Below are 59,772 nucleotides of genomic sequence, written 5' to 3' on the forward strand. Positions count from 1 at the left end.
GTAGGGTTTTTCTTTTGTTTTGGAATGGTGGTACAAGGATTGCCTACTACACTAAAATTTCAATTTTTTTGCTTTTAACTGATGTGTCAAGTGATTATTGGTGGGCATAAACCCCTTCTTTTCTACCACTACCATATAGAAAGGGCTCTCGTATAATTATTATCAAAGCCTTAACTTCATAGTAATCCAAATTGACTCTACCAGGTGGAACCTTATGATAAAGAAGATTGAAGAAACTAGTTGCCAAATTGGATAGAGTCCTTGCGAGCAGCCACAGGCAATCGACTCCCACGACCCAATCTCCTTGCCACCCGCCAATTTTACTGCCATCTACTCGCACCAACAGTCGTCTTACCACCGTAAGCCACCGTCATCCAATGATCCACAGAGTCTTATAGACTCATTATGCCGCGACGCCGTCCACGGATCAAGCCATTCACGACCCACGGCCACCGTCCCGGCAACCACGGCGCCGCCCAGTCACGACAGACACGTCGGCAAAACTTTGTTACGTTCATGTAAAATTGTCTTCCTCAAAGGAACAAGCAAACATAATCAATCGATGTTCTTTCCAAAATGATGCTCAAATTCATGTATTATCGAAAGATAAAAGGAAATATAGCAGATCAGTAAGTAGCTGTGTTACCCATTACTTCATTTACATCAAACCATAAATAAGGATCAATCTGTACATCCATGAAACCCACTTCTCAGATTCATCGATCTAACTAAATCTAAACAACGAATGAAATCAGAACAAAATAATATTAATCCAAACATGCAATCAATACAAACTCCAAAATAAAAATCATGTCATGCACTCATCTCCCTTGGCTTCAACTCCGACTCCGACAGGTCGTCCCCCAAAAAACACCCATTTCCGCCGCTATACAGCACCTTCAACAACTCCACCGCCTTGCCCTTGCCCTTCACACTCCCGCTCTCCGCCACATCCGCCACCCCATCCACCATCCTCATACCCATCTCCCAGACCTCCCTCCCCACCGTCTCCCCGCCGAACCGCACCAAATTCAGTATCGCCGCCACCGCGTTCTCCCTCACCCTCATGCTCTCCCCCGCCGCCCCATCCACCAACTCCACCAAAACCCCAATCCCGGAAATCTTCCTAAACGCCTCCTCGCTCTCCTCGCATCCCGCCACCTGCGCTATTACGGCGGTCGCGTCCTCCACTATCCCGGCGAGCGAGACTCTGTGGATTAAACCGAACAGGGGCCCCACCCCGCCCAGCTCTACCACCGTCTTGCGGTTGGGCTGGTAGAGCGCGATCCCAAACAGGGCCTTGAGCGCGTCCTTGATGGATCTCGTAGCGGAGTTGGGGTTCTTTATTACGTCGAGTAGCGCGTAGACGATGTCGCGCTTGGATCCGATGATGGGCCGGTAGGAATCCTCGACGAGGAGGCTATGGAGCGTGGCGGCGGAGGACTGGACGGCGGAGGGGGACGAGGTCGTGGCGTGGCGAGAGAGCGCGTGGGAAAGCGCGTCGAGTAGCCCGCGCGTTGACATGAGCGCACTTCGCGAGGTGATCGAGAGGTTGAGCAGCGTCGCGGCGGCGTCTTCTTGCGCGGTGTGTGCGGAGGAGTAGAGGGTCTCTGCGAGGTACGGGATCGCGTCGGCTTCGGCGATTAGCGGGCGGATGTCGGGATCGTGCTTGGTCATGAGTCGCAGCTCGCTCAGGGCCTCGGCTCGGGTCTGCTCCGAGACCGAGCTGAGCCTCGCCACTAGGGTCCGCACCGTCCGGCGCTTCACCTCCATCTCCGATTCAGAATCAAAGAGCTAATTAAGTGGGAAATTCTCCAGCTTTTGTTTGGTTATGCTTGGGATTTTCTTCGGCGTCTAATATTTTTATATATATGAGAGTGTGAAAACGAATGAGCAGCGGAAATGCGATTCTGGGATGTTTTTTGTTCATGTCAAAAGATATCCACCTAACTCGTTCTGAAAGACGAAAATGCCCTTCTCTTCGCCTCCCTTATCTTGTTCTTTTTCTGACTCAATGAATTTTGTACGTGTCTGTTTTCGGTCAAGGCTTTGTAGCATGTTTTTTTGGAGTTATTTATTATTATTTTATTGATCTCTACAAGACGACAAATTATAATTATTGTTTTTCATGTGGATTTTCTCAATTTTGAACTATTTTTGTTTTTTTGTTTACATTATTGAGATTTTCATACGAGTAATAATTCACTACCACCTAAATATACAACTTTTCACCATTTTGCCTATGTGGCAAGGTGGTCCCCACTACTTTTTGAGTTTTTTTTTTTTTTTTAAAAAAAATAAATTAAGGTGGGGGACCACCTTGCCACATAGACAAGGTGGTAAAAAGTTGTATATTTAGGTGGTAGTGAATCATTACTCTTTTCATATTAACATTTGTCGGTTTTAAAATATGAAAAGTATAATAAATATTGTCAGTTTTGATGAAAGTTGATATAGCAGAATTTCAATGTCATATTAAAATAGAGCACGGTTAGGATTCGTTCGGGTTTTCGATTTCAAAAAATATAATTTAAAAATATAATTTTTAAAAAGAGTAATGCTACACATCATCCTCTTGTCCACCTTTTATCCTCCTAAAATTGATGTGGCTCTTAAAATCACCATTGGATCAGAATTCAATAATGATCTATCATAAATTCAATGGTGATTTTAAGAGTCACATCAAATTTGGGAGGACAAAAGGAGGACAAGGGGATGATGTGTAACATTACTCTTTTAAAAATGTAGTTAATTGTTTGGCACAATCTCAGTTTGACATTTAAAGTCATAATTTTGCATTCAAAATTACACGTTTTTTTTTTTAAAAAAAAAAAAGCAATCAATTGCATGCAATTTGAAAAAATATATTTTTTGCGTTTTCAAATTATATAATTTTTAAAAATGCAATTTTAAACGATTTATTTTATACGATTTAATTTAAAATTGTATTTTTTATCATTAAATCATAATGTCAAACGCGTCTATTGCTATGAAATTACAAACCACTTTTTTTTTTTTTTTTGGGCAAAATTATAGGAAACAATGATCAAGTGGATGATTAAAGTAATTGATTGGTTAAAAAAATGTGATTTCTTTAAAAAGAGTGCCATTTTGATGACAACAGAAAATGATAATATATAAAAATTAAAAAAAAAAAAAAAAAGAAAAAAGAAAAAGAAAAAAAAGAAGTGAATATTCAAAGTTTATAAGCCCATTTGGTCAGTGTTGGTAAAGCACGAGGTTTGAATATCATAACTCTCTTTTTTAATTATCTAATTAAGTTTAGCAATACGACGATTCTATCATTTGAAAACGTCATTTTGTACGGTCACTTGCCCGCTTCATTACCCATACGCGTATATAAATTGGGTGGGCAAGTTCAATTCATTTTTTTTATGGATTAATAAATATATAAAAAAGAGTCTACTAACAACCGAGTTTAAAATAATTTTTTAAATTTTTAAGTGTTTTATAATGATCCATCAAATTATCACCGTAATCCAAAAACCTCATTTTTTTTTTCCGAAAACACCCTTATCCTCTAAAAAAAAAGTTAATAAAAAAATTATTTTTTAAACAAAAAAAAAAAACAAGGATGGATTAATCTATATTTTCGGATGAATATAAAATCGATCTCTATAATTGGCCTAAATCACAAATCGCTTCCTGCAATATACAAATAATTCAGAGGTCATCAGGGTATGCAAAAACAACAATTTAGTCATTGCAGTCAAAATACTTGATAAATTATGTTAATGTTTATGTCAGCATCAATAAAATAATGACATGTGTCACTTTTAATAAAAAATAAGAAAAAATATGCAAAATTAGTTTTATGGTTTATCTGATTTACAATTAATTTATGTGGTATCAAAATGAACTTAGAGGTCCCCATAGTATGCCAAAAATACAAATCACTCCCTCCAGTTAAATTCCTTTAAAAAATGTGACAAATTCTGTTAGGTGCTACGTTAGTGCCAATAAGATGGCGACATTTGTCACTCTTAATAAATAAATACAAATATATTAAAATAAAAATATTATTATCATTTTTTTAAATAAACAATTTTAATTTTTAAAGTTTTTAATTTCTTTAACTTTTTAGATTTTTTTTTTCGTTTAAAAAAAAAGTTTTTTTAATTATATTTTTTAGAGGATAAGGGTATTATTGAAAAAAGTGGCATTTTTGAAACACGGTAGTAGTTTGATGGGTCACTTTAGCACACTTGAAAATTCATAGAGATATTCTAAAATCGGCTGTTAGTTCAAAAAGTTTTTTTATTTTTTTTTTATTTTAAAATATTTAACCCTTTTTTTTTTTTATTGAACCTTTGTTCTTTGTTCTTTTTTTTTTCTTTCTTTTTAAATTTCTTTTAATAATTTTTATTGTAAGTTTAGCTATACAAATTATAAAGGGGATCTAATAAAAAAAATTAACAAAAGAAATATTTAATATCCAAGTCTAATATCGGAAGATAATTAGCATACATAGAGGGTTGATTATAAAGGAGTCCCACGTGGCCACGCTTGTTTCTTTATAAAGGGGTTTGATTCATACACAACACCATCACAACAACCCCTCACATGAGGGTGGGCTCCAGTGTGTGGGGCCCACCCTCATGTGAGGGGTTGTTGTATTGGTTTTGTAAATTTAACATTTTCCCTTTATAAATGATTGAATTTTATAAGTGATTTTAAGGAGTTTCTTGACAAATTATTTTAAAATAGTGGCATAGATGTATATAGCTTTTTTTTTTTTTAAGTCGTTACAAAACGATTCTCGTCAATTTGGATACAACAACTCGTTTGATTAAGTTGTGAGCGGGATAGTTTACACTCCATTTAACGATTCCTGTCAATTTGGATACAACAACTCGTTTGATTAAGTTGTGAGCGGGATAGTTTACGCTCCATTGAACAATTCCCGTTAATTTGGATACAACAAGTCGTTTGATTAAGTTGTGAGCAGGATAGTCTCCGCTGCATTGAACGATTCCCCTTTAAGAATAATGTTCTCAACCTTCTATTCTAGGGGCTTTGACATCAAGCAAAACAACATATTCATCCTCATTTGGGTCCACAAGTGGGACAAACACTTGTTTTTGCAACACAAAACAGTGCAACTAAATCAGCCCTAATGGAAAAGGTATCTCTAATTGTAGCATCCAAAATTAATTTTGATGGTTCTACAAGTGGAGGGTTCAACCTTAAAGGGGTCCGAGTGAGGTAGAAAGGGTTTTCAAGCAAGGAAGGGGTCCCTTGTTCATTACTACACTTGAAGAATTGACATGTATGGGAGATACATTGAATTGTGAGGAGATAAGAAACCCTTAAAACCATTAGTCCATGTATTACGTATATATGATATGGGAATAGGTAGCCTTGGATTCACTTAGTAAAAAGGCCCATTCAAATTCAATAGAAAAGTCGTAAAAGTTTAAGAATGGCATGCCTCTCGAATAGCTATTGCACAATTATAATTAATTACGTGACGAACAATTAGGCAAAACCCACAAACTTTACATAGAAAGAGTCACCAACTCTAAAAATAGGGATGAAGCTACATGGTAGCTTGGGCCCTCCAAGCCTTAGCCACCATGTTTTTCCTAAAATAAATTTAGAAGTTAAAATTGTACCCTTAATTTTTTTTAGTTTCACCCCAATTTTTTATTTTTTTTTCAATTTTGCCCCCAAATTCTAAATGCTAGCTCCGCTCCTATCTAAAAAAGTACGACACATATATAACCCTACTCTCTCTCTCTCTCTCTCTCTCTCTCTCTCTCTCATCTTTATTGATTTTAGACCTAAACCATTGGAAGCTCATCCATTGGCCCTTGATGTCAACAACTCGGCGTCATTCCGGTAGTCATTCTCTTGTTTTGTAGATACCCACCGTCAAATTTGGTTACGCAAAAATATGCATCAGCAATAAGTATTATGTGATTTTAAGGCATTATTATTTAAAACATATGCACTTATATAAAATCTTGCCCAACATGAAGTTAGAAAAATTGAAATGGACAAAATTCAACATTTCCAATCCTAGTCGAACTTTGACCCATTGAAATTGGAACATGCATGTATGTCCATGTCCCAATCTCAACATGTCTAACCATTACTAAAATTGAAACTAAGTCAACCTACTCAATTAATAAACCTCAACCAAATTCTGGTGCCACAAAAACCATGGTGGAACGTGACCTACACATGGCTAATAAGGGCTGAGCTTTAGGCGTGGTGAGCCTGTAATCTTAGAGTAATTATTTTTTAAACAAAAATAAAGGAAGAAAAAAAAGAGGGGTGGATATATATATATTTTCGGATAAGTGCAAAATCAGTCTCTGTAATTGGCCTATATTACAAATCGCTCCCTGCGGTATACAGATAATTTAGAGTCATCTGGATAGGCTAAAATAACAATTTAGTCCATACAGTCAAAACACTTAACAGATTCTGTTAATGTCTATGTTAGTATCAATAAAATGATGACATGTGTCACTCTTAGTAAAAAAAGGGGGAAAAATGCAAAATTATTTCTTGTGGTTTATCTGATTTACAATTAATTCTATGTTGTATCAAAATGAACTCAGAGGTCCCTATAGTATGCCAAAAATACAAACCACTCCCTCTAGTTAAATTCCTTTAAAAAATGTGACAAATTCTGTTAGATGTTACGTCAGTGCCAATAAGATGGCAACACTTGTCACTCTTAATAAATAATATAAATATATTAAAATAAAAATATTATTGTCATTTTTTTAATTAAACAAATTTTAATTTTTAAAATTTTTAATTTCTTTAACTTTTTAGATTTTTTTTTTTGTTTAAAAAAATAGTTTTTTTATTAATTTTTTTAAAAGGATAAGTGTATTATCGAAAAAAGTGGCATTTTTAGAACACAATGGTAGTTTGATGGGTCACTTTAGCACACTTGAAAATTCAGGGGGCTATTCTAAAATTGGATGTTAATTCAAATGGCTTTTTTTTTTTTTTTATATTTAACCCATTTTTTTGTTGAAACTTTGTTCTTTTTTTAAAAAAAAATAAAATAAAATAAAAATCATTTAATAATTGTTATTGTAAGTTTAGCAATACAAATTATAAAGGGGATCTAATAAAAAAAATTAACAAAAGAAATGTTTCATATCCCAGTCTAATATTAGAAGATAATTAGCAAACATAGAAGGTAATTATAAAGGAGTCCCACACGACCACACTTTTTTCTTTATAAACGATTAAATTTTATTAGTGATTTTAAGGAGTTTTTTAACTAATTATTTTAAAGTAATGGCATAGATGTATATAGTGTTTTTTTTAAGTCGTTACAAAACGATTCCCGTCAATTTGGATACAACAACTCGTTTGATTAAGTTGTGAGAGGGATAATTTATGCTCCATTGAACGATTCCCGTCAATTTGGATACAACAACTTGTTTTATTAAGTTGTGAGCGGGATAGTCTACGCTTCGTTGAACGATTCCCCTTCCAGAATAATGTTGTCAACCTTCTATTCTAAGGGCTTTGACATCAAGCAAAACAACAACATATTCATCCTCATTTGGGTCTACAAGTGGGGCAAACACTTGTTTTTGCAACACAAAACAGTGCAACCCAATCAGCCCTAATGGAAAAGGTGTCTCTAATTGTAACATCCAAAATTAATTTTGATGGTTCTACAAGTGGAGGGTTCAACCTTAAAGGGGTCCAAGTGAGGTAGAATGGGTTTTCAAGCAAGGAAGGGGTCCCTTGTTCATTACTACACTTGAAGAATTGACATGTATGGGAGATACATTGAATTGTGAGGAGATAAGAAACCCTTAAAACCATTGGTCCATGCATGACGTATATATGATATGGGAATAGGTAGCCTTGGATTCACTTAGTAAAAAGGCCCATTCAATAGAAAAGTCGTAAAAGTTTAAGAATAACATGCCTCTCGGATAGCTATTGCACAACTATAATTAATTACGTGACGAACAATTAGGCAAAACCCACAAACTTTACATAAAAAGGCTCGTATATAACCTTATTCTCTCTCTCTATATATATATATATTGAGTTTAGACTTACACCATTGGAAGCTCATCCATTGGCCCTTGTCACCGGCAACTCGGCATCATTCTCTTGTTTTGCAGATACCCACAGTCCAATTTGGTTACACAAAAATATGCATCGTCAATACGTATTATTATGTGATTTTAAGACATGATTATTTACGAGCATCTTCAACAGAATAAGCAAATGGCTCATAATAGTCAAATTTGCCTATTATGAGCCATTTTTTGTCTCTAACAGAATTGATAGAAAAACATTTTTCTTTCTAATGTGAATGGTAAATAGGCAAAAGAGTATATTCATTATTCACATTGAAAACAGTTTTTTATTGTTGTCTTTCTTTTCCTTTTCTTCTTTCACATTCTTTTCTACACAAAATAAATAAATAAAATAGAGAATTTGTTTGAGAGAGTATAAAAAAATAGAAACTAAAATAGAGCGTTGTACTTTTTTAATAATTATTTTGACTATTATTATTATGGTAGATGCTCATATAAAATCTTGCCCAATATAGAGCTAGAAAAATTGAAATGGACAAAATTCAACATTCCCAATCTTAGTTGGACTTTGACCAGTTGAAATTTCAACACGTATAGATATATGTTCCAATCTCAACATGTCTAACCATTATCACTGATTTTTTTTTTAAATAAATAAATAAACATGTGTAACCATTTGTCAACCTACTCAATTAATGAGCCTCAACCAAACTCTGGTGCCACAAAAAGCAGCCTTCCCCTCAAGTATTTTATTTTATTTTATTTTATTTTATTATTATTATTTCAAAGAGTGTACAAGGCTCTTTCATTGTTGGCGATTGGCATTAATTAGCGGGGACACCTGGGCTTTGAATGATTGTTGATATTGTTAATACTAGACAATGTCAATAATGGAGGCATATCTTGTATAGCAAAAATATTTATGGGGGGCGTTTTATCATCGCCCATCATCCTCTTTTCAATTTAAAGAAAAAAAAAAATTAAAAAGAAGGTGATGGGACGGTAAAACATCCCCCATGTATTAGTTCTGCTCGGATAATAAGATACCAATTTGGATAAATATTTTCAAAAGTATCATTTAGTGAATTTTATAGCATTCTGATTTTTTTTTTTTTTAAAAAAAATAAATTTTAAATCGGATTATATTATATCGATTTATTTCTGAAACTATCTTTGGTGATGGTTTATTGTTGATTGAGATGTAATCTCACATATGCCACCCTTATTGACTTAAGATATGGGCACAAAATTTCTGACATATTTGACATTCCAAAAATTCAAAGTCAAAGTCAACTTATACAGACGATGGCACATAATGATTTTATTTTATTTTTCTTGGATATTGTTATATAAAAGGCCACTAACCTAATTAATCCGTTAAGGCCCTTATACTATATCCCATTACATATATGCATGCATTTGGATTCTCTCCAATTGGTTTTTAATCAGAGAGGAGTCGATCCTTTATACACGGGAACATTTTTGTAATTTCACTTTCCTCTTAACTAGAGAGGATCTTGGCCCTGGCTTAATTGCAGAAAAAAAAAAATAAAAAATTATAACACATTTATGATCAAAATTTAATATCAAATTTTTTATAGAAAAAAAAAAGTAAAATTAAATTTGATCCATCGGAAAATTTATTTATTTATTTTTTTTTTTTTTTACGTACCTAAACAAAATCTTTTTATTTTTCTTTTCTCTTGTGAGGAGGGGAGGGGGAGGCCCGGTGGGGGAAGTCGCCGGGAGAGGATAATAGAATTTGAACTTCAATGATTTGTATTGATGTGTAGTAACGTATATATAGAGAAAATAGTTACATGATCTTTTGATCAGTTAAGAAAACCTATCTAAAGTTTGAATTTCAAACATAAACCTTATCTAGCTTATCTAGAGTTTGAACAGAATTCAAACTCTCTATTTTAAATATACATAATCCTATCTATTAGTTAGGAGTCTACACTAGAGAGGAGTCTTCACTTGAACTTGAACGAGATTCTGCGGATGCTGAGGTGGCAGCAGTGATATGTTTTACAGCCCCCCTCAAGCTAATGGGGACGGAACAAACCATAAGCTTGTCACGTAGGAAAGAAAACCGAACAGAACTGAGACCTTTAGTGAAGATGTCAGCAAGCTGATCATGAGTGCTAATATACTTGATGGATATATCACCATTGAGCACTTTTTCCCGAATGAAATGGTAGTCGACTTCAATATGCTTAGTCCGAGCATGATAAACAGGATTAGAAGCAAGAGCAAGAGCCCCAATATTATCACACCATAGACGAGGAGTTGAAAACAAAGGAATACCAAGATCCTTAAAGAGCATACGCAACCAAAATAGATCGGTAGTGGCAAGGGCCATAGCACGATATTCAGCCTCTGTGCTTGATCGTGCAACCACTGTTTGTTTCTTGGCAGTCCAAGATATTAGAGAGGAGCCCAAAACAATACCAATACCAGTCGTAGAACGACGATCATCCGGATTACCTGCCCAGTCAGAGTCACAAAAAGCTTGAAGAGTCAAGGGACCTTTGGTGTACCATAAGCCGTGATCAATAGTCCCTTTAAGATAGCGAAGGACTCTTTTAGCTGCTGTCCAATGAAGTGTAGACGGAGTATGCATGTGTTGGCATAACTGATTTACAGAAAAAGCAATATCCGGACGTGTTAAGGTACAATATTGCAAAGCACCCACTGTTTGGCGATAGAGAGTAGTGTCAGTTGGAGATAAGGGATCACCATCTGCATTGGACATCTTGGAACCAGCAAGGCAGGGGGAAGAAAAAGGCTTAGCACCCAGCATTTTAGACCTAGACAGCAAGTCGGAGATGTATTTAGCTTGCCTCAAATGTAAACCTTGAGAGGACCGAACAGCTTGGATGCCTAAGAAGAAACTTAAGTTGCCGAGATCCTTGAGTTTAAAAACCTGCTGAAGCTTAGTAATAACAGAGGCAATATGGGAGGAAGAAGTTCCAGTGAACAAGATATCATCCACATATATTAAGAAGTAAAGGTGTATACTTCCCTCATGAAACACAAATAATGAACTATCAACAGAAGAAGAAACAAACCCAAACTCCAGCAATGTCTGAGATAATCTTGTAAACCAAGCACGAGGTGCTTGTTTAAGGCCATACAAGGACTTGTGCAATCTGCAAACATGAGAGGGAAACTGAGAATCAACAAACCCTCTAGGTTGCTCCATATAAACCTCTTCCAGCAAATGTCCATGGAGAAAAGCATTAGATACGTCCAATTGGCGAATACTCCAATTAAACTGAACTGCAAGGGCCAAAATAACCCGGATAGTAGATGTTTTAACCACTGGACTAAATGTTTCTGTAAAATCCACCCCACATTCTTGATCAAAACCCTTCGCAACCAACCTTGCCTTATATCGATCAATAGAACCATCTTGTTTCTGCTTGATCTTGTAAACCCATTTATTCCGTATGATGTTATGCTGAGAAGGACGAGGACATAAAGACCACGTTTCATTAGCAAGGAGAGCATCAAACTCATCACCCATGGTAGCACGCCATTCAGGAGACTTTTCAGCTTGGGAGTAGCATGTAGGCTCAATCGGAATAGAGACACTTGTAAGAGCACAGACAGGATGCTTGGTAGAGAAGAAGGAAGTGTAATCAGGAAAGGCCCGAGACCTCAATGTACCGGTTTTTGACCGTGTGACCATTGAATGAGAAGGAATAATAGCTGAGGAAGCCTCGGACATGGAAGAAATAAGGGGATCACTAAGTGGATCACTGGAGTCGAGAGATGGTGAAGTATCAATTTGAGGAGAGGACAAAGGAGTATTTGGTAGAGGTGAGGGTGGATCCTGCACTGCAGGAGGAACAACACTTGGAACAGGAGTAATCTGCATTGAAGAAGGTGAGTGAAAGCTAGGAAAAGTATTAGAGACCGAAGCAATAGGAGCAGAATCAGGGAAACCACCCTCTGTGGCTGGAAACCGAGATTCATCAAAAACAACATGCCTTGATACATACACCTTACGAGACACAGGATCTAGACAGCGATACCCACGTTGATTAGAGCTATATCCAAGAAATATGCAATGTTTACTCCTGAACATAAATTTATGAGTGGAGTAAGGACGTAAAAGAGGAAAACAAGAACACCCAAAGGAACGAAACAAGGAATAATCAGGACCTTTCTTAAAGAGTTTAAAAAATGGAGAAACATCTCCAAGAACAGAAGAAGGAAGCCGATTGATGATAAAAACAGATGTGACAAACGCATCAACCCAAAAAATGGAAGAAAGATGTGATTGAGCAAGCAAAGAAAGACCCATTTCCATGATATGGCGATGTTTACGCTCGGCCACACCATTTTGTTGTGGTGTATGTGGACAAGAAACACGATGGAGTATGCCATGAGTAACCAGAAAATTTTGAAATTGTTTAGACATGTATTCACCACCACCATCACATTGAAATTGTTTGATGGAAGAAGAGAACTGATTTTCCACAATAGACTTAAATTGGACAAAAAACTTGAAACACATCTGATTTATTATGAATGGGATACAACCAGGTAAATCTGGAAAAATCATCAATAAAAAGAACATAATAAGAACAGCCACCTAAGGACTTCGTAGAACATGACCAAACATCCGAATGGATGAGATCTAAAGGACATAAAGAGACTCGGGGAGAAGGATTAAATGGAAGCTGCTTGCTTTTGCCAAGTTGACAAGGTTCACAGACTCCATCCAAATGCTTAACCCCACTGACCGGAAGAGAAAATTGCTGCAACAAATGAGAAACAACTGGCTGAGAGGCATGACCAAGCCGAGAATGCCACACAACTGCAGAAGTCTTGACACCCAAGAAAGCAGTCAAGGCATGCTGCTTATTGACCGAAAAAGACTGCAAATGAAGAGGATAGAGACCACCTTCACTCCGGCCTTCCAGAAGAGTGAGACCCGTTTGGTTGTCCTTAACAAAGTAATGAGAACCATTGAGAAGAAAGAAACAATCATTATCTCGACAAAATTGATTAATGGAGAGAAGATTAGCATAAGCTTTAGGACAATGTAAAACTTGAGAAAGATGAAAGGAAGATTTAGGAGTATGAAAACTCATAGAACCAGTGTTTTGAATGCTCAAACCTGTGCCATTCCCCACAGCTACATCATCAGAACCCGAGTATGGCTGCTGCAAGGAGAGATTCTCAAGGTTGGCAGTGATGTGTTGATTTGCAGCACTGTCAGCATACCAGGGACTATTATCAACAGTTTGGTTGGAGGTAGCAACCATTGCAGATAGTTGAGCAGAAGGATGACGACCTTGGAAGGCATGATCCATCCGATGAAAGCAATCCAACGCTTGGTGACTCAACTTCCCACATATTTGACATGGGGGTCTGGCAGGGGAAGAAGATGGAGGCTGGAACTTTGATGAAGAGGTAGTCTTAGGACCATTCCAGCGTTTTCCAGAGGATTAGGCTTACGATTGTAATTGTTAGCAGTAGGCTTGGAGGAAAACATGGCAAACTGGTGAGTGTCCGCAGTATTGGAAGCGGTTTGGCTATCCAATAGAAGCTCATAAGAGAGCAATTCATCTTGAAACTCACTAAAAGTGAGAGATTTGTAGCGGGAAGCCACGGATAGGGATGTAACCACAGGATTGAAAGACGGGTGAAGACCACCAACCACGTAACCAATAAGAGCATCTTCAGTAACCGGTTGACCCACAGCTGTAAGTTGAGCAGAAAACTGCTTGGCAGCTTCAATATATTCAGAACAACCTTTAGAGCCTTGATGAAGACTCTGAAGCTGGCGCTGAAGATGAGAAATCCGGGTCTTGGAATGAGAAGCAAACCGGCTGGAGAGGGAATCCCAGACTTGTCGAGCACTGGTGACACCAAAGGTGGTTGACATCACTTTCTCCGTAAGAGTGGCATTAAGCCAAGAAAGAACAAACTGATCTTTCTTAGTCCAAAGCAGAAAAGCTGTGGACAGGGTAGCAGTAGCTTTCCCTTGATCATCCAGAACGTACTTGGGAGGGCACGGTTCAGAACCATCCACGAAACCCATCAAGTCGTTTGTCTTCAAAATTGGAATCACTTGGTTAGACCACGTGATGTAGTTGGGTCCTTCCAATTTGAAGGTCATAAGCTGGCCAATATTAGGCGGAACAAATTGGACAGCAGAGTTGGAAGCCATTGACAGAGAGAAAAGAAGAAAGAAAAAGTAGCGGAAATGTAGAAAGGATCGAAAAATTCTGCGTGAGCAATTTAGAGCTCTGATACCATAATAGAATTTGAACTTCAATGATTTGTATTGATGTGTAGTAACGTATATATAGAGAAAATAGTTACATGATCTTTTGATCAGTTAAGAAAACCTATCTAAAGTTTGAATTTCAAACATAAACCTTATCTAGCTTATCTAGAGTTTGAACAGAATTCAAACTCTCTATTTTAAATATACATAATCCTATCTATTAGTTAGGAGTCTACACTAGAGAGGAGTCTTCACTTGAACTTGAACGAGATTCTGCGGATGCTGAGGTGGCAGCAGTGATATGTTTTACAGAGGAGAGTTGTTGGAGTTCATTAAATAACGTTTGTTGCCAAGTGCTCAAGGAGACTCCTGCAGTCTCCAAGGGCTCTAGTTCTAGACTTCTAGTTGTAGAGTTGTGGCGTTGATCTAATTATACAAGATAGAGTCGTGAAAACTTCTAGATATATTTCTTACCTTTAAAAGTGTTGTTTATATCTAATCATTTTTCTTAATTTAAGAAAAATTTAGAAAATCAAATCATTTTTTCTTTCTCTATATAAATATATTCCACAAACCGCTTCCCTTAACCTTTCCCTATATCATTAAATTATTATTATTTTTTTTACTTTTTATTTTTTATTTTTTTTTTCTTTTCACTGTATCAACTCACTCTCTCTCATTTATTCTCATCACTACCAACAGCAACTTGCCGCTCATATTATTGTTGTAGAGATCAAGGACCTGGAGGTTCTTGAGGAGCGAGAGCTTGGAAGGGAAGATTTTGTTGAAAATATTGTTGGAGAGGTTGAGGAATCGGAGGACAAAGAAGGACGAGAGTTCGTCGGGGATGGACTTGAAGACCTGGTTGGTGGTGACAAAGAGGTTGGAAAGGAAGCGTAGATGGCCAAGGTCCGGCAAGAGCGCGCCGGAGACATTGAACCTGACGAGGTCCAGGGCCTTCATGTGGCGAAACCACTTATAAATGAGAAATGCTATATTTAAGGAAGGAAACTACTTATAGAGCATCTGTTACTAGTGCTCTTAAGTTGTTACAATTTTTACAAGTTCCTTATATATATAATGCTAAAAACTTACATTTTTATCTCATCAAGATATCACCCGAGCCTGTTAAGAGCATCTCCAACAGATTAAGTAAACCCTGCATTACAGTTAGTTTTAACTAATATCACATAATTTTCATCTCCAGCAGATTAGGTTAAGAAGATGTAGAATACAATTTTTGCTACAGTGAATAGCAAGATACTGTTATTCACTATAGCACACTATAGAAATAATATATTATTTCTCTTGTTAGAGAAAGAGCTCTCGGGTTGTGTAGTCTCTGTATCTTTACTTTAATCTTTATCCTTAAAGCATTGAAAAATAATATTTAAATATAGTAAAGAGTGAAATAAATAATTTATTGGAGTTGGTATTCAAAAATGTTAAAAGATAAAATCCCATGATCTACAATAAAAGACATCAAAACCGTTTGTATCACTTAGCATACGTTATGTCCCTTTAGATTACTATACATATATGTAATTGAAGGAATGTATCGGCCATTATCTCCCCTGGTTGAAACCTGGGCTTGCGTGGTGAGGTGTAGACCCTTGGCATCAGCGGTTCGGAGGTCCAAAAGGTCAAGTCCCAGCTGAGCTTCTCTAACAATGTCCACAAAATGTCCTGAACCTGACGCTAGAGCCACCTGGATTGTTGGGAGCATTGGGGACTTCAAATCTTCTCGGACGTCCACGAAAAAGCTCTCCAATTTTGCCTCATATGAATCAGCATCGATCTTCTTTACTCACTGTGTCTCTCTCGCCTTGATACCAAAGAAGCGCTTGAATTGTCCCACCGTCTTGCAGCGCAGCCTGATCGAGCCCTCCTCACCAACCGTTTGTAGAGGAAAGTCCCTCGACCCCACTGGCTTATCGACGTCCCCCTCCCATCGCGCAGGCCGGGACGAGACCAATGATGGGTACCCCAAAGGTTGGGTCTTTTTCGGCCAAGACAACGTTGGCGAAAGCCATAGCGGGCCCGACCCCATTGGTCGTGTTTGCATCGATGTCGCCGTGGAGGGGCTCGTGGGCTAGAACCCAAGTGGGGTTTGCACTGAGTCGGAGAATGGAGGGGTTGGGCCGGCACTGGGAAGAGACAATGTCTTCCCAGGCGTCGTTTACCACGCAACCACTTCCGGCCATATTACTCCGCCGTAGTTTTTTAGGCAAATAGTTCGTAATAATTAAATTTTACAATTATTAACTATTTTTTCATCTTCATTAAAATAAGGCGAATAGATTTTTCTTTGGGAAAAGTACACATAACCTCCTCAAACTACCACATCATTGTCAATGTACCCCCCAAACTACCAATTGTGTCAATCTCCCCCCTTAAACTACCAGAAAATGTCAATGTCCCCCTAATGACAAAAATGCCCTTCATAAAATTATTAAAAAAAATAAAAATTAAAAAAATATATATAAAAAAAAATTATTCCAAAAAAAAAATTAAAAATTAAAACTGTTTTTTATTTTTATTTTTAAATAATAATTTTCAGTTTTTTTTCCTTTTTTTTTTTAAAAAAAAAAATTGTTCTTTTTCGTTTTTTTAATTAAATAAAAACTGGTTTTCTTTTCATTTGTTTTATTTTTTAAAAAATAAATAAATAAATTTCAGTTATTTTTTGTTTTTTCGTTTTTTTTTCTTTAAAAAAAAAAGTTCTTTTTCGTTTTTTAATTTAATAAAAACTGGTTTTTTTTTTCATTTGTTTTTTTTTAAAAAAAAAAAATAAATAAATTTCAGTTATTTTTTGTTTCTTCGTTTTTTTTCTTTAAAAAAATTTGTTATTTTTCGTTTTTTAATTTAATAAAAACTGGTTTTTCTTTTTTATTTTTTTTATTTGTTTTTTTTTAAAAAAAAATTCAGTTATTTTTTGTTTACTTTTTTTAAAAAAAAAATTAAAAAATTTGTTCTTTTTTTTAAATATTTTTTTTTTCGTTTTTTATTTAATTATTTTTTTATTATTTTATTTAATTTTTTTAGTTTTAGTTTTAATTTTTTTTTGTATTTATGAGGACATTTTTACCTTATTCAAAAAAAATTAGGGTCATTTTTGTCTTTTTGTTAGTCTTAGGAGGGACATTGACATTTTCTGGTAGTTTAAGGGGGGAGATTGACACAATTTGTAGTTTAAGGGGTACATTGACAATTGAATGGTAGTTTGAGGGGGTTATGTGTACTTTTCCCTTTTTCTTTATATGCTATTTTATTCACATTAATAGATTTTTATTATTATTTTCTCTTTATTTCCTTCTTTCACTCTCTTTTACACTTTCTTCACACAAAATAATAATATTTTGTTGAAATATGTATTAAAAAATAGTAGTTAAAATAAAAATTTGTACTTTTTTCTTAATTATTTTAGATGAATATGTTTTTGGACAGGAGTTGTTGGGCCTCACAGAGCAGGCCTGAGCCAGAAGGCCTAAGAATAACAACGCAGGTAGCATAGCATATCCCTCCCTTTGCTCTCCCACTTGGCAGAAAAAGTTAAGGGGAGGGGTCCTCTTTTACAAAGAAAAATGTGTATTTTGAATAAAGCGGAATAATAACTAAAATACAAAATTAAAGCGGAATAAAATAGGAAAATATGTGTATTTTAAATAACTAAAACAACTAATATTGTTGAAGATGGTCTAATATGACAGCATGAATCAGTCCTTAAATTAGCCTTTTGCGTGTGATTTCAAGCCAATCTGTAAAAGGAGGCTTCATGAATCATGCCAAATGCAGGCTGCCTCAAGCTTGCTGGAATATGCAAGCAGGACCGACCCATGACTCCTAATATATATATATATTGAAAAATGATTTTTTTAAATCACATTACCTTACATTAATCTTACACCAAGACATATAGGGTGTAGGACTCATGCAGGTGGGTTCCATATATGTGGGTCCTATACACATGGGTCTCACAACCAATGTGTCTTGGTGTAGGATTGATGTAATATTGTGATGTAGAAATAACACATGACCGAGATATGATTTAATTTTGGTGTAGGATTGATGTACGAATAATACATGATCGAGATATGATTTTTTGTGCATGTAGCAATGTGGTCCCCTATTTAGCTTTATGACTTTTTTTCTTAAAAAAGAAAAAAAGAAAAAGATAAAAGCCGTCACGTAGACAAAGGTGGTCACGAGTTGTTGTGTTTTGAATTGGCAATGTCTCATATTTCTATTGGGGAATGGTACATGCACTGTGGGGCCCACTTTATTATGCCATATAGTAGTGCACATGTTGTACACCATGAGTATTTTGAGCATTTTCCATCTCTATTTGACCCCTATCAAAATTGAGATGTGATTTTCTGCTAACTTTTCACACAACTATCTAATGTGGCAGAAAATCATAAGCTTTTTGAAAAGAAAAGAAATTACAACTATCCTATAATTCTCTGCCACATAAGATTGTTGTATTTTTAGTTGTATAAAAAGTTAAAAATGAATCATATCTCATCAAAATTAGGTTCGATTACTCTCATTTATACTTTTGCCTCCTCCATCTCCCCCTATAAAAAATTCTGGCTCTGTCCATATATGCAAGGTTTGATTTTGTAGATGTGAAGGCAAGATCATTCATTCAGCCTAGGAAAAAACGAAAAGAAAGAAAGAAAGAAACGTAAGATTGTTCGAATATTCTCCATTAGCAAAACAATACTAGACAACACTTGTTTTATTTACTTTTAGAGATTGGATCAACTGCAAATCAAGAATGAGACCCATTTCATGATAGATTTCACTTGATTGATCACTTAATCATTTTAATTTGATGATTAAGTGAGAGTGCTTGAGAGTTCTTTCCACTATCTAGCCAACTAGATAGCTGCAAGGAAAAAGGAGACGGGGAATGCTTCTTAAATCCAATCGTGGGCGGCTTATTTTGATTTATTGTGGGCACAAAACTACAAACTTTCTACCTTTCTAAGAAGCCCATTATTTTGCCACATTTAACTTGAAACAATTTTTTTGTTTTTGTTTTTAACAACTATTTCTAAAAAAATATATTAAAGGAGTATTATGGGTCTAATTGTCCGAGCAGGCCCGTTCGCCTTTTCAGACAAATAAATTTTTTAAGAACTCTTTTATATTTGCTGTTCAAATAGCTGACGATTATCGAGAATCTGAATCCTTGTCCTAATCAAAGCTCTTGTGTTGGGAATAATCCTACTCCAAGTTAGATTGGGTAATAGTCTCAACCCGAGTTCAATAATGACTCATTGAAGAATCTGGTCAACAGTCCAACTCCCAGTTGAATGAGAATATGACTCTCAGATCAAATCAAATTTCAAGTATTCCTAAATTATGCGAGAATAGAAATCTAATTCAAGTTTCACTCCACCTCTTTTTCTATAAACAGGCCTATACCCTAGGTATAAAGACAGACCGATTATTTTATGCATTGATCATATTTTTTTCTCAAAAACTAATTTAGGCATCGGAGAAAATAATGTGAAAAATATTGAAAAATGTACTGTTCATACCGTACCAAAAATTGTCCTTACATCTTGCATCCAAACAACTTGCCATAAATAAATTCATCCACCGACACAAACATGACAAAAACATCCATCTTTATTTATTTGATTTTTTTTTTTTTAGAGGAAAAGCAAAAATAAATTGACAGCAAAAAGTGTTGGAAGTAATATAACCCGTGACATTGTACGACCCATGCTAAAGTAATCATTAAGGATTCAAACATAAAGATAAAGACAGAGACCGCTACAGAGAGCCCCGTGACACACCAGGTACAAAGCTAGCTAGAAATGCCTTTAGACAGTTAATCAACCAAAAACACCACAAAATTAGGTACAGAGCTCACGGGCCACACCGAGCCTGGAGTTTGGCACATCGAAAAGCACACGGTGGTTCTGCTGCTGCATGTTCGCTATCACATTCAGCACTGAGTTCACGTTGTCCGGCGCGGCTGCCATGGCTAAGCATGTGGTGCTGCCCGATGTGCTGTGGATTAGCAGGTTGTCGGGTGGCAGCGTCACGTTCATGCCTGTGAACATGAACGTTATTGTGGGTGCAACGATTGGGACCGAGTAGCATGTGTCAAAGCCGCCTAGGCTTGTCACTGCCGCGTTCCTGACTCGGCGGCGGAACTCGTCTCTTACTGCGATGTACGCCGGTGCCACCAGCCGGGTGAAGACCGTGCCTGATCAAAGCAAAACATTCAAAAAAAACATTAGATTGAGATCTCTGTTATTACGCTACTCGAATTTCTTAATAACAAAGAATCCTCGTTCGTTAATCATGGCCACGTGTGTGTCATGTGTGCATGCACCTTTCAAGACGAAATAAGAGTGAAGGACATCTTGATCTTTATAATGTTGCGCATGTATAGTGGCAAGTGGTCCATAAAATTATTGGCAGCCACTTTTTATCTTTAAGAATGTGACTCTGGTTTGTCATGATTCATGAATGCAAGGCTACAAGGCTAAATCAAAATCAGACCCAATAGAGCAAGGATACCAATCATTTCTCCGAACTGGGTCGGAAGAATTAGGAAAAAAATCTTTTAATTCAATTTATTAAACTGATATTTGTATGCTTGAGAATTATATGTATTTTGGACAGATGCACAATTAGTTTTAATTTATTAAACTGATATATGCATTCTTGAAAATTATATGTATTTTGGACAGATTGCGAAATTTACAGACTAGACTGAAGAATTTCCTCCCGACACGGGGAAACTTTGTCCCCTAATCTATCCAAAACCAACACAGTCATGTTGCACATCATGACATTAGATATAGTAAGAAAAGTAGAGAGTTATATTTATAGATTTTAATTATGTGACTGTGACTTGAAATATTAATGGACCACATATTATTCTAAGATTCCACCAAGTTTTGGCAGATATTTAATCAAATATAATGCAGAAAATGAGCATGAAAAGACAAGTAATTGAGTATTATGCAAACATTGGATAGAGATTCAGCTCGAATTGCAAGTGATTCAAGCAGCAAATGTGAGAGAGTTAATATGAAGCCCGTCTGTCCAAACAAATTTTAAGCTGCCTGTTTACTTGTTTGGACAGGGGACCTCCCAACGAATTTCTCACATTTACCGGCCGAATTACTAACAAACCGGACAACAAATTGCTCAAAATTCAGATCCGAAAACATTACCTGAATCAATGACTGTCCCTGCTCCAGTCGTCGGATTGAACGCCAAAGCAGCAGGCGGAATGTCGACAATTTTCCGACCAACCCTAATTGCAACCAAGTTGACATAATACAGTGATGATCTTCTAGGGTTTTTGAGCAAGGGGGTGTACTTGATCCTCGTCGGCTGCCCAACAGGGCCAAGCCTCAACGACCCAGAGAAGTTGAGGGTCTTGAAGCTAGGCAGGCAGTATGAAAATGTGGATTGGTAGAGGTTTTGGGTCTGGGATAGGAGTGAAAGTGGGCCTCGGCCAAGGCCCAAGAGCCCCTGGGGTGGCACCGAGCTGCCTGTTGCCTTCTGTATGCAGCCGAAGGTGTAGCCAGAGACCGAGTCAGTGGCTAGGGTGATGTTGTCCACGCCTAGGTTAGCCGCTACAGTGGAGCTGCCGTAGGTTATGTTGAAACCACACACAGGGCCACTGCAACTGGGGTTGGGCACCTGAAAATTTTGCTTCCATGTTAGCTTATACGACTAATAATTTGAACATCAAATGTGAAAAAATTTCTTCTTAACAGGTTTTGGATAGCCCGTTCTTAGATCGAGCAAAAGATGAGATGAGTCTGATAAAAGACATAACAATCTAGACAGCAAATTGCTAAAGACCCGTGATGAGTGACATCACACTTCAAAATTAAAGTAAAGTGAAAATGTGAGGGGTTTTCTTACTATTTAAAGAAATCATCACATAGATAAATGATTAGGACTATATTAAAGATCAAATTATATTAAAGATCATAGGAAAAGAATCTTAAATTGGACCCACAAAACAATAATGATCTCCATTTGTGGCATGTGGACTCTGTCCATAAAAAAATATAAAAAAAAAACCATGAGAACTATGAAATTTGTGACAACCTCCAAAGTATAAAGTTTTCTTTTTTTCAAATTTAATTCAGTTTATTAAACTAACATCTTTAGCTTAAGCACGTTAAAAATGAATGTGAGAATCACGTGCTTGGAAGTCGGAATACCTGCTTGCATCGGGGTTCTTGGCAACCAAGGGTCTTGAAGGAGGTGGATTTGTCGGCAGAAAACAGTACTGTAGATGAGCAGCCTACACAGCCGGTGCAAGGCACCCAGGCAGCATCATTGCTGGTATCCATGGCCAAGAGCAGCGTCTGAGCAGGCGTACCAAACTTGGCCCTCACAATATACGTGGGGCTCTGAGTGATCTGCCTGCCGGAGGCAATCGGCACGACAGATTTCCTGGCCACCAGGCTGGACAAGTACTGGATCCTGGCCTGGTCCTTGGCCAGCATTTGGAGCACACTCTCCTCCCATGAGAGTGGCTTTGAGGGCCTGAATGGGGAGCACGGGCTGTACACGTGGAACACCTGCAGGTTCGAGCCCTGGTCCGGAGTCTCGCACCTGGGGTTCTGCCCTTGGGCAAAGGACACAAAGAGGAGGAGGGCTATGGCTGATAGAGAAAAGGATCTCACAGTCACATCCATGGCTAGTTGTGAGCTTGAGTGCGTTGGGTTTGGATGGTTCAGTGTGGTCAAGACTCAAGAGAGAATGTGTTCTTATAGCTGCATTATTTATTATTTTTTATTATTTTTTTTTTTTGGGGGGGGGGGGGAGTTAGTGGGGTGACAAGTAGAATTCTGCAGTCTGTATTCCATTTTCTTATGGAGCTGGGCCTCTCGTGCCTCTGTCACATTCAACCTCGAGATAGATATTTTTCTTACGGGTGTAACTTCGTGTTCGCGTATTAAGTTTGGATCGTGTTAATATATATGTATAAAATATAGGTCAATTATAATTTATTTATTTAATTAAACGGATTAGATTCTTTAATTTTAATCTGTTAATTTCGTGTTGAATTTGTCGGTTATGTCAAAATTTGCCGGGCCTAAATATCCCGTGTCGGATTCAAACATAACCCGACAATTTAATTAAACCAATCAGGTTTTTCAACTTTAATTTACTAATTTTGTAACGATCCACCCCCAATGACACAATACTGTCCGCTTTTGGCTCCCCATATCAGACTTCTCACTTCCCAGGAGGTCACCCATCCTGGGATTGCTCTCGCAGCGGCTCGCTTAACTGCGGAGTTCTGATAAGTTCATTGCCATCACGGCTTTAAAACGCGTTGTGTCATATAGGGTGCATTTATACATATAAGCACATCCTCATTCCCAGGCGATGTGGGACGTCACAAATTTCGTGTTATGGAAGACGATTTTGAGATGAGATATGTTTTTTATGCATATTATGAGCTCTAAGATGTCACAAACTCATAGGAGGTGAACAGATTACTCTTATCAATAATAATAATAATAAAAGGAGGTACACTTTTTCAATAATAAAACAAAATGATTTGGGTTCTCAAACATTCTCTTATTTGTCTCTTAATGAAACCACCCACATGCCCCCTAAAATAGGACTAAGGATTTCATTTTTATAGCCCTTTAGGGTGTACAAAATGTGCCATCAATTTCTCTACATTTATTTTACCTAATAAGAACCAAAATTACATGCGAACTCAACTTCTCCCTTAATAAGATAGTCCCAACACGTATGATATTTAATTAAAATATAAAATGAATAATAAAAACAATATTCAAACTTAGAATATTTTCTCTCGGCTTAAACTTTTTCAATGCTACATTAATTCTTTACATTTAGATAAACTTGGTCATTCTCTTTTCCATTATTGTTCATTTAAAGAATTTATTTGTACTATGTGTTGAAAAAGCAGAGAATGTTACTTTAAAAAAGTTAAAGTAGATATTACTTGGAAATGATGTTTATAGTTTTAGAGGTAAATTAACCAGCACCATGACCCCCATAGAAAGCTTTCACCATGCTTTTATTTGAAGGAGCCTGGCACCACCAACAGAGTGTGCACATATTTTTCTTATGTTTTTTAAAATTAATATAACTTTCAAAATCATCATTAAATTTGGGATAAATCATTCTTAAATCTTGATCTGATGATAATTTTTAAAGGTACGTGAAATAACATTTAAAATTACTCCGTCCAAAGAAGTTGGATCGTACATATATATATTCATAGGTTGTCAATTGTCATGGATGTTTACAACCTTAAACAAACATATCTTCCTTTGGCCAACCCCAACATGGCTGAAATTATTTCTTGATGTTAAATCTTGGACTAAAGTTGACATGAATTATAATCATTAGTCTAAATAAAGCTGATATCAAATCATTCTTTTCTTGGAGAAATATGGTCCACTTTAATCTCGAATGCAAAATTTGAACTTTTACATGTTGCAAAGCCTTCACTGTAGCCTGTGACAAATGTTAAGCTGTTGTACGTTATGATCACAATCACATTACTATGAATCATGGATTATAGAGCATCTTTTTTTACTGCTTAGGATTTTTTTACAATTGACGGCAAAATTGTAGTCAATTCGAACAGCTAATTGAGAGAAGATCTTCCTGACAGAATCTATCTACTCAAAGAAGCCCAAAATTGCTTGAGAAGACCTAACCACGTAGGTCGGTCCTATCAAACCCTTTCTTGTTAGGCGCTCGAGCATGCTACAGTTTGGGCAAAGAATTGTAGCCAATCCCAACACATTCCCAGCATCTAAGAATAGTATAATTTCATTAGAAAGTTGATCGTAAATATCATATAGATGCGAATAATACTATTTAGTATACTGTTATACGACTATTATACAACTTAGATGACGTGGCAGCAAGAATTAACTCTTGATTTTTTATTTTTTTTTTACAAGCTCTTGTTGATTCAAAGGCTAATAACACATCATCCCAACTATATAGTAATCGTACTGCAGATTACTAAATAGCATTATTCAAAAAAATGTAAAATAACTCTTATGAGATCTACCTGTCCGAGTAGGTTTCGGACAACCCAGCCGCCTCCTGCTCGAGTATGTGATCTCCGTAAAAATTCTTTTAGCTGACAAATTGATAGAAATTTGGATCTGGGAATATACTCCTCCACAATAAGCTACAGATATTGGTTAACAATGTTAGGCTAAAATCAACCTATCTAAGAGCTAGGATCATTAAATAACAATATTTGATAAGACTTAAATTAAGATTTGTCCAAAAACCTACTTTGGCAATCGTGACAGCTTTTAAAGCTCCTAAAAATGGCAATGGTAAAGACAAGATTAACTTAACTATATAAAAACCTAGATTTCTTCAAAATCCCACCTTGTATCAGCAACTTAACTGTTATACATATATAGAGCATGATATGCTGTCCCTCTTTCTCCTGAAAGCAGAATAAGTGCAAAAGGGAAAGGACAATGATATGCAATTTATAAGGTTGTATTTCATGTGTTGGCTGATTATTATTTATTCAAAGTAAAATCTAGATTTGATTTGCACAGTTTTAAAAACTTAAGAGAGAAAGCAGATTCGCTTTCTGCCTGTTTGTGTTATGGGGGGTTTTGTTTCTTTCCCCTAGCTTCCACCCATTCATATTAAAATCTCTTTACATGAAAGGGATATATAGATAACAAAAACAAATTAGATGGCACTAGCTAGCGTGGTGAGGCTCATCTAAGATAAGAGTCAACTTTAGCTGGAATTTCTGCAACTTTGTCTGTAAGTCATTGGCATGGCCGTTGCAGATGAAGTGTGCATGTGATTGTACTGTTATGAGTGGCACAACAGCACAACAAGTGTCCCTCTCTACTTTTGTCTTTTGATCTTGTAGTGGAGGAGGCTTGTGCAATTAACCAGTTCTTCTTCAGTGTCGGTTCGCATTTTGTCGATGTCTCTTCTGCTTCGAGTTCCTTCCTGTTGTTGTTATTTTCGATTATCAAATTGGGGTTCGAAAAGGGTTGAGGCACCTTTCGAAGTTCGCGTCTCTTCATCTGGTCTTTTTGCTTCTGTCACCGTTTTATGCAGCTATTACATAGAGGATTGGATTATTTTTTGATCAATTTCTTATTATTTGACTGTATTTTCTATACGCCTATCATTTTTTGTGTTTTTTTGATTTCATGTAACGCTTTTCCGATTTGCTAACCCTACCCAAAAGCAAAGACATACTTGGGTTAAGTTGGATACGCCTTTCGAGATTCTCATCTTAATCCAATTACATGACAATGAGGCTGTGTATAAAATTAAACCAAGCTGATTATTTGTGCCATTTACTCTAGTTGGATCCATTCAACTTGTACAATCTTTAGCATTAATCCATTAGAAATGAACTTCATTAAGCTATCACTCATTCCCTCATTTCTTGATCGGCACGGCCCCCAATTATCACACATGATGGTTATAACCTCTCAATCTGACAACCGCAACCACTAGATCAGAGAGATTTGGTGGTCGTAGCCACCTCCAATAACTTTGGTTTTTGGCTAATATGGCAGTGTTACATGCAAAGGACCCTCAAATCTTTTAGAGTGATTAGACCACCCCCAACCGATGTGGTTGGGGGTCATTGATGTGGCAAAAATGCTTAGATGGCATAAACGGCGTGAGCATTTTTAGATTTTGGATAGAATAAGCAAAATGAAAAATTTCAAAACCCGTAAAAAGTTAAAAGTTAAATTTAGAAATATAGGAAGAAGATGTTACCCTTTATATTTCAGTCCTTCCACATTAACCATTAGAGCATCGACCGAGGAATTCCATATTTTGGACTCACATTTGATGGGAAAAGGTGACTCAGTCTTTTATGAATATATATATATATATATATATATATATAGAACACGTGAACTCTACATTTTAAATTTGTTTGAATCAATTTACAAAACCAGATTCCCACATGCATAGATTAGAGTCGCTTCATGATATATATTGATACAAGAGTTACAAGAACTCAATAAACAAGAGTTACAAGATGATAAATTAGACTTATTTTAGTTAATATAAAAGTATAAGAGACTTGTAACTTTCATACGTACTATTTCTCTATAAATAGAGTCTTATATATAATCAAATATCAAGAAAATGTTTTACCGTGTGGATGTAGGCCGTAGCCCGAACCCCACCTAAAATATCTATACCAAATAATAATAATAATAAAGAAAAACAAAAACAAAGAAGGATCCAAACCTTCCAATATAGATAGCATCTTAATTTGTTAAATTATTACTAATCTAAAAGGCTTAAGCGAATAAAAAATAATTAATTTTAACACTCTTTCTAATATATGGGCTCAAATTCCTCATCAACAAGTGAAGCACAACACATAAAATATTCAATTAAAATTAGGGTGAATTACAGAGATAGCATGCGAATATTCAATTTTTTTTTTGAAAGAATATTCAATTGAGATTAGAGGTAAGTTAAGGAGACAACTATTAAAACTCGTGACATTTGTTTTGATTCATGAGTTATAATCATAGTTTATGTAGATTAACTCCTTCTCAGTCACTCATTACCTCAACATTTTTCACTAGTATCTTGTAGTTTGAGCTTTTACCTTCTTTTTTTTTTTGGGGGGGGGGGGGGGGGGGGGGGGGTGTTCTAGGAGGGTTCATCACTTCAATCCACATGTTAATTAATGATGGAATTTGGAAGCAGGGAAGTGGGTAAAAGCAGGAACTTTAAAGGTAAATGTAAAAACAAACTTCTACATGGCATGTTGTGGTAAATACTAAATAGACCACTCAGTGAAATGCTTCCAAATAAATTGGTAAAAAATGCAGTAGTAACTGGTACTTTCCTGCAAAAGTGAAGAAGATCTAGCATGAAATATGCTGACAAAATAACGCCTTGTCTCAAAAGTAAAAATGTAAATAAGAAGTTATTGCAAGGTACAGAGTAATTTACGGACGAGTATTTTCTCGAATAATTTGTTTAAATTTAAAAGAATTTGAGTAAATAAATTTTTAAAAAAACATTTACAAAACTAATTTAGAATTTTCTTATAATTATTTGTTCGAATTCTCTCAAATTTGAACAGATACTTTAAGAGTATCTTGATCCCTAATACACTATAATTTTAACTTTTTTTTTTTTGAAAAAAGCACTAGTTTCATTTGCTAATGCTCTTTAAAGGGTTTTTTTTTTTATTATTATTATTTTATTGAAAAGTATTCTGAAAGCAATATTTTGTGTTTAAATATTTTTGTTTGGAGAAGATAATTAAAAGGTGTTTTATTTTAAAAAGAAGAATTTGTTTGACACTTTTTTGCCCCAATATAGGCGCTTGCTTGTGCCGACACTCCCTAACTCTTAGGTCGTTTCACTTTTGAGGGGTTGCTTGTAATTTTTCTTTTTCTTTTTCTTTTTCATGATGAGTTTCTTCAATAATTTTTATTTTATTTTTATAAAAAAAGTACCTTATGAACAAAAAAGATAAAACAAAGTTTACTTTCAATACGGTGTATAAAATTATTGTGATATTTTCACCTCTCTTTTTTTTTTCAAAATATTTTGAGAAAACTTCATTTAACTCAACCCCAATTGTTGTCGCTTTCACAATTACTTTCTTAAACTTAAAAAACTCTCAATTTAATTTATTCATGTTTCATTGTTTTTCAATTTTACTCATCTATTAGGATTTTCTTTTAAATCCAGTTAAAATTCACAAAATATCTCAGTTTATATATATATATATATATATTCAAAGATTCACGCGTTGGTACTTTTTGCAAATTTCGTTAAATCTTGACGAATGACTAAATTATTACATTTTTTTTTCTTAAAAAAAAAAAAGAGTGTATTTTGAGAATTTTGGCACCTCCTTAACAGATTGGTATAATTGAAAAAAATTAAAAAATGGATGGACTAAATTGAAAGTTTTTGAAGTATTTGAGTTAATTGCAAATGTGATAAAAGTTCAGGAAGATTAAGTAAAGTTTCTTGAGTAATGCTAGAAGTCCCTCTTGTGTCCCTCCAATAATGATGTGATTTTTAAAATCACCATCAAACTTATGATTTATCACTATTAAATTTTAATCAAACGATAATTTTAAAAGCTACTTCATAATTAAAGGGACAAGTGAAACTTTTTAATAATATGAAGAAATTTTATTTAAAAAAATATATACATTTCACATACTAAAACACAAGTGAAAATTTTATCAACTAGCTAAAATTAATAATAATAATAATAATAAGAGATAATTGCACCACTGATCTTTAAGGTTGACCTAAATTACGAATCACTCTATGTGATACAAAAAGTTCATTGAGGGTACTTGCGGTAAACTATAATTACGAATCACTCCCTAAACCCGTTTTTCATCCACCAAGTTAACGGAATCCGTTACTTTGTCACGTCATATAAATAGTGAGACAAACTCTAAATATTATTTGAAATTGTAATCTACTAACGGACTTTATTTACTTAGTGGATGGAAAATAGGTTCGGGGAATGATTTGTAATTATAGTACCACAAATTGTGATTCAAAATTTAGGTCAATCTCAATGACCAGTGATACAATTATCCATAATAATAATAATAATAATAATAATAAATTTTTTTAAAAAAAAAAAAGAAAAAAAAAAAAGAAGAAGAAGAAGAAAAGAGTGTTCTAGAGTTGTAGTAGGAATCAATAAAAACCAAAAGTCTGGTAAATCAATCAGAAATGGGTGACAGGCTTTTTCCTGTGCTTGTCGCATTCTCTCTTCACGAGATCTAACGGGCAATTATTAATTATTGCTTACTTTTTTTCTTTTTTATTTGGCCGACAAACACTCACACGCGCTCACTCATCACTCTTCACTCCCACGCATTGCTTCTCATCGCGTCACCCATCGTCACCCTAGTGTAATGCCTCTAGTTTCCTAATGCCGATTAACATCTTTTATAATTATTTATTTAAATTTGAAATAATTCGGACAGGGGATCGTGAGAGAGAATGTGAAAAGTTTATGAGTCCATTGACACTCTCAAAAGACGCCTCGAGAGAGGAGGAGCGTCTATGACTTATAAAATGCTCAGATCATATATCTATTAACGATGTAGGACACTTTAACACATCTCCTTACGTGTGACAACTTTTGACCAAACACGTGTTCAACATCGGAGAAAAATGCCCATCATCGTCCACGTATTTGGACAATAGTATCACACGTGAGGAGGCGTGTTAAAAGCTTTATAAGCCTTGAGCAAACCTCTTCTCTTAAGGTGCCTTTTGTGAAAGAGTAAGGCTCAATAAACTTTAATAAAGACTATTTTTAAGACCAACCTAACCAAATAAAATTTGAAAAAAGTGACTTCCAAATTTGGAGATGAGTAGGGGAAGGAACTCCATTATAATAATACTTTTGCAGCAGTTACAGTAGCCAACCATTCTCAATGAGAGTGCCGTATTTGCCTAAGATCTAAAGAAGAGCATCAAAACGACCTTATTTTCTATATTTATTGTTATATATCTCTTACTAGAAAACATTTAACCTGAGGTTTGTGTACATTGATCGTTCTGGGAGAGATCAAAAAAATTTCATTTGCTGAAAATAAGAGGCTTCAGTTTCATGGGGCTAGCAAATGTCTATAGTGTTTCCCAGTTGGGAATGTTTTCAGTTGCTTCATTCACCATCTTAACCAGGGTGACCTGCAGAAAAGCAAAAGGCAAAAGGCATTTAAAGATGAGACATAATTGCCTTTGTATATGCATAAAGCAAATCCATACATTTTTTCAGGAAAATATAAATGAATTCATATGGTAATAGAATATGGAATAGACTATCGAGATTAGCTCAAATGGTACTTCATTTCTTTTTAGCAAGGTGGAGGATGAAGTCGTGGGTTCAAGTCCTACCGAGTGTGTGTAACTTATCAATAAAAAACGATATGGAATAGACTCATATAATAAGTGCATTGTCTGCATCTCAAACTTTTAATTGCTGCTAACACATGAGACTGGATATAAGTTCAAGGAGTATGAGTGCTATTGAAATTTATTTTTATCCCACAAACATCTCAAAATGTTAATGTGTCAGTCTTAATCAACTCTTGAATTTTTCTTCTTTAACAATGACTGATCCAAGGGTTAATTGGGACTGACACGTCAGCATTGTAGGATAATTGCGAAATAAAAATGTGACTTTGAGCTTTACTCATTGCATGACACAGCTGCCCCAGACAAGCACTCCACTATTGATAACTACATAACCTTTAAGGTACGCTATCCTCCTAATAGAATCTAGCATGTGAATCTTTTGTTGGTTGTGTATTATGCACCCTCCCTAGTGTGACCTCTCAACATCCACTTTTAAGTGTTGGATTTTCTTCCAACCCATGTGAGAATGCACTTTTTACCAGCATTGGCTAGAAAAGGACAGGAAAAGAAATGAACAGAGGCAAGAGAGCCACTCTAACTAGTGATGGTCATCTACCCCTCTCCTACAGTTAAATAAGGTGGGATAGAGAAAGTGATAAGATAAAAATAATATGAGACGTGAAAAAAAAAATTATTGATTATTACCATTATAGTAATGCTACATATTGCACTTCCATCCTACTGGGCTTATGTAGCAGTACCCATCAACCCTTGTTTTTTTTAAAAAAATAAAGCTAATAGCTGATGGACATTGCTACATTAATCCACTGGAATGAGGTCACATATGTAGCATTATTCTTTACCATCAACCCATCTAATCACACACAGGATTAAAAAGAGAGCAATTTCATATATAGATATAATTGCCACATGCAGTTGACTAGCAAAACATTAAGACAAATGCTAAATACCGCACCCCATTTTACTGGGTCGATGTGGTAATATCAAACAATCCTTAAATTTTATTTTATTTTATTTTTAGCAATGGTTGATGAGCACTGCCACATTAGCCCAATGGGATGGGGGTGAGATATGTGTGTAGTATGTAGCATTATTCAAACACTAATATGACAATATTTGTAACAGCTTGACACATAGGCATGGATAGCAGATATAGTGTAGCAAATCGGCCGTCACCATAGATTGAGTAATCTACCACCTAGCAAGATTCAAATAATTGAATAATGAAATTAATATAGACATACCACACTTTCAGGGACACCGGGAGGGGGCAAGGAAAGGTTTTTTGGTGGAGGTCCGCGTAGATATGACCTCTTGTCAAATCGCCACTCCCCAAATTTCCCATATGTAAGTTCACCCTGGGCATCAAGATACTTCAGATCAATATTTTGTGACAGATTTAAAAAGGTTCTGCTAATAAATAGATAATGAAAGGTAGGTTTTAGAAACTAATGTAAAGAAAAAAGCCCAAATGTAGGAAGATATTCATAAGCAAACATTCATACTTGGAATAGCAGATCATCATAATCGAACAAAATGGGAAGGAAATAGTACCTTTAAGTTGTAGTCACATCCATAAGTGTAATGAATGATAAACTTCTTTCCAGTTTCCAAATCCCATGGGGGCTGAAGAAAAACACGCTCGCACACACACAAGGGAAGGCTTAGAAAAGCTTCAATGTATGCAAGTGTCCATATTGTTTCAGGGATTTACTAAAGGAGCTAAATTAAAAAATGGAAATGAACTGTCATATGAAGAACTTTAAAAGAGAAGAGACATACCTGCAGCATAAAGTCTTTCCGAAGAATATGCTGCACGCCGTGCAAAGCAGATGCTACAGCATAGGCATACCTAGGTTCAGCAAAGGAAACAGACAAATAAAATAAGTCAATATTGATGTCAAACCTTCTAGGATCAACTTGCAAAATGAACTGTCACTTTTTTTTTTTTGTTGAATATGAAAAGTACAGAACAGTGATTTATTTTCCATGCTTACATTTCTAAAACCCATCCAAAAGTTTTATCAGTCTCTGGATCATCTTTCATTCTTATAGAGATATTCATCCATGTAGGAGCAATCTTCTCCAACATATCCTGAACAAAAAGATGACTCAATCCACGAGTGACTAATTTTCACCCAACAAATGAGAAAATAAATCTTTGGATGAAAGGAAATGATTAATACAAAACGATGGCCAATACAAGGATAACATTGGAAAAACTAGTGTTGTTACATGACTACATATATTTTAGTGGGTCATCTAGTAACAAGAGTTTTACCTTCTTGATAATTACTGGAGAATTGCCAATTGGATCGACATTTTTCACAGGGCCTTTCTCCTCAGGATAGTACTTCCTTACAATTTTCTCATTCTGATCAGGCCTAATGTAGAAAAATGGAAAAGCAGCTGGATATCCCCCAAGTGCCAAATTAGGCATTGGCTTTATAAATACGTGATCAGGCTCTGCCATCAAAATGTATCTGCACCATGGTAAAAACAAACAGCCTTTTAAACTTCATGAAGGTAAAATGATCAAAAAAATTGAAGGTAAATTTAACAACATATCAGATTCATAAGTTTGCGGCACTCACTCTTCCTCTATTGTAGCCTTTTCCAGCCATTGCACAAAAGCCCATGGTCTATTTAAAACAATATATCCCTGAGAAATGACTTGAAACTCGTGTCAAGAACATATATGTTTTAACCAATCACTAGCAATAAGCTGACATAAAATGAATACCACCACATATTTGGTCAAAAGAGAAAAAGAAGAACAGAATAGTTGAGTGCATACTTGCCAGCCAATAGTTGATATGGACATAATATAATGTCAAATATGCAGCCCTACTCACTGGCAAGGCTTTGAAGTATGTCCTCAATAAAACTTTTTAAGAGAGGAAATAATACACCAAAGTATAGAGATGCGAGGTTTATGCTTCACATGTGAATTTACCTTTGGTGGCTTCAGTTTTTGTAATAGTCATGTAACTGAATCGAAAGCTCAAACAATAACAATAAGAAATGGCTTAAACACATTTCATTTATTGAGGTTGGAAATATAAAAGTTGTCAGGACTACAAAGACTATTACTCCATAAAAAGCTAGCAGAGTGAAGTTCTCCACACACTGAAGTCCCGAGCATAGGCAGCTTATTTGAGCACACAGGATCAAGTAACATGGGTGAAACTTTTAAAAAGTTTATTTCAACTAAGCTTCATGTTGATTTTTATTCCAGAACTAGTGAGTCATTCAAGAAAGCTAGCTGCCAGGATTTGCTCTAAAATTTTCAGATGCAGTATGCTTTGCTCTTACTCCACTTAATTCCATTCTTTTATCCTTTTTCCAGCAATTTCTTAATTAACTCTAAGTATAGAATTATTGCACGCCTACCCCATACATGAGTCTTGTTGATGAGAAATAATATTGTACAAAAAGATTTACAAAAGTAATGGTCTCTTAAGAATATGCTTTACAACACTTATACAAAAAGAGCAGAAAATAAGCGACCGAAAATTATAGTATGCAAGAAACCTCACCCGATCCATACCGGCAGGAAGAGGATCAACTACAAGAGTAGGAATCTCATCCATCAAGTTGTCGGGATTTCCTGAATGCAAAATACGAGTGAATCCTCCCATCTCTGATCCTGGCAAGTCTTTCTGCTTCTTATACCAATAGTACATAATGCGACACTGCCATTTGCTGTAAGGAGCATCAGTGGCTGTTAATGCGACATGGAAGGGTGCCTTGGCATTCAGTTTCCTCACATTCTTAGGCATCTCAATAACAGGGTCAAACAGTAATGCCGCATCCGAATCAACACCTACCCATTCCCCAAAAGATCTATACTGGAATATCACTGTTAACAAATTATATGTTGCAAAGAAAAATACAAGAGCCAGTATCATCAACAATAGTGGTAAAGCCCGTCCCATGGTCTTCCTACCAATCATTGCTGGTTATAATAAAATCAGAATTCCAACTACTCCAAGCTCATAAGAAACTAAGTTCCCTATTCAAAACGGCTTTAAACTGGAAGCCCTTAATTCCATGAAACTTCTCCTACTCCACAGCTTACAAATTGATGAAGCCACAGAACCGAACACTATTTTTATATGGTTCAACTTCCCAGATGAGTTCCAGCAAGCAACCTGTAGTGACATTAGGACAAAAATTAATCTGATGCACATAAAACTAAGGAATAATAGGTTCACATTTGATGAAAAGGAAAGATCATTTCAAACCAGAGAAATATGCCAATTTTTATCAATTCAACTCAAAAGATATGCAAAAATAACTCAATCATCCCATCTCAATTGCAATTCAACTTTCAAAAGCATTTTAGAAGTTGCCAAGTAAAACTGCAATCTACAGAAAAATAAGGACAAAACATAGACATGAAAATTATCAAACTACCCATTCCTATAGAATATAGAAATGAAACTTCAGACAAGAATGATATCCTTGTTATAATTCATGATCTAACACATCGAAAAAGACTCATTAAACCGAGAAAACCCATTCAATGCCTCAATTGACCATTAATTCCACAGAAAATGTAGCAAGACAACCCTGTTTTCCACATTCCAGGAAATGGGCACAAAAGGTCAACGCATGCAAGAGCTACATACCAATGTAAAGCAGTCAAATCTGTCATAATTCAGATCAAATAAATTTAAAACCACAATTCATTGCACCAATTCACAGAAAGAAAATAAATTCCAAAAGAATTAATGAATACTGACTCCAACATTAAGAAATCAAAGTACAGGAAAAAAAAAAAAAAAACCAAATTCTGAGAGCTATAACTAAAAAAACCAAATGGGTAGCCGGAAAAGGTGCAGAAATCGCCAAACACGAACAAAAAAACAAAACCCAGAAACATGAACGAGCGCTAAGCTGACGAACGTATAAGACTAAAATCAATCAAATATATGAGCAGAACCATTGAATTACAAGTATTAAGCTTAAAGCAAACGATGTTGTACTGTGCATAATGTAACAGACGTGGATGCTGGGGAGAGAAAGGGAGAACCTTGACGTGTGCGCCGGGACAGAGAGATTCGAGGTTTTGGATCCAAGGGACTGTGCGAGATTTGAAAAGTGGGTATTTCTTCTTCTGCTTGGATTCTCTCTTCTGTCTTTATTGTCTGCAGCGTGAGTTGCTGTGCTTTTTAAACCACGTAATTCCGACGGTTCGTTTGGTACACAACAAGACAATAGGCTGGACATGGATCTCCCAATAATTCTAAAAAGTACTTCACATGTTATTTTAAATGTGATGTGAATTTTAAAATTACCGTTTGATCAAAATTTAATAATGATTAATCACAAGTTTAATGATAATTGTAAAAGCTACTTCATTTTTATAGGAACACAAAAATAACACATAAGAGACTTCCGGCATTACTCATGATTTCCTTAGATTTAATTTGGTTAAGTAATTTCATTGAATTTAAATGTTATAGTTTTTGTTAGGTTTGCAATTACCGTCTCCATATTATTCCACTATTCAACTATTCTGACGTAGCATTATCAATTTTTTATTTTTTAATAATGTTTGATTTAAGGGTATATTGACAATATTATGTCATATCAGCACAATGAGATAATGGTGTAGTATATAATATTACTCATTAATTCATTAGTTTTTTTTTTTTTAATTCATTGTGACTTATTTATAAGTTATATATATATAAACGGTCAAAAACAAAATTATTCATTAAAAATAGTGTCTAAGGTTTTAACACATATTTGTTGTTTATCTTAAAATATTCTAGGATTATGCCATGTTTGTTAATTTTTTTTTGTTTTTTTTGTCTTTTGTTTTATATTCTCAAGTTAAATACATTAACAAACAACTCAATACACAAAACATAATTTATTTATTTTTTAAAAAAAAAATCATATTTATGTCACGTCAAAACAACTTTTTTTTTTTTGAAAAAAAAAACAATAAATTAACCAAAACACACTAGAAAAAATAAAATCAAATCAAATCATATATATATATGGACTAAAAAATTAGGCTTAGCCCTTCATTCACGCTTTACCTCCCCCAATGAAAAATCATGACTTTGTCCTTGAATGCAAGGAAATCATGTGTTATATATTCATTTTTTTTCTTGTAAGAAAAGTATTTCCTTGTATTTAAGAATTAAGATTAGCTTTAAAGCAACTTAAACCAAATGCTTGATTTATAAATTAAAGCAAACAGCAATTACAATAGTTTAGAAGAAGAACTTGTGTGTGGATTGGAATGAACAGTTTCCCCGAGTATGAAAATGCCATTTGCAATAAAGAACACTAGAAAGGGTAGGTGACCTTGGGATTGTCCCACCTTCTCTATAAGACTCTAGATAACAACCAACCACCATTAGGCTTATGTGCTTAGATGCAATTTATAAGGTGCATAATTGACTCCTTTTTCAACGGTTTCTTCAATTTTAAATATTATATATTGATTCCAAAAATAATTTAGAAGACTTGCCACTAAGCTTCTTTTTTCTTTCTTTTTTTATTATTTTTAAGGCCAATGGAGGTTGGCTTATGGACAACAAAATATGGTATGGACCGCATGGATAGCAGACTTATTATATTCTCTCTTTTATACCAAAAGGTAGCTGTCTTTATAAGCAATTAATACCAATTAATGTCTGATAAAGGGCCGTGTTCTTGGGCAGTGTTCTTGCCCATGAAGCTAACTTGCTCAAGAGGAGCAAAACGTTGAGGAAAGAGACGAAATAAAGTGACCAAAAATTAACACAAAAAGTCCTCTCTCTTGGGTCTGTGTCTCTCGAACACAACCAGGAGGAGAGTGGTTTTTAGTCCCTGGCACCTTTGTTGCTAGGTGGGTTCAGTCGCTCTGGCAGGGTCATTCAGTCCTGATCAGGCCAGGGATGGAGGAGTTGGTGGAAAAGTTAGGGGAAGGTATGAGACTTTCGGAGGGTGAGAAGGCAAGAATAGTGATCACAGAGGATGAAACAGCGGATCTTAGAGTACGGAGTGGGAGGTGTCTGATTGGAAGAATAATGTCCGACAGAAGAATCCAAAAGGAGGCTTTTAAGGCCTTTATGGCTCGGCTATGGAAGACTACAGGGAAAGTGAGCTTCAAGGAAATAGAGGACAACTATTGGCTTTTAGAGTTCTCCTCAGAAGCGGACAAAAAGAGGGTCCTAGAGGGTTGTCCGTGGCTGTTCGACAGAAATATTCTGGTACTCAGAGAAGTGGAAGAAAGTACCCCGCCATCCCAAATGGACTTTTCCATGTCCCCGTGCTGGGTCCAGGTGAGAGATATACCCCTCATCTGTATGAACAAAGAGGTTGGAAACAAGATAGGGGAAACCATTGGTAAGGTCGAGGAGGTGGACGTTTCTGGAAACGGACCTGGGAGAGGAAGCAGTCTTAGAATCAAGATTCAGATTGACATTACCAAACCTCTGGAAAGAGGGCGTGCCCTATGGCTGAACGGGAAATTGGTGTGGGTCAACTTCAGATATGAGAAGTTACCCCACTTCTGCTTCAACTGTGGACGCATTGTCCACAAGAAGGAGCAGTGCAGTGAAAGCAGGGAAGCCAAACAGGAAGGAGAGGAAGAGCCGAAACGATGGGGTACCTGGCTTCGAGCGGAGGAGGTGCGGCCTACACAGGGAAGGAAGTGGCCTAGCAATGGGAGGATGAACAACCCCCCCCCCCCCCGTCAGGAAGCAAAAGAGCAGAAGGAAACTGAAGAAGGAGGAGGAGTTGCGGCGGACGAGAAGATAGAGGAGAGGGGAGAGCCACCGGACCACCATGGCGGGGACTCCAACAAACATGTCAGCAAAAACAGCATAGGGAATGACACTGAAAAGCAGATCTTGCAGTCAATTTTAAGGAAAGAAGTGTGGGACACGAAGGCTGCGGAACAGCTCCATAGCCCGAAGCAGCGAAGTGACAACATGGAGTTAATGCAAATCTCGGATCAGCTGGAGATGGAGTATTACCCCCCGGTCTATGAGGAACCTACGAAGAAGTCAACAGGAGATAAAAAACAGGAAGGTAAGGGGAAAGACCACCCACCTGGTAAGTCTACTAATGGGCCGTCAATAGAAAGGGGGGGCAACTCGCTCTTAAAGGTTGGGCCTGGCCTGGAATCGGACCCTCTGGATTTAGACAGTGGAGAAGACATGGAGGGATCCAGTGAAGATAATTTTGGGTGTGACAAGGGGCCCAACCGAAGGTGGAAACGAAGGAACCGCCCTCCTTCACTGAGCCCAGATCCGCAGAAGGGGGGAAAGAGAGATCTTTTACAGGCTGGGTTTGAAGATGACAAGGACTCCCCAGAGGGGGGAAAAAAGGCGAGGTTGGAGGTTAAAACGGGGTCCGACATGGCGTGGGCGGAGGCTGGGATCCAGCCCCGCCAGCCACAATGAGTCTCCTCAGCTGGAACTGCCGGGGACTTGGGCAACCCCGGAAAGTTCGGGACCTTCATCATATGGTGAAGGAAAGAAGGCCCACTTTTGTATTTCTTATGGAAACAATAAGCTCTAAGCAGCAAATGGAAGGAATTTGTAAGAAAATAGGCTTTGATAGAGTCTTTGTGGTCGATCCAATTGGGAGAAGCGGGGGATTGGCCTTTTTGTGGAATTCAGAGTCAGCAGTCGAAATCTTTAACTACTCTAGACGTCATATAAACGTTGTAGTGAAGGATGGAGAGAACAACCCTTGGTGGAAACTCACTGGCTTCTACGGAAACCCGGTCAGTGCCAGGCGGGCAGATTCGTGGGAGTTGCTAAAATTCCTGAGCACATGCCATCCAGTTCCCTGGATGTGCGCAGGTGACTTCAATGAGGTGATCACGCAGGATGAGAAGGAAGGCTCTAACCTCAGGAAGGAGTCCCAGATGACGGGCTTTAGGGAGACCCTGGAGGCTTGTAGGTTAGGGGACCTGGGGTTTTCAGGCTCCCCTTTTACCTGGAGCAACAGGAGGTCAGATGGCTCCTTTACAAAGGAGAGACTTGACCGAGCGGTGGCTAACCAGGAATGGTGTTCACTCTTTCCGTCCTCAGCCGTTGACATTTTAGCTGCTAGAACCTCAGACCATAGCCCAATATTGGTCTCATTTTCGGACCACCCTAGAAGAAGCCAGAACCGAGGACCAGCAGGAAGCGGCTTCAAATTAGAGGCCAGCTGGTTAATGGACGCTGAGGCTGGAGACATCATCCGGACATCTTGGCAAAGTGACATGAACCTAGACTCCCCGGATGGGGGGATCCAACAGAAATTAGAAGCCTGCCGGAGGGCTCTACTGGAATGGGGGGGGCAAAAATTTGGGAAGGAGGAAGAACTTATTAAGGAGAAAACTTCCCAGTTGGCTGCCCTCCTGAGCAACGAATGCCCGGGGGTAGCCCCCCAGATAAAAGCTTTGCAGAAGGAGTTAGAGGACCTAATGGAGTTCGAGGAGATGAAGTGGAAACAAAGAGCAAAACAACACTGGCTCAGGCATGGGGACCGAAACACAGCTTTCTACCACTCCTGGGTTCAGCACAGAAGAAAAACCAATCGGATCAGGAGTGTCAAAGACGAGCAGGGCAGAACGTGGAGGAAGTTAAAAGATATTGGCAAGGTCTTCAACAAGTTTTATGAGGACTTGTACACCTCCCAGGGGACTTATGGGGTGGAGGAATGCATCAGTGGGATTGACAGCAGGGTTACGGAGGACATGAATAGGAGGCTTCTGCATGATTTCTCGGAGGAGGAGATCAAGGCAGCACTATTTCAGATGCACCCCCTCAAGGCTCCGGGCCCGGATGGTTTCCCTGCTGCTTTCTACCAAAGAAATTGGTCTACGGTGGGTAGTGAGGTGTGCAAAGCAGCCCTAGCTTTCCTAAACGAAGGGCAGATGGATATGGGGATCAATGCTACCAATATTGTCCTCATTCCAAAGGTGAATTCTCCCTCTAACCCCTCTGAATATAGGCCTATAAGTCTGTGCAATGTAATCTACAAAGTGATCTCTAAGGTCCTTGCTAATAGATTAAAGCATATCCTCCCTCACATCGTCTCTCCGGAGCAAAGCGCTTTTGTTTCGGGTAGGTTAATTACGGATAATGTCCTGGTAGCCTTTGAGACTCTCCACACCATGGCCTCTAGGCTCTCGGGAAAGGAGGGATACATGGCCCTCAAACTAGACATGAGCAAAGCCTACGATAGGGTGGAATGGAATTTCCTGGAGGCAGTGCTCTCAAAGCTCGGTTTCGAGAGAAGATGGATTAATCTCCTAATGGCGTGTGTCCGGACTGTCACCTACTCTATCCTTATCAATGGAAGACCCATTGGGAGAATTTCCCCCTCGCGTGGACTGAGACAAGGAGACCCCCTCTCACCCTATCTTTTCATTCTATGTGCTGAAGCCCTGAGTTCCTCACTGCGGAATGAAGAGAGGACCAGAGGAATCACAGGGGTCCCGATAGCCAGGGGAGGCATCCGGATACATCACCTATTCTTTGCAGACGATAGCCTATTATTCTGCAAAGCGAACCCAAGTGAGCTGAACCAGCTGGAGTCTATCCTGGACCGCTATGAAGGGGCTTCCGGGCAGAAGCTGAACAGGGAGAAGACGTCCATTTTCTTCAGTAGGAACACCCCTCCGGCAGCCAGAGAAGAGATCCTTACCAGAATAGGGGGTGGACAGATTCAGAGCTTCGAGAGATATCTTGGGCTCCCGGCTCTTGCGGGAAGATCAAGGGTATCCTCTTTCAATTTTATCAAAGGGAAAGTTTGGGCTAAACTGAATGGTTGGAAGGAGAAGTTTCTCACACATGCAGGAAAGGAGATATTACTTAAGGCAGTCATTCAAGCAATTCCAACGTACACAATGAGCGTATTCCGAATCCCTAAAACCCTAACCAAAGACATCAATGCTATGATGGGAAAGTTCTGGTGGAGCTTCAAGGACAACTCCAGCAAGATAGCCTGGATGGCCTGGAGGAGAATGGGCAGAAGCAAGGAGCTGGGGGGTTTGGGCTATAGAGACATCGACTGCTTCAATACGGCCCTGCTGGCTAAACAGTGTTGGAGGCTATTGAAAAAGCCGGATTCCCTAGCAGCTCGTGTTATGCGGGAAAAATACTTCCCCAATTCGGCCTTCCTAGATTCTAACCTGGGGAAGAAGGCCTCTTATGCCTGGAGAAGCATCTGGCAGACTAAGGGTCTCCTACAGGAAGGTCTTCTATGGAGAGTGGGAAACGGCAGTAGAATTAACCTATGGGATGACAGATGGATCCCTGATCCACCGCATACTGTTCTGGACGAAGCGAGGGGGCTTCCTAGAGAAGCAACAGTGGCCGACATCATTGACAGGGAGGCAAACTGGTGGGACGTTACCCTAATCAAAAACATTTTCTCAGAGGAAACAGTGGACAGGATCTGCAGTATTCCTATAAACCCTAGAGCCCAAGAGGACAAGCTCATCTGGAGGGGGACCAAAAAAGGGGACTTTTCGGTACGCAGTGCCTATCACCTAGAATTGGAAAGAAGAGACAGGGAGAAAGGAAGCTCATCATCCGTACACTCGGATTCCTTCCTCTGGAGGCGCCTATGGAGCCTAAATCTACCCCGATATATCCTTCTATTTCTATGGAGAGCTTGCAATGAAATACTTCCTACAAAAAACAATTTATACAAGAGGAGAGTGGTCACTGACCAGTTATGCCCAATGTGCGGCGTCGATGCTGAATCTGTCAGCCATGCTCTCTGGAGATGCGGTGCGGCCCAGGCGATCTGGGGCTCCTGCAGGGGGCCCATCCAGAAGTGCTCGTCAGGAGCAGAGGACTTCCTCAGGGTCTTCGCCGATCTATGCGACAAGCTGGAAGATAGGAACCTCGAATTCTTCGGAGCTATCGCTCACAAGATATGGGCCAGACGTAATAGGGTGGTCTTCGGAGGAGCGATCATGAACCCGAAGACTCTGATCAGAGAGGCCTTCGATTTGGTGGAGGAGTTCCGGGACACTATGAAGAGGGGCGAATCCCCTGGGAAAGGGGATCAGCCTACTAGGGTTGGGTGGAGAAAACCCGCGGAGAATCGCATCAAGATCAATTGGGACGCTGCTCTGGATGGGGGAAGGAAGTTGATGGGAATTGGAATCATCGCCAGGGATCATCAAGGCAGAGTGAGGGCAGCCAGATGCGAAGTCTTCCCTAACGTCAGGGACCCGGTGGCTGCGGAAGCAATTGGCGCTAGGAGTGCCGTCTCCTTTGGCTGTTTTATGGGGTTCCAATCGGTGGATCTAGAAGGTGATGCCCGAGAGATTATTACAACTCTCTCTAACCAGGAGGAAGCAGATTCCGTCCATGGGCACTTCTTGACCGAGACAAGGCAGAAGCTGGGATCGATGGTGTCTTGGAAGGTCTCCCACGTGAGAAGAGAAGGAAACAAAGCAGCTCATAGTCTGGCTAAACTAGCTCTTTCGAAACAGTGTAATCATGTGTGGATTAATTCTTGTCCTAGTGAGTTGGTGGGTGTAATTAACGCTGATATTTAATGGAAGCTCACGTTTCCCTTCAAAAAAAAAAAAAAAAAACTTGCTCAAGAGGAAAATAGCGGGAGAACCACTATGTCCTATATATGGATACACGGGGAGACAACGGGGCATGCATTGTGAAATGGAAAATTGATAAATTTACAATAACACCGGAATACACTCTCACATGATGGTGGGAGGGTGGGGCTAGTGCGTAGGTACTGAACTATTATTTTTTTCGAACCTAGGTATTATATTAATAAAAACCTTCAAATAAGAGTATTCCATCAGCTTTAGGCATTAAATCCTGACAGAATACCCAAAATACCTTTTTTTTCTTTTTCTAAAAAAAAAAGAGAAAAAAATATTAAGATTTAGGTGTTTGTCAAAATTTAACGGAATTTGCACAAATATTTATGCCTGAATCATTGAAATTTTAATAAATTTTTTTTTTTAAAAAAAAACACAGAGGTATTTTAGAAATCTTGACATGATTTAACGTCCAAAGCTGACGGAATATCCTTACTTGAGGGTTTTTAATAATTTAATACCCAAATTTGAGAGAAATGATAGTTCGGTACCCTTCCATCAAAACGTCGGATAGTTCGGTACTCTTCTGCAAGTTAACCCTTAATATTTTTATGTTGTAAATAGAAATTAATTTTTATAGCTTAATATGATTAAATGAAAATATAAAAAATATATTTGATTTTCAGTACATGCTAAACACTAAAAAATATTTTATGTGAAATTCTTTTTTTAAAAAATAATTTTCTTACAAATATTTTAAAACAAAAAATATTTTACGCTAAATCAAAGAAAGCATAATTTACATTTTCTCAATACGAAAATGTACAGCAGATAAACAAGAGAAAACTTTCTTAAATTTTTTCTATTATTAATCTTTCTTTTTTAATCTCTTTAAATATCCGTCGGTCAAAGATTAGACCTTTATGGCTTTATGCGTAAGATTCGGGCAGCAATTTAATAAATTACAATCACATTATTTTCTTATGAGTGGAGACCAAACTCTAATAATTAATACGCATTTCAACTTCACTCTTATCATTAATCTACACCTTCTTTTCTCTTTTTGTTTTTGTTTTTCTTTTTTTTTGTTTTTGTTTTTTTTTTTTTAATTTATGGTTCATTTAGGTTTACGATTTTAAAATGTGCGATTTTAAAAAAATGATTTTTAAAAACGCAGTTAAGTGTTTGGCAAAATCGCAATTTGATATTTTTAATCGCAAGTTAACTTTTTAAAATACTGCGTTTTCAAAAAAATATTATATTACCTGCGATTTGAATAAGTACTTTTTTACGTTTCAAATCGCAATTTTTTAAAATGCAGTTTCTAAACGGTTTATTTTCTACAATTTGGTTTAAAATCGTATTTTTTCTCTACGAAATCGCAATCTCAAACGCATCCTTAATCTCTTCAAAACTATTTCTTAGATAGAGAAATGATATTTTAACATTTCTTGTACATCTCTATTACATTTTATTTTTAAATCTATCTTTAAATTTATGAGACTAACATTATGTCTAGCAAATTTAGTAATAAATTTAAAACTTTATTCTATAAAGATATAAAAAATATATAAATGTATCATTTCTGTTGTAGATAATAATACCTTATGCATAAAATTCACTAATTCGGGCAACAAATTAAATTAGAGAAACGCTTGACTTTCCAACATTTTTTTTTAGAATTTGGTTCTAATCTGATGTCACATACTCACAATTGTATACGATTATGGCATATTTATCAAAATAATAAATTTCATGAAATTGTAACGCATCAAGTTAGAACCAAATTTTAAAATAATAATAAAATATATATATATATATATATATATATATATATATATATATATATATATAAAAGTAAAGTTTCATTATCTAGCATCCCTGATTAAATTATCATTCAAATCATTTTATATGTAAAGTTTCATCTTACCTGCCGACATTTTAACCTCTTGACCCCACCATTTCCACCTGTCATCAGACAAACTTTTCTTTCTAGCCTGCCACATCATCACATACATTCTAGAGTCTAGACCACCCCATCATCACCCTCCATCTCACTACTCATGAAAGGTCAACTAATCAAACGGAATCTAGATGGCATATTACATCCTCAACCTTTTTTAATCAGACACGTGTACGGTTAAACCAGAGCACCTCATCGTTTTCGCTGGCTATAAGGCCAATACAATAGGGCATCACTCACAGAAACATACGCAGATAGAGAAAAGACACAGAACTCTAAGACATGGCAGCAGTGGTGGCAGCAAAACCAACAATCAAAGTGGCGGCTCTATGTGGGTCTCTTCGTAAAGGCTCGTACAACCGTGGCCTGATTCGCTCCGGTAATCTTCTCCTCTTCTCTCATGCACTGTGCTTGCCGCTTGGCGTTCCACGCTTGTTTTTGGGAATTGGGTTTTGATGATCCGGCTTGCTTGTTGGTTGCGTGCGTAGCGATCGAGCTGAGCAAGGGAATCGACGGCCTGCACATTGAGTACATAGACATAGCGCCCCTGCCGATGCTCAACACTGACTTGGAAGGCGAGGGAACTTTCCCGCCGGCCGTGGAAGCTTTCCGGCAGCAAATCAAAGCCGCTGATAGCATTCTCTTCGCCTCGCCGGAGTACAACTACTCCGTCACCGGTACTCTTTTTCTGTTTCGCTATTTTCAAAACCCACTAAATATGCTTATCTTATTGATTAAATGTTATTGGATTTGTAAAATATGTGGATATTATATGGATAAGTTGGGGAATAGTATTAAAATATGAAAATATAATCCCATTTTTTTAATTTTTTAAAGTTAAGACCCAGTTTATATTCATTTTAAATTTGAGACTTTCGTCAATCTTTTGATAAAATAAATAACGTGAAAGTACAATTATATTCATTGCATTAAAATATTAAAAATAAAATAAAGTAGTAAAAGGAAAACTCCACTGCCACAGCCGGCCATGCTTTTTATATTTATATATATTTTGTCTTTTTTACCTTTTATTTAATATAAAGAAGACCAAAGGTAAAGTCTTAAATTACAATGTCCTCAAATTAGAAAAAGTTGCAATTATCCCGCAAATTACGTAAGTTTTTTTTTTTAAAAAAAAAATAAAATTTATTTAAGGAGATAATAGTATTTTATATAAACAATAGGGCTATAATGGACATTTTCTTCATTTTTAGTTAGGTTTAACATAAAATTTTAAGGAGCTAGCTAAGTGTAAGGGCAAAATAGTTTTGAGCCAATAACAATTTTTTAAAGTTTGGAAATACATTATAATTTGAGTGTAAGTTTAAGGGTTAATGGCTTCGTTTGTTAATGCTTTTTGAAAAGTATTTGTTTGTTTGAAAATATATTCTCATGCGATATAAAAGTAAAAATAGTTTTAACGGTTTTGTATTTTGAATTGTTTGTTAATTATTTTATTTTTTAAAAAAAAAAGAATAAAAAAGTCTTAACAAAGAAATTAAATACGAGTTAATCATATCTTCTTTTGAAATATATATATATATATTTGTGGGAGTGTATGTGAGATTGTGAGTTTAGTGGGGGTGTATATATATGATTATATAAGTGATTGATTGATATAACATAACTACATAAGTGCTTTGAAGTTAAAATGGCATCCCATCAAATTATATCCCAATCTTGTATCGCCTAAGTGCTATAACACCTTTTTTTTAAAAGAAAAATAATAATAATAAAATCATTGAGAAAGGGACAATTAATGATTTACAACAATTAGGTGCTCAAATTGTTATAATTTGGATAGTTTTTGTGAAAGAGCTTTTTGTGAGATTCAACTATCTAAATAGGTGGCCGAATACCCTAAAATTCATGAGAAATGATTCATTTCGTTATCTTTCTTTCGTCCTCTCACTTTTTAAAATTACTATTGAATCTGTGGGACGCCCCACAGATCTAATAATATTTTGAAGAGCGAAAAGATTAAAGAAGAACCAAAGAAAAATATATAAATTATTTAGGGAGCTGATTTTGGTATAAATTATCACACAAAAAGGGCCTAAATTGTTGCCCATCCTTAATATCTTATCCATTTGAAAGAGGGATTAGAGAAGCCCAGAAGGCTAGAAGGGGAAGAGAGGGATAAAGGCGAGCAAGGGATAAGGGCGGAAGGTAGGTAACTTTGCTTTTGTTCCTTTTGTTTTATGGTATAAAGAAGGGTACCCTGGTCCCTGTGATTGAGGTTCCACGTGGGTAAGGTCTCCACCTCGTACACAATGATGCCTACGTTGGAAGTTGACTTGTTGACCCTGTTTTTTATTTCACGTGCCGATTGGACCCCACAATGTTCTTTTCTTTTTTTCTTTTTTTTTTTTTTTTTTTTTTTTTTTTTTTTACATGTCCACACAAGAGGGAGAGAGGGTTCTACTTCTTTAACTAAAACTCAATCTAAATTGCTTATAATCTTCATCACTATTATTAGAGAAAATTTTACTTATAATTCTTGAATTTTTACTCTTTTTGAAAAAAGGCACTTAAACTTTAAGGAAAATTTTTTATAATATTGAATCAAACATCCTTCTAAATTGTCCAGAATCAGCTGGTTATCATCTAATGGTGCTTCCCTTGCCCCCTGAAATACTTTGATTTGTTCTGTTTACAATGCTAAATTACCTTGTTTCCAAGTTTCAGGCAAGTATAGATGGTATGATTTGATCTATGCGTTTATTCAATTATAAAAGGAAAAAAAGGGGAAAGGGGCTTAAATCAGTTTATGGTAGAAACTTGTGACACCCCAAAAAAGTTAGTCCCATATATATTTGGTAGGTGGATTGTAAAAGTGCTCGTGAATGTTAAGTTTATCGTTATTTATTTTTTAGATAAGACTAAGCTTTATAAGTGATTCTAGAGAGCTTTAATAGAGCACTTATAGTGGCTAATGTATTTTAGAGTTGTATGTCAAATGGCTAACCAAAAGCCTAAAAACGTGTCCATTCGATTATCTAAATCAAATGCATTTTGTATTTGAGCTACAGTGCGTCTCCAAATGCAGAGAAGCATTCTGCATCAATGCATAAGTAATTTATGTTTTTCTCTATGTTTCTCCCTCCCTCTCTCTTTCTTTATTCATTTCCCTCTCCCTCTTTCCCTTTCTTTCTCTCTTAAATCAAAGAGCAAGTATATGTTTAAAAAAGAATGAAGAAAGATCATTTAAATGATATAGAGAAAGAAAAGATAATCAGATGTAGCATACATTTAAAAAGCCGTTAGCTAACATAGAAAAAGTAGCTTTTTTGTTAGCTTTTTTAGGTAGAAACATTGAGAATTCATTGCGAATAATCTAATTTGACTAGTTCTTATTGGAATAATAACGTAGAGGCGGGTAAAAGCTTTGCATGATTCATTACAGGTAAAGTTATAGGATTTTGTTTTGTTAACTCTTTTTCTCCCCTCCCCAATATCAGCACCTCTGAAGAATGCGATCGACTGGGCATCAAGACCGCCGAATGTTTGGGGTGATAAAGCAGCTGCAATTGTAAGTGCCGGAGGAGGCTTTGGCGGGGGACGATCACAATATCACCTTCGCCAAATTGGAATTTATTTAGACCTTCATTTCATTAACAAACCTGAGTTCTTCTTGAACGCATTCCAACCTCCGGCAAAGTTTGACGGCGACGGCAACTTGATCGATGAATCTGTCAATGAGAAGTTGAAGGAAGTTCTTATATCCTTGCAGGCATTTACTTTGCGCCTTCAAGGCAAGCAATGAAATAATGTGTGGTGATTCTCATGTGAAAAACTATGTGTGATTCTTTATGCCAGGATTGTCAATGGACATTCGGATTAATCTTCTTTTTTGTTATTCTCTGTATAATTGAAGTTGGAAATCATATTGTTCTTCTTTGGTGTGTCAATTGTCATGTTTTAATAGAACCGTTTGATTTCATAGAAATTTTTTTATTAGCTTGGATTGGTGAAAAACTACTGCCAATATTCCTTAAACAAAATGGTATCTCTTCCCTCCACGACCGAAAGCGGAGGGTGAGATAATGGATTCAATTAAAATATAAATTTAATCATTTAATTTATATTTTAACACAACTCGTACAAGATGATGTGTTCCTTATTTACAGAAAAAGAACAAGAAGCAAAAGCATACGGGCCTATCCACTTTATAGCAAAATTACATTTTGCATATAATTTGAGCAATTGAAACATACTGATAACCTAATTTGAAATCCTATTGTAAGGTTAAGATGGTTGATTCGAGATTTTCCTTCAAAAAACTCTCTTTGAAATTAAGGAGTCGGCTCGGTTTGTTAAAATTTTTGTTTTTTAGTCTTTTGTTTTCTTTTTTCAAAATAAAACATTAATAAATAACTCAAACATAAAATACTCTTAAAAATATAAAAACAATTTTTACTTTTTATGTTATATTAAAACACTTAAGGAAAAATATACTTAAGCTCTCTGAACTACCACCTGTTTTCGAGTTGGCCCCATGAATTGTTAAGTGCAACATTAGGAATTTAGGATACACCATACTACAATTTTGTGACAAAAACGTCAATCTGTCAACGTCAAACGTGAATGAATAGGAGAGTGGTCAAGTGCGTTGCACGTGACCAATTTAACTAAAATCTTTCCAAAATACCTTCATTTTGACCATTGAAAAATCATAATTGCCATTTATAATTATTAAACAGTAAAAAAACAAAATTACATATGTGAACATAAGGGTGGTTCAGCCACCAATAGCCACCCCCTTGGCACCACCTTTTTTTTTTTTTTTTTTTTTTTTAAATGAGCGGTTCAAAAATATTTTATTGCACCCCACTAAGGTATTGCATGGGGTCTCAATATGTTCATTATTATTCTAACGATTGGTATTAGAACTTCATTAACATAGAATTTTTTTTTTTCAAAGATTTTTTTTTTTTTTGGTGTGCATCGTTTGCAATCGGACATCCATGAACATTGTTTGCACAGATGGTGTCGTGTGACCATCTGGACCTCACGTCCACCTTGCTCCGGTGGTCGGTGGCGCACCCCAATGCTGGTGTTGTGCGTTAGGATTGTTTGTTAATATTTTTATTTTAAAAAGAAAAAATAAGAGCTAGGTAGAAGACTAAAATTTTAGTAAACGGAGCTACATTCATTTTAAACGCATGTCAGTTTAATAAATTACATTAAAATTTTAATTAATTCCTATTCAATTTTTTATTTTTTATTTTTTATTTTTTTGTTAAAAAAAAAAGAAAAAAAGAAGCCTTGTCTATATATATACATTATGGATTTTGGACATCGGGAAATTCAAGTCGTGATGATATTCAATTAGGCTCCCACGTAACAATTATCTTAATTGTCATTTTCTAGAGTATATTATAACATTTATTTTCTTTGACCCTTTACATAATTAAACAAGTTTTAAAATCTTATAACCATCGGATCGTATTGATCCAACGGTTCCATATATTTTGAAAAAAAATGTTTTGATAAAACATATATAAAGGTAAAAGTGTTACAAGAATTTTGGTCTTTATCGACCACAATATCAGCAACATTTAAAATGTCGTCGATGATGATGTGAAAATTTTGATACTACCGACGACACCGACTAAGGCTCTTATGCTATTAGTAACAAATTCTAATATTATTAACGACGACTAATGTCATCAAGGATGACCTTTCTTGACGGAGCAACTGTGATAACTGTTGGACTTTTAGCGATAAACTTTGCGTCGTCACTAAAGACCAAAATTCTTATAATTAGTTGTGCGTAATCTCGAAGCACCCCTTCTCTATTAGACATTTACCCATGTTTTTACTTGGTTTAAACTGGGGGTGGGGTATCCACTATCCTAGATGTTGCAAAATTAAATTGTAACGTACAGTTTAACATATTTTGATATAATCCTCCTACCCACAATTAATAAGATGACTGCTCAAGATTCCATACTGGCCCAAGATTGGCCCTGATTGACACAGGCCTAAGTTAATGGACTGGGCACAGCCCAATGTGTTTAAGATACAATTTAGTTGATGAGGCCCACGAGAGATTTGATAAAGGACACTTTTCTTCTAAACTAGATTCTTTCAACACGGTCTATTAAATTAATATTTGTTCTTAAAGCATATAATTTTTACAAATATTTTTAAAATACACGTGAGAATCGCATGCTCTAAACATAAAATGCCAGTTTAATAGACCGAGTTTGAAGAATTTTCTTTAACCTAATTTGGAGAAAAACTTCGTCCCCGAATAAAAGGGTGATTTTTTTTTTTTTTTTTTTTTCCTACCAAAAAGATGGAAGAGATCATAAACCTTGGTTTCTTTAATGGTAGTATTATTACTTTGTTATTATTTACCATAGCTACTAATGTAGCTCAAAATGTTTTGGGGGTGTTAATTACACTAAAGTGGCTTTCATTAAGGCTTGGGTTCTCAGTTCTGCATGATTATGGTGTTCTATTATTTGGCAACTAGTAATGCAATTTCAAAGTTGAATTAGGTGACCAATTCAGACTTGTAAAAAGAGACCGACCCTCATGTTATCATGTATATTCTGTACCAACCTGCAGAATGCATCTAACAGTAAGTTCAAATGTACTTTTGATGGACCCCTTCTTGGTTTATAGGTGAAAGTTCAAGAGATTTTAAAAAATAATAATAAAATAAATTCAAAAGTTAGTGGATATGTATGCCTGATAGGATTTAAATCTCCTCCAATATATATATATATATATATATATATATATATATATATATATATATATATATATATTCGCCTAAAACAGAGGGGCAGAAGAATTTGTAAGGGTTGTGAGAGAGGGGAAATGCTAAAGAGGAGACTCTCATCCCCCCTTTGTCACCCCCTTTTCCTTAAAAAAATTGGTTTTTATTAAAAAGTTGTCTCTGATGTGACATCAGAGACAACTTTTTAATAAAAATCAATTTTTTTTATTATAAAAGGGTGATAAGGGGGATGAAGGGAGGATGTGTAGAAACTCTCGTGAGAGAGACCTTGCCTGAATCCTGTCCGAGCAACTTCTTTTGACAGGCGGACCTCTGTTAGGACAGGAAGCCTCCTCTTGGCCGGGAGGCCCCCTCTCATACCCCTTGCCCAATAACAAGTGACAAGGGTAATAACATATCATCTATTTAAATAAAGTTTACTTAATTTACCCTCCTCTAACTAAGATTTTTTTTTTTTTTTTTTTTTTTTTATCTTTTTTTTTTTTTTTTTGTAATATCCTCAAATGTTTCAATGTTTGTGATATTGCATTATTTGCATAGATTCTCAAATTATGTGAATTTAGGTCGTTTCATGTATCGAACGATATGAAAAATACTTCATATTAAAAATATGACATGTTAACTATGAGAATTGAATATATTTTTATTAGGTTCTTATACTTTATGTCGTATAAAAATAGAAAACTGTCTTTTGGTTTAGTAAAAAATAACCATCTCTTCAAAAGTGAAGAAAAAACATTTTGTAATTTTTTTTTTTATGTTGTCTCAATAATATGTCATATCATTAATATGTAGTATTTTTTACGTTGTTCGATGTGAAAAATAAATCACATAATTCGAGAATTTATTTTTTATTTTTTAATTTTTGTAGATGATCCTAATCCGTGGGGTCACATTCCAACCTTAGCTATAGATTTAATTAACATCGTGGATGATATTACAAAATAATGACAATTAGAGAAGAAAAATGTTGTTCCTGATGTTGTGTTTTGGTTAAACAAAACAAGAAATATTTTTATTGGTTGAAGAAATTGGAGAAGAAGAAAAGGCTGAAAGCAGGTGAAGCATGGATATTTTGGCGAAATCAAAATCATTGGAAAAGCCTGGAGAGCTATAAATGCAACGTTCACAAAGTAGATATACTTACTGCAACATCAAAACTTTTGACCCAAAATCTCAACTTTCACCGTACCCTTTGATTCCTCTCAGCCATCCCATTACATTGGTGATTGACTTTTATGCAGAGTATAGAGCTGCTGCGCCGCCTAAAAGCCTGAGCAACTTAGCTGTTGAAAGGTGAAAAAGTGTTGCTGCATTGGAAACTGGAAGACATATTTCAGTCTCATAATCAATGATAACAGTTGTAAAAGAGTTAAAAACTCAAGGGGGAATGGAAAGTTAACTGGTTTCCATATTAGATGGAGCTTGTCAGCACCTTTTCTCTTGAAACTTTGCTTTCAAACCTCATAATCCCATGTACTCTGTTCCCAGTCTGTCATAAATCCCCCACTCCTTTCATTAATTTACTGTTTAAATTGTTTCTAAATTACTAGCGAAAAGCCTATTCGAACAGAAAACTTAGTTCTTAACTCTTTGAACAGAAGATGGTAAGAGATTCAGATTGATATGATTGCATTGGTTGAATCTTTCAAAGGCCTTAATAAGTACTTTCAATAAGATGTATTGTCAGCTTTGCTTTAGTGCTATACTCAAAGTTGGAATCAACAATCGACATGATTTTAAGAATCTAAAGACTTGATTTGATTGTCTCTTCAATTTAAGTCTATGATTACTCTTCTTAGGATCACTCCAGAAGAGATTTCTTGGCAATGGGGAATGGGGGATTGTACCTTGCCTGCAATTGTGGGTTGCTTCAAAGAGCTTCAAACATCTCATCCATAGAAAAGCCCCCCACCCCTCCAAAAAAAAAAACAAAAACATAAAAAGACAAAAGAAAAAGCAGATGAAGACAAAGGTGCAATGAATATTGCATAAATGAGAGGTTACTCTGTTTTTTTTTTTGGTTCAAACTACAAGTATTCGGACAGTTTTAACAGTTGCGTAAACTACAAGCTTATTTGGTAAAGATCTGTACAGAACAGAGTAGTGAATTGTTAATTTTATAATTAGTAAAAAGTGATGATGTGATATAAAAAATGAAAAAAGTGAGAATGTTTTGATGTCGATTAATATTAAAAAATATGAAAAAGTAAAAAAAATAAAAATATATGAACAGTAACCCGCATTACTGTATTCCGTTTCAGTGTTGAACAAACAAGGCCTATATATCATAGTAAATAGGATCTAATTGTCTTTTCACATGAACGAGTAGCTAATTGCATCGGATTGGAATCTAGAAAAAGCCGTGTGCTTGTGTTAACAGCCGCAATCAACATTTTTGACAAAATTAACATCCACTTCCATTATAAACAAGTAGGAAAGATGGAGAGGCTACTCTTTTCTCAATCACTTGGTGGAAACAAATATATCAATCCCAATCCTGAGCCATTTTTTTTTTTTTTTTGGCCCTAGCATATGGCATATATTCAATTTATCCGACAGTCCAATCCTGTATGATTGTACCATCACTCAATATATAATGTTGTTTGGAGAAGACAGATATATACATAATATAGGAATATCATCATTGCTTTGAGGAGAATGAAATCTGTGCTTAGCACGATGTCAGCAAGTGCTAGTGCAGTCTCCTCAAGCCTACTTCCAGGGGGATAATTCTTCTTGTTTGTAGTCAGACAAAGTGCATAAAGAATTTTGGTCAGAAATACCAACTCTTCTTCCACAAATTGACACTTTCTACCTCGAATTTTTTTTCTAGACTCTACCATTTGGATTTGAATAAGGTGAAATTAACTGCCCATATTTCATGCAGTTCGGACAGAGGACAGAAATCCCTTCAATTTTTATTTTATTTTTTTATTTTTTTTTTTATTTTTATGAGTTTGACCCTTCAAAATTAATTTTTTACCCTTTAAAATTTTCATTTTTAAGTTTCGTCTTCCTCATCTCAAATCTTGGTTCAGTCTCTGCCCCGATCCCGATCCCGATCCCAATTACTGTTATTTAACTATATGTTATTCTTTCTCACAAGTCTAAATCTTATATTTCATAAATGTTTGGATTATTACTTCTTTTACTATAATCCCTTTACAAACTCATGTGTCTTTATTTTAATGGTGAAAAAAAATTAAGCAACAAAATTTGAAAAATAAATTTAAATATTTAGTAGTGGTAAATGCCATATAGACTATCACATCAATTTGTAATATATTTATAATAAAAGTTAGGCTTAAAGACCTTTTTGGTATCTGTGGTTTAAAAACTTTATTTTTTTGGTACTTCAATTTCAATTCGCATCGCATATGGTACGTAGGTTTTAGAAAAAAATGGACTTGATACCTCTGTTAGTTTTTCCGTCCAAAAACTAAAGGTATGCCACGTGTCAACTTCTAAGAGTAGACACGTGTCACAATGTAAAAAAAAAACTTCAAAAATTAATAAAAATAATAAAACCTTTTAAAAAATAAAAGTTTTAAAATCATTTTTAAAAAAAAATTGAAAAAAAGAAGAAGAAGAAGAAGAAGAGGGGTGGCTCACCCATGGCTGGTTTGTTGGTGGCCGAACTACCCCCGAGGGCTAAAACCCCTTAATACATATATATTTCTTTTTTTGCTCTTAGGCCCTTGGGGATGGTTCAGCCACAACCAAACCGGCTAAGGGAGCCACCCCTCTTCTTTCTTTCTTTTTTCAATTTTTTTTTTTTAGTTTTTAATACCCTCTTTTTTTTTTTTTTAGTTTTATTATTTTTAATTTTTTAATTATTTTTATTATTTTTTAAAGTTTTTTTTTTGGTTATATTATGACACGTGTCTACTCTCAGGAGTTGACATATGGCATACCGTTAGTTTTTGGACGGAAAATCTAACGGAGGTACCAAGTCCGTCTTTTTCCAAAACTCAGATATCATCTGCAATGAGAATTGAAACTGAAGTACTAAAAAAATAAAGTTTTCAAACCATAGGTACCAAAAAGGTCTTTAAGCCAAAAAAATTATATACTATTACCATCTCTAATAGCACCCAAAACAATAGTAGAGGCCCCAATTAGAGCGGAGCTAAGATTTTTAAATTCCTTTAGCATCAATGATATGAAGTAACACTATATATATATATACATTAGTTAACACAAAAATAAATCGTGATAGAATGGTATTGCATTTAAACTTAATAGGATCTCATTCATTTTTATATTAGATGATAAGATAGTTTACAATTGTGTATGAATTGTATGTACAAGATTTTTGAATTGTTAACAGAAAAAAAAAAAAAAAAAAAAAATGTCTAGGCTCTGGAAACTCTAATTCTAGAGGCACCCCTACTATAAGTTCCACTCCCTACAAAAAGGGATTGAAATCAGTATAAAATACTTTTAGAGTACATCTTTTTGTACTGTTTATTTTAAATGAAAGATTTAAATTGTGACAACAAATAAAATGAACAAAAGAAAGGATAACTTGCAGTACAAAGGGTGGTTCAAGAGTGATTCCTCCACCCAAACAGCCACCTTTGCACTGCAAGTCACCTTTTTCTTTATTTGTTGTCATAATCTCCAATTCTTATTCATTTAAAACAATCTCTCTCTCTCTCTCTCTCTCTCTCTCTCTCTCTCTCTCTCTCTCTCTCTCTCTCTCTCTCTATATATATATATATATATATATATATAAATGGAGATGAAATTTGGTGGGTATCAAATCATGTCATAGGTGTCTACACAAGCAAGTGTGATGTAAAGTTGTGACCACATAATTAAGAAGATTTTGGTCGCATAATGAGATTGTGAGCCATAAATCTTAAACTCCTTCTTGGGGGGTTGCCTGTAGACTAGCTAGTTGTATGTACATGTGTGCATTTGTGGGCTATGAAATTAGAGGAGACAAAACACTTATTTGTCTCTGACTTGAGCAACCCCAATAGGAGACAATCCCAAAACATGGTGGACAATATGTGATCCCCATCATCAACAATTGCCTGCGTTTTTGTCGACAATTTCGAGCCCCATGGCCATGTCTCTCCAAAGCTATTGGATAGCTAAGTAAGACCCTAAAGCAACATGTTTAGAATTCATTTATTGGGTCTTTTCCATACCATACAACCTTATGATTTTAAGGTTGACACGCGGTTTAGTTTACAACCTCAAATAAGAGGAACTACCTTTTTGGCATTTCACTGTATTCATAAGTCATTTTCCAATAGCACGTTCTGTATTTATGAATGGATGTAGGTTTTGAGCAGGTTTCGGACAGTCTATTCTTCTTCTTTTGGTATGTAGGTTTTAAAGGAGTTCTCTCGTATTTGGTAAGGATGCGGATCCGTGCATGAATGGATTGAAGATATAATAACTATTCATATATGTTATTTAGTTAACCCATTTTTATAGGGAATAACTATTTTTTAGGAGTAGATATTTCCCTAAAAGGATGAATAAGGGAATAGGTATTCGTTATTCTATCATGAATGAAATAGCTCTAAAAATTATTATATCTAAAAAAATTATTATTATTTTTTTTGGGGGTGAAAAAAAAAAAAGACGATTATATATATAAGTAAGAGAATTTTAATGAATAGAAATGGTCGCTTCATTTCAGTTTCTTGTAATCCTAGTAATAACTCATTCTTATTTTCAAATAATCATCATTCCAGTACACAATTTCAAGAAAAATGTGACAAATGCAACACCATTTATAGGTCTTAATTTATTACAAATAAGCTCTTTCTCATCTCTCAACCCTAATTGAAGTTGATTCGAATTAAATTTTTGGCACCACAAGAATTAGATTTATTGCTTATAGAAGTTCACCACAATGATCCAATTAAATGATTTTCATGCATTACCATCATCATATGCTCAAGAGTGTACAATATTAAAACAAGAAAGTCCTTTTAAGTCAATATAAGAGTGATGGAATCGATATTATAATTTTTATTATAAGTCCGTTATAAATTGATATGGCAGTCTACATGGTATTTAATTTTTAAAATATAGACCAATAACGTGGTAATCTACATAACATTTACTATATTTAAAACTTACATAACAATCTACGTAACACTCATTTTTCATACTGCGAACAGATTTGAATCTCCAGTAATTTGAACAGTATATATGCAAGAGATCGAGTTCAGATGGTACCCATCTGTCCAAGTAAATTATCGGAGAACTCAATTATTTGGACATGGGAATCCCATATTGACTGGTTTGCAATGTATTGTCCAAATTGCTGGCAATTTAAACAGCAAATTAGTAGAGATCTCAATATGCTGCCGCCTAGCTACTTCTCCAGCCAGAAAAGGTTCTTGAAGTCAATTATTAGAACAGAAAAGTTGTGTTAGTTCAGTTGGCTGTGCAGCCTTGTTTGAGGTGTTTGAATATATTAATTATTTACTAAACATTGGGAGGATGGGCATCAACCTCAAATTAAAGTCAATCATAATAAATAACCTTCATTTTGAGTTGGGACCCAAAAATATTCAAATGCAACAAAAGCAAACAAATGGAAAATGCTAGAATGAGAGTGTTCTCATTATAGCTTGTAAGCTTGGTGAGGTTTTTCAAATGTTCAATTGATTTAACTCAGTATGGACTTCACTGCATTGTGTTTTGAATCTAATAATTCATACCAATTTTCAAATTCAAGAAAAATATTGCATCAGTGTTTGATTTTGATTAAAGATTTACAATCTGAACTCACTCCAATTTTAAATAGTAATTTCACTTATATAATAAACATAACAAAACTGCCCCATGACTTTTTATATAAGCATTTCGTTTTTCTACTTTCTTTTACTTTTTATTTAACGTAATTTGGCTACGCCCATCGCTTGCTAGGTCTCGAGCAATTCAGCCCAATGCCTAGCCATTGTCATACTCCATCAATGGACAACACTTAATCAAAGTCATTCCCGTCTAGTGGATGCTCCATAAGGAGAGGATATGCAACAATTTTAGGTACAATCACGTGGCCATTTTCTCATATATCAAACACTTTCCTAAAACACTTAAAGTTGTCTTCCTTAGAGCAATATACTATTCACATTTACTAACTTAACTATCAAATAGATTTTTCGATGCCAACTCCGACAAACTTTCGAATGTTTCTACCCCTTTTTGTAGGCGTTTGTTGATCGAGCCGGACCGTACGATCCAATGCATCATCAAATTCAAAATGATAACCCTAGATCTTTAGACAAATATCAACTGATAATGACTTCACAATAAAGCTCATGCACAAAATTT

The 59,772-nt window shown here is 35.9% G+C and overlaps 4 protein-coding genes and 1 pseudogene across 5 annotated transcripts; 1 reads left to right on the forward strand and 4 right to left on the reverse strand.

The window, feature by feature from the left end:
- Window positions 1-624: 624 nt before the first annotated feature.
- On the reverse strand, window positions 625-1,894 carry LOC133880465 (U-box domain-containing protein 11). The gene has a single exon (XM_062319413.1). The coding sequence runs from the start codon at window positions 1,771-1,773 to the stop codon at window positions 814-816; it is 960 nt and encodes a 319-aa protein (XP_062175397.1). The 5' UTR covers window positions 1,774-1,894; the 3' UTR covers window positions 625-813.
- A 13,076-nt stretch (window positions 1,895-14,970) lies between these two features.
- LOC133879242 (probable carbohydrate esterase At4g34215) lies at window positions 14,971-19,942 on the reverse strand (annotated as a pseudogene).
- Window positions 19,943-19,989: 47 nt separating this feature from the next.
- LOC133879715 (aspartyl protease AED3) lies at window positions 19,990-23,059 on the reverse strand. The gene is made up of 3 exons (XM_062318416.1): window positions 22,518-23,059; window positions 21,510-21,984; window positions 19,990-20,530 (listed from the first exon to the last, which is right to left on the reverse strand). Exons 1-3 carry the CDS (start codon window positions 22,995-22,997, stop codon window positions 20,175-20,177), a joined length of 1,311 nt encoding a protein of 436 aa, XP_062174400.1. The 5' UTR covers window positions 22,998-23,059; the 3' UTR covers window positions 19,990-20,174.
- Window positions 23,060-30,690: 7,631 nt separating this feature from the next.
- LOC133880705 (hydroxyproline O-arabinosyltransferase RDN2-like) lies at window positions 30,691-36,404 on the reverse strand. 2 transcript variants are annotated; one of them, XM_062319699.1, is made up of 9 exons: window positions 36,248-36,404; window positions 34,749-35,363; window positions 33,804-33,871; window positions 33,491-33,692; window positions 33,207-33,304; window positions 32,992-33,061; window positions 32,764-32,835; window positions 32,454-32,567; window positions 30,691-31,020 (listed from the first exon to the last, which is right to left on the reverse strand). In XM_062319699.1, the coding sequence occupies exons 2-9, from the start codon at window positions 35,163-35,165 to the stop codon at window positions 30,958-30,960; spliced, it is 1,104 nt and encodes a 367-aa protein (XP_062175683.1). In that variant the 5' UTR covers window positions 35,166-35,363; window positions 36,248-36,404; the 3' UTR covers window positions 30,691-30,957. The 2 variants fall into 2 exon arrangements, with proteins under 2 accessions (XP_062175683.1, XP_062175684.1); XM_062319700.1 differs by lacking the exon at window positions 36,248-36,404 and adding an exon at window positions 36,022-36,124.
- A 9,523-nt stretch (window positions 36,405-45,927) lies between these two features.
- LOC133879937 (NADPH:quinone oxidoreductase) lies at window positions 45,928-49,618 on the forward strand. Its single transcript, XM_062318759.1, has 3 exons — window positions 45,928-46,086; window positions 46,196-46,384; window positions 49,169-49,618. The coding sequence occupies exons 1-3, from the start codon at window positions 45,990-45,992 to the stop codon at window positions 49,471-49,473; spliced, it is 591 nt and encodes a 196-aa protein (XP_062174743.1). The 5' UTR covers window positions 45,928-45,989; the 3' UTR covers window positions 49,474-49,618.
- Window positions 49,619-59,772: the final 10,154 nt, after the last annotated feature.

This window comes from Alnus glutinosa, chromosome 10, assembly GCF_958979055.1.
Source record: "Alnus glutinosa chromosome 10, dhAlnGlut1.1, whole genome shotgun sequence".
NCBI lineage: Eukaryota > Viridiplantae > Streptophyta > Magnoliopsida > Fagales > Betulaceae > Alnus > Alnus glutinosa.

What these genes read in the sequence shown, in the direction of transcription:
- LOC133880465 (XM_062319413.1), bottom strand. Translation starts at nt 1,773, where the DNA reads ATGGAGGTGAAGCGCCGGACGGTGCGGACCCTAGTGGCGAGGCTCAGC.
- LOC133879715 (XM_062318416.1), bottom strand. Translation starts at nt 22,997, where the DNA reads ATGGATGTGACTGTGAGATCCTTTTCTCTATCAGCCATAGCCCTCCTC. An exon ending in AAGAACCCCGATGCAAGCAG is followed by an intron (nt 21,985 to 22,517) that starts GTATTCCGACTT and finishes CAAAATTTTCAG; the next exon opens with GTGCCCAACCCCAGTTGCAG. An exon ending in AGGGACAGTCATTGATTCAG is followed by an intron (nt 20,531 to 21,509) that starts GTAATGTTTTCG and finishes TGCTTTGATCAG; the next exon opens with GCACGGTCTTCACCCGGCTG.
- LOC133880705 (XM_062319699.1), bottom strand. Translation starts at nt 35,165, where the DNA reads ATGATTGGTAGGAAGACCATGGGACGGGCTTTACCACTATTGTTGATG. An exon ending in GATGTGACTACAACTTAAAG is followed by an intron (nt 32,568 to 32,763) that starts GTACTATTTCCT and finishes CTTGATGCCCAG; the next exon opens with GGTGAACTTACATATGGGAA. An exon ending in CCGGTGTCCCTGAAAGTGTG is followed by an intron (nt 31,021 to 32,453) that starts GTATGTCTATAT and finishes GCTTTTCTGCAG; the next exon opens with GTCACCCTGGTTAAGATGGT.
- LOC133879937 (XM_062318759.1), top strand. Translation starts at nt 45,990, where the DNA reads ATGGCAGCAGTGGTGGCAGCAAAACCAACAATCAAAGTGGCGGCTCTA. An exon ending in CCGTGGCCTGATTCGCTCCG is followed by an intron (nt 46,087 to 46,195) that starts GTAATCTTCTCC and finishes TTGCGTGCGTAG; the next exon opens with CGATCGAGCTGAGCAAGGGA. An exon ending in GTACAACTACTCCGTCACCG is followed by an intron (nt 46,385 to 49,168) that starts GTACTCTTTTTC and finishes CCCCAATATCAG; the next exon opens with CACCTCTGAAGAATGCGATC.